Below are 72,089 nucleotides of genomic sequence, written 5' to 3'. Positions count from 1 at the left end.
TACCATTTAAATGGAATCACCACCATCTGCAAAACGTGAAAAACAACCAATAAACCCACTTCTTTCTTCTTCAACTAGCTCGATCACAACCATGAATAACCACCATAGATTCCCCACTCCACCTCGCCACCTTCAGTATTTGATCAACTACCTTTCTTTTATTTTATCGCCCAAAAACCATGAACTTGTATGATTGCTATCGTTTGCCTTCTTATAGGTGACATTTATTAAACAAAGAACCCCACTCGACAAACACTTTGGCTAGTGAGTTAATGATGAGCTGGATGATTTCCTTGGATTCTAGGTGTATACAGCAATCAATTTTTTTTCCTTGTTGAGATTAAAGTAATGAAAGTGGGAGATCATGGGAATTTGATGGCCAACTAGTGGACACCAAAAAGGGACGTTTAACTCTTCCTTTATTTTTTTTAAACCGTGATATTTAGCCAAAGAAACTTATAATTGATGGACTAGAAAGCAACTGGTGGCACACAACTTGAATTTTATAAAAGACATCGAATTATTTTTTTTCTTTTCCTTTATTGATTGATGATGAGGTGTGGGACGAATATTAAGCTGGTATGGTCGACAAGTACTCTTGGGTTCCACACGGTATATTTTTTTAGAAATGTGTGGGACAAGATATAAACACTTCATGGCCGACATTTGATATTGGGTTTGTTAATGTAAAAAGAAAGAAAGGAAAAGACATATATGGTTAGGTGTTGTGAGATGCGGCCGCTGCTATCATTTTTTTTTTAAAAATCATAAACCAGGCCATCTATCTATATTATTGATTGTTAATGAAATATGACGTGTACCTATTTGAAACCAACACAATGGATGATATCCCATATGCGCTAAATCTTGTTTCCTGCTAGATGCATTCGGTTACCAGTGGGCCGTAACTTTATAGTAATAATAAGTGGGCCGAAGAGTTAGATATAGTTGGGCCGAATTTAATTAGAGCCATGTATTGTGCTGTTGGGCCGAGTAAAATGATGGAAGAATAAGGGAACTGTATTATAACGGGTATTATATATTAATGTTGGAATTATTTCAGAAAAACATAATGGGAGAAAGGGTTAAGAGTGTTTAATGGGTGAATGAGAGGTCGCGGGTTCGAGTCCCGTCTGTGGCAATATTTTTGGGAAAGATTTTAAGGTAGTATTTTATATCTATTATTATTATTATTATTATTATTATTATTATTATTATTATTATTATCATTATTATTAAAAGTAGCACTTTTAGTAAAATTATCATTTTAAGTACTATTAGAATTACTATTATTATTATTAACAATTGTATTATTTTTAGAGACATTATTATTATTTTTATCACTATTATTACTATTATTACTATAAAAATTATTATTATCAATATCAATATTAGTAATATTATCATTATTTTGGTATTATCATAATTATTATTTTAACAAATAAAAGATATTTATATAAGAAAATATAGTTATTACATATAATATAAGTATATCTAATTTACTATTTTAATACAAAAACAATATATATATATATATATATATATATATATATATATATATATATATATATATATATATTGTTATATGTAGCATTTGAAATAATAAATACATGACTATTCTAAATAAGTAATATATTATATGATTAATAAATATAAACCGAGTTGAATACCATTATACATTCATTATACGTATTAATATATATACTTGATATAGGTTCGTGAATCCGAGGCCAAACCCTATACTTGTTCAGTGCTGTCATATGTATTTTTACTACAAAATACAGTAATGTGAGTTCATTTGATTCCCTTTTACTCTTTACATTTGTGGGACTGAGAATATATGCTCTACTTTTACAACTACTTTATTAAATACTTTTGAAATACATTTTGAACTGCGAATACATGAAATGCTTTTATAAATGTTTGACGAGATAGACACAAGCAAAACATTCCTCGAATGAATTATGTGGACGTGATAATTGCCACCATTGAATTATGTGGACGTGATAATTGCCACAATTGATATGAATATTTTTCCCCTGATTATTATTGCTTGGTAACCTAAGAATTAGGGAACATCACTAATTTTGAGAATTAGTGCACACCTAATTGACGCGAATCCTAAAGGTAGCTACCGGGTTTAACACCCCCACCCAGAATGTTCACTAGACGGAAGAGCTAGTGGGCGTGATGTTTAGTACTTCGAGGTTTATATATTATACAGACGAGATGTTCTGTTTTGGGGATATTATTTATGCGCATTATATGTTAAGGTCGGTTACCAAGCCAAGCAATTAATGAAAAGTGAATGTTATGTATCGAGAGAATGATTTTATACACAGTTTATGTGTATGATATTTTGTACATTAGATATGTGTACGGTTACTAAGATTTATGAAAATAGTTTCGTACACTAGAAAGGTGTACTGTATTTAAAAGATATCGCATGTACATTACAGATGGGTATAGGATTCGGGCCCATTTATACCATGCAGCATTTAAATCTTGTGGTCTGTCAAAATGATGAATTTTATTGTTTTATGATAAACCTATGAACTCACCAACCTTTTGGTTGACACTTGAAAGCATGTTTATTCTCAGGTATGAAAGAAATCTTCCGCTGTGCATTTGCTCATTTTAAAGACATTACTTGGAGTTGATCATCGCAATGGGACCAGATGTTGGTGACTTCATCCAGATGGATTAGGACGGGGTATGACATGTGGTATCAGAGCGGTGGTCTTAGCGAACCAGGTCTTGCATTAGTGTGTCTAACTGATAGTTGATTAGATTCATTAGTGAGTCTGGACTTTGACCGTGTCTGCATGTCAAAAGTTTTGCTTATCATTTCGTGTCGAAAATTACCTGCTTATCATTCTTAGGGAATCACTTGCTTATCATTCTTAGTCTAGACACATCTTACTGCATTGATTGCATGAATAGTGTATAGACAAAATTCATATCTTAGCGTATCTGATAATTCATATTTTAGCGTATCTGTTACTGTAAACTTTGCCTAGTATATTCCTCCGCAATCTACGAAATCTTTTGTTCTATATATATAGATATTCTATGTAATTAGAATACCATCCGATAGCCGAAAATCATTTCATATCGAAAAATCCTTTACTCAATAGTACGAAATGGAACTCTTCACTAGTTCAAGTTCTTCGGAACCCGAAAGCTATTCCGAAATGGATGTTCACCTAAGCTCCGAAAGCAGCGTCATCAAAATGAATCAACCAATCAGCCATCCCCAATTCATCTGATGAGTTTGTAGTCGACTTAATCAATTGAGACAAGAAGAAGGTGATCCTTTCCATCAACCGAAATCACCTCTTGGCGAAGAACCTGAAGCACTTACCGGTGAACCTATTCCTAATACCATTTTCTCTCTCATTTCCGGAGTATCTCGCCACGACTATATCACAAGTTAGATTCTAAACCTTATTCATTCGCTCGTTCCTACCGACAATCATCCCGGAGTAATAAAGTCAACGAGCTTCACGCCCGATTTGTAGCCTTGGAAAATATGGTGCAAAACGTACCAGCTTCAGCAACATCAACGGCATCAACAGTACCACCAGCAACAACACAAACCACAACAACACACGCCTCAACATCACAATCTGTATCTCGAGCATAATCATCGTTCTATATGATGTTCTACATCATTTATCTTCGTACGACATGATGAATATGTAATCTCTAAATGTTTTAGAGATTATGTACTCTAGTTATAGCCGTAAATCAGATGAGTTTAATATCATATTAACTCATTAAATCCATGATTACATCTGAAGAAAATATATATGTATATATGTTTTCATAAAGATTGTAATTAAAAATTCTTTTGTACAAACTATTAATGGTGAAAATATTTTAACGGGTAGGTAATACCCGAGGAATATTTAGATTTCACTTTAATAAGTTATACTGTACATTCTTCGAATCTGATTCAATAGTCATTTACTATCCTACTTACAACCACAGAAGTACGAATCCGTTCATCACAGAATAACCATTTTCATTCAATTTCATATTTGGATTTTGACCTATCAGAATTTAACAAGTGGCATAATGAAGAAAACATTGGACAAAATAAAATTTGTTAGAAACAAACAAATTAACTATGAGAAATTTTGTTAAAAATCCATGCTAACAAAATCCTAGCTAATGGTTCCTAGCTGACTGATTACATTTTATTTATCCATTTTATTTATCGCAATTATATTTATCGTCATTTAAATTCTGTTATTTATTTTACGCACTTTAAATATCGGGACACGTATACAAGGTTTTAACATATCATATCGACGCATCTATATATATTATTTGGAATCACCATAGACACTCTATATGCAGTAATGACCAAGTTAGCTATACAGGGTTGAGGTTGATTCTTAAATAATATATATACTTTGAGTTGTGATCGAGTCTGAGACATGTACACGGGTCACGATACGTATTAATTAATTCGAATATTATATATTAAACTCTATATGAATTATCAGACTGTTAACTATGGAATATCGACTGTGGACTAATAATATTGGACAATCAAAATGAATTAAAATATTGATTAAAACATATGAAACTGAACATTTTTTCAAGTTTGCCACTTGATTTCATCTTAAACCTCATTTGTATCTTGACAATTACAATCTGTGTTCAAACCTTTCATGATTCTTCATAACACCTCAATCGAGAGGATGAACCAACCGTACTTCATCCACGGAAGAAAATATTAATGCATATAGTTATGTACCTGAAAACACTCAGAACCTGAGTAAACATTTAACACGTATCTGTACAAGCTCCTTTGACATTGTTATTACCGAAAATAAAATTGAAATTCTTTTTCAAATTAGTCAATTTTGTCACAGCTCCAGCAAACCAGCTTCAAATTTTCATTTGAATAAACCTTATTATAAAGATTACCTCTTCATCATCGTTACCGAAGAACCGTTTATATTCCACCACATTAGCAGTAAACTTACCAGCAACTTCATTGATCTTTGACTTTTTGGAAAGTTATTATATTCATTAAAACCCTATCACCTACTCATCTGCATCTTGTAACGATAGTTGTCAAACCAAATACCGAGAAGCATTAATCCTTAATTCTCGAATTTCGCAGCGTTCCTACGTCAATAGTTATACATCTATATATAATGTATATCTTCTGGACTGATGAATTTCAATTCAGAATCTCTGAATTCCTGAAAAGCACTCTAGCTTACGAATCAGATCTCCGAATTCTGAAAAGCTGATGAAGCAGCGAAAACTGAAGACTGCCTTAACAGTCAAAAGTTTGATGATAAAGAATGGAGTGTTGAAAAAGCTCAAAAGTTTTGATACTGAAAAACGAATTGAGCAAACCATGAAAGAGGCTATGGACAAATCACAAAGTCTAAACCTGCCTTCAAAGAATCCTGATGATTCTGATTCTGATGAAATCTTTAACGGGTAGGTACTGTGACGACCCAGAAATTTCCGACCAAATTTAAACTTAATCTTTATATGATTTTGACATGATAAGAAAAGTCTGTAATGTTGAGTCTTAAGATTTTTGTACTATTTTCTTATATTCATTTAACCTCGACCAGTTTTGACAATTCACGAACAATTAATTGTAAATAGATACGTGTGTATATGTATATTTATATATATGTATAACTTCTATTCACAGTTATTATTATATTAAAATGTATAGTAGTAAATATTCAATATATGATAATATATATACATAATTAAAAATTGTAATATTAATATATGAAATTACAAGTTAAAATATAGTTACTATATTATATTAATATTGTTTTTAGTACTTCCATAATTATCATTAAAATAAATATCAATGTTAATATCAATATTATGAATATTATTAAATTAACATAATATAAATATAAAAATTGATATATCAAAATGTTATGTCATTATTACTAATATAATTGTTGTTAATATATATTAATTATCATTTATTATTAATAGTATTATTATAAATATAGTTTTAGTTATTAATATCATTATTATTATTAGTAATACTTGATATTATTATTATTAATATTATTAATACTACAATTATTAGTATCATTAGTAATTTTATTATTATTATTATATATATATATATATATATATATATATATATGTATATATATATATATATATATTACTAATTAATGATACTGAAAAAGAATAATCAGATAAAACAGAAAATTCGTACAAAACAGTTAGGAATCATTTTCTGATCTTTTCAATTTGTCTGATTAATTATACTAATCGATTCCATATTCAATACAACCAAATTCAGTTGAACGTAGTTATCCTTTTCATTTCTTCTCATTGAAAATTTTGGCCTTCCGATCTGATTCTTGTTACATGTCGATATCATCATCACTACAATACAAGCTGGATTGATTATTGAAACAGCATCAAACTTTTATTCTTTGAATTCGTGTGTGACTGTTGAGGAATCGATTAATATCATGGAAGATTACAAAATCAGTTGCGGGTCATTTTCTTTCTTTAGTTTCTTTTTCTTCTTCTGATCCGAATTGATTCCATATGTCGACTCCAATTCACTACCAACCAACATCTAGCCAACTCAATTGTAGAGCAACTTCACATTTATATTTCTTTGTTGTCCTTTGCTACACGAAATGGAATCCAATCACGGATACACAACAAAATCTGTTAGAGATAAATATCAAATAAGCGTACAAATCCTTTTCATTTCATTGTCTCTGCACTAGTACAATTTCCCTGTTAACATTATATGTAATAATGGTATATGATGTACGATATTTTAAAAATCTATATATAAACTTATATGTATGCACATATAAATACATACCTTACATGTTCGACTAAACCCGAACACCTTCAAACGAGAGACACTTTGAACCACCATCATAGCTCTATGACACCACCCTATCACATCTCGCGGTCTCCATAACCACAACCACCACTCTTATCATATAAACAACCACCATGACTAACCATTGTTGCTGTTATATTTTTCTGTTCTATTTGATCCACCAAAACCCATCACCTTTGAATCACCACCACTTACAAACCATAAAACCAACCAACCTCTTCTATTTATGTTTCACTGTTTCTGGTTGAAACCCAAAGCCAAAAGGGTGTTTCTCGGACCCGTTACCTTTTCACTTGTGTTGCTACTCATTTAACGTTTTGCAGACCCAAGATCACCATGACAAACATCTGTCATTGCAAACTGATTCTGTTTCAAATCACCACCACAGCCACCAACGATAATCATCTCTCTTTTTCATTGTTGTTTCTGTTTGTTCCGTTAACCACTTCAATCACTTACCCAATTCTTTTCTGCTACTCGAGTTCTTCAGCTTTCTGGTTCGAACAAATCACCAAACTGCCACCTGCTATTCTGTTCTTGCAGAACCATCGTAACTAAACAACAAAACATCTACAACCGATTATTTCTGCTGCATACTTATGTTACGTGTCATGTCCAACCAGCTTCTGTTTGCAGCATCGTGAAACTCCATAATTTTTTTTTCCTTCTAAACTCTCACAGCGAACTTCATATAAATATTGGATGTTATTAAAAATCATAAAGCCAAATTATGAGTGCTCTTTCTTTCTATTTGGCGACAACCTTCAATCAATTGAAAACCCCACAATCTTTCTACTACTTGACTTTTTAAATGAAAAAGGCCATCAAATTTCCTTGTAGGATTACAGCTGGTCGATGTTTACAAATAAGGGTTCCCACTCCCCCACTAAGCCTTATCCCATTTAAATTAAACATGAGTACTGACGTTGGATATTTTATTTTCCTTTCTTTTTCCACCGACAGCCAATTCACCAATATATCTGGCAACTTGTATCGTATCAATATACCATCGAACATTTATATTGAAATAGACCGTGGGCTTGTTCTTGTTATTGGGTCGAAGGGATACTTGGGCCAAGATAATCCTAAAGAAATTCTGTTGGACCAAATCATTATCCATGAAATTTGATTCCTATGACACTCGTTTTCAACACAAGCTCATACATTTTTTATTAATGATGATAAACATGTTGTAAACGTAAGATGATATAGGAAGTGATGTAAGTGTTTTGCTATTTGAGGTGATGATGAAATAGAAGATAAAGTGATGATGGTGATGGTGTTTATCTATAATGAAAATGACGATTAACGTTATGATTGTGATAATGATAATTTAAGTTTCGATGATGATGATGTTAGTTAATAGTAATAGTGATGATAAGTGAAGATGATTAAGAGGATCATGAGGTTACTTGAATGATGGTACGAGGTTGATGTTAAGAATGATGATAGATCATGATTATGATTAGACTGTGATGATGAGGTTATACACGAAGGTGATAACATCGATGATGAAGATGAAAATGGTGTCACGATGTTCGTTATGATGATAGGTTGTGATGAGGTTAATATATTAATGATGATGATGATAAAATAAAGAAGATAATAAAAACTGTCTCGTATATGTTAAATATATAAACATGCGGGTTATATCAAGAATGAAACGAGCGGTTTAGTGGTTAAGGGAGATGTCGTATGAACGAGGGGTCTCGGGTTCGAGCCGGGCAGTAGCGTTTTATTTTTAGGAGCTTGTTTCTTCAAAGGTTGTATTCTAAAATTTATTATTACTATTATTGTTATTATTATTATTATTATTATTATTATTATTATTATTATTATTATTATTATTATTATAAAAATAATACATTTTATTAATATTATCATTATTACTATCATTTTTATAATTATTATTATCATTATTATTATTATTACTATTATTAACATTAATATATTTATTAACAAGTATTAGTATTAAGTATTATTAATATTAAGAATTTTTATCAAAGTTAGTATTTTTTTTATTGTAAAAATAATACACCCTTTTATTTATTATTAATAATATTATTTTATCAAATGATTTTTAGTTACAAAACACTATAGTTAAAACATATAATATATCTATATTAACGTTTATTAATAAATACTAATTATTTAGTTAAAGTACATAAAATAGAAATAATTAAATTACTTACTGATAAAATATATAATTTAACAATTATATTACTAATAATATGTAAATTTAGTTGTTCGATTACGAGTATATGTGTTAATATATATATATATATATATATATATATATATATATATATATATATATATATATATATATATATATATATATATATATATATATATATATATATATATATATATATATATAAATGATATAGGTTCATGAATCCGAGGCCAACCCTGCATTGTGCAATATCGTCGTATACATATTTTTACTACAAAATATCGTATTGTGAGTTCATTTGCTCCCTTTTACTCTTTACATTTTTGGGACTGAGAATACATGCGCTATTTTTATAACTGCTTTATTAAATGCTTTTGAAATATATTTTGAACTGAGAATACATGAAATGCTTTTATAAATATTTGACGAGATAGATACAAGCAAAACATTCCTCGAATGAATTATTATGCAGATAGAAGTTCTGTGAATTATTATTGAATTAGTTGGACGTGATAATTGCCACTAATTGTTGTGAATATTTTTCCCCTGATTATTATTGCTTGGTAACCTAAGAATTAGAAATGGGTATGGCCCTAATTCACGCGAATCCTAAAGGTAGCTACCGGGTTTAACACCCCCACCCAGAATGTTCACTAGACGGAAGGGCTAGTGGGCGTGGTGTTTAGTACTTCGAAGTTTATATGATTATTATACAGACGAGATGTTCTGTTTTGGGGATATTATTATGCGCATTATATGTTAAGGTCGGTTACCAACGAAGCAATGAATGAAAAGTGAATGGTATGTATCGAGAGAATGATTTTATACACAGGTTATGTGTATGATATTTTTGTACACGAGATATGTGTACGGTTACTAAGATTTATGAAAATGGTTTTATACACGAGATAGGTGTACTGTATTTAAATCTTGTGGTCTATCAAAATGATGAATTTTATTGTTTACGATAAACTTATGAACTCACTAACCTTTTGGTTGACACTTTAAAGCATGTTTATTCTCAGGTATGAAAAAAATCTTCCGCTGTGCATTTGCTCATATTACATGGAGTCGTTCATGGCATATAGAGGTCAGGACCTCACAATGGGACCAACTATTGAAGACTTCGTCCAGATGGATTAGGACGGGTTACTACAGTAATCGAGGCAGATCGCCGTATTTAATTATAGAGATCTTAATATCCTTACTCGTTGAAGAATCAAATCTTTTAGATTTCGAAGATTTTCTTTAATCCCTTGAATTCCGGAATTCAACCCTCTACGTCAAAAGTTAAGACGCACCTTATTTTCTAAATTCAACCCTGGCTACGTCAAAACCTAAGACGAATCTCTATTTCTTTATTTCACTCTTTTGTGATAACTTCATTCGTACTCTTCGAATAATTAAATTGTTTTATCCATATTACTCAATGATGATAAAACTCTAATTTTCAACTCATATTCGTCATGAAAACAATTTTGTTGTTAACCATGACCACCTCACTCAAATTTCGGGATGAAATTTCTTTAACGGGTAGGTATTGTGACGACCCGGGAATTTTTGACTAAATTTAAACTTAATCTTTATATGATTTCGACATGATAAGCAAAGTCTATTAAACTGAGTCTTGAAATTTTTGAACTGTTTCATGAAATCATTTAACCTTTGACTATTCCCGACGATTCATGAACAATTATTTGTAAATGAATATGTACAGGTGTATACATAAATAAATATAAATAATTATAATAATTGAAAATAATAAAATTTAATCAATTGAATTAAGAATTATTATTATTAATTATTGTCATTAAGAATTATTATTATTGTTATTATTATTATATATCATATAATTAATAACATGTAATGTTAATATCTAATATAATAAATTTAATTATAAGTTAAACTATAATTGTTATAGTAATATTATTATTACTTTTATTATTTACATCTATATTGGTATTATTAATATTATTATAATGGATATAAATATAAATTATAATACTATTATTACTAATATTATTATTATTATTATCATTAATAATATTATTATCATCATCATTATTATTCTAGTTATCAACTCTATAATACAATTTAATATGGTTATCATTAATAATATTATTATCATTTTTATAATTACTTTTATTTCTTATTAGTATTAATATAATTTTGATAAAGTTATTATTAGTATTATTAATTCTATTGTTATTATTGCTAGTATTCTTATTAAAACAGATTTTATAAATAAATTTATATTATTAATTGATATTACAGAATTTAATATATATAGCAGATATATAAATAACTGATATATATATATACACAAACCTAAATACAGATATATAAAAATATATACATATACAGATACACAATACTGATTCAGTTAGGGATCACATCTGCTTTAACTTGTTTTCTTCTTTTACTGCTCGAAATTTTTGTTTCTGTCGACCAAGAATTAACACTACAAGACAATGCAAATTGAATCTGTTATCAATCTTATTCAGCTACTATTTATTTTTTTTTTCCATCGTCTTTTTTATCTAATCAAGGATTTCTATGTCGACCATTAGTGCTACGATACAAAACTGAATAAATTCTCTTTACTAAACATCAATTATATGATTACAATCTATATATAATGGTGTCATTATGTAACGACCCGGATTTTTCCAATTATTTTATACATGTGAGATTAATATTTACATAAATTAAACATTACCAACATGATAAGCAATCCAAATTGTTGAGTCTTGTGTTTTTGAAAAGAGTTTTACACAACGTTTGACCGTCTAATTTGACCGATGATATCACGAACTATATAACATACGATAATTATACGATTGTGTACATATACATATTTATACATATTTAACATGATCTAAGGATGGTTTAACATATCATTGTGTACTAATAACAATGAGTTATAAGTATACTTTGAGACTACTAACTTAAGTTTTCAAAACGGTAACTATATGTAACGTTCTTGGACATATATACCTATTACCTATAATGCTTATATAAGTATCGTATAAATACGTATTTAATCACTTTTAAAGGGCTTAAATACATAAAACAATATAAGTATATTCACAAAAGATAGTTATATTTGGATTCTCGTTCCGTTTCCTCAAGATTTCTACACGTATACCTAGGGTATATGTACCCGTATTGTACGCAGCTTCTAGATGTATTTGCTATTGATAAATACCAATTATTAGACCTCAATTATCTGCTCATATCAGCCTTTGTTAGTCAATAACATGTGGGATCAAGTGTTAACATCTAGGAAGACTTATGAGCTAGAAATCAAAACATAAAATCCTTATATATACATGCATATATCACGCCTACATACACATACATACACTTTAATATCAACTTTCTTTCAAGCTAGATTATCTTCTAAACTCTCTTATCTTCAACCTTCAAGTGTTCTTCAAGGTCTTCATAAGTTTCTAGCTTCATAATCAAGGTAAAACTATGTTTAAACTTTGATTCAATTCATGTAAGTTAATTATCTTAAATCAAGATATAAACTTACTTACAACCTTTGTTTCTTTTCATGATTTCACTTCTTAATCTTCCAAGTCATCAAGAACAAGTTCATATCTTATTTATTCAGTAACTTTCTTCATCATACTTGAGGTATAACCTTGGTTCATCATCTAGTTCAATTCATATATAACTATCTTACTACGAATATATAACAACAAGAACATAGTTTGAATGATTACAAACTTGTTTGAAACTAAATAGATCCTTCTAACTTGACTTTTAAAACACTTCAAGACCTGTAATATATCATAATTATATGCTAACTTAACAAGATACAACTTGATTTTACAAAGAACACCTTAAAACTGAATCTAAGTCGTCGGAGTGCAATCGGGGGCTGTTTTGGGTTGGATAATTAAAAACCATCTTAAACTTTGAATTGAAAGTTTATATTCTGGAAAAATGATATTTCTTATGAATATGTTAACATATAAAAATCTCATGGTGTAACTCAAAGTGTAAGTATTTTTATAAAAATGATCATCTAGATGTTGTTTTTACAACGGAAATGATCACTTTCATATGATTCACCCAAGTTTGACCTATAACCTGTGATTTCGAATGCAAACCAAGGTATTTATAGTTCATATTCATAAATAATGGCTTGATCTAAGGAAGTGGCAAGTTGAACCAATAAAAACGGAGTTGTATTGAAGAAACTACGGCTAAAACAAAATCGGGTATCCGAAAATAGTTTAGCTACGAAAATATTTTGAGTAAAACTAAACTAATCATATATTTGCTAATTAATATGATATTTTATATATATTTACTCATGATTTGATTTTATATATTTCAGGACCACCCGTAAATAACACGTGAAGATTAACTATAAGACCTCATGATTGTACATAACACGTCATTTGACAATACGGTACTTTGGGTTACGATTTTAAATCATAAGACACCATGTACATAATATGCCATTTAACACACGGTACCATGGGTTAATATTAATTCTGATCAATACGAATACGATGGGGTCTTTATTTTATTAAGCAACTAATTGTGGACCACTAACATCGGATTGCTAACTACGGACTAATAGATATTAAAAGTATTATAAGTATATATGTAACGATTATTTGAAAAGAAAACATGTTGATATATTATATATGGTTAGGTTCGTGATATCTATCGGAGACCAGGTCGTGTTATATATCTTCAAGACAAAAGTGAGTATATAGTCCCATTTTTAAACTCTAAATATTTCGGGATGAGAATACATGCATTTTATGATTTACATTATGGACACAAGTGATTAAAAATATATTCTACGTTGAGTTGTACCACTGGCATACTTCTCTGTAGCTTGGTAACTACTATTTACATGCGGTATTGTAAACGCGAATCCTGTTGATAGATCTATCGGGCCTGACAACCCCAACCGGACTGGACGACCAGTATTCAATGGTTGCACAGTACTTCGTTTTGGTGACTACACTTGGTACGGTGTAGTGAAATTTCATAATAAAGGGAATATGCGACGTTGATTAAATGTTAAGTATGGTTATCAAGTGCTCAACCACTTAGAATATTTTTATTAAAACGTTTAAGTATATGAAATCTTGTGGTCTATATTTTTAATGCTGCTAGCATTAAACCTATATCTCACCAACTTTATGTTGACATTTTAAGCATGTTTATTCTCAGGTGATAAATAAAAGCTTCCGCTGCATTATGCCGAATTTAAGCAAGATTTGGAGTATGCATATTTGTGTCAAAAATAAAACTGCATTTCGGAAGATTAGTAATGTGAAATATGTTGGAAATCGTATTGTTGTTATCAAATGTAAAGTTTGTAAGACTAAGATTATCGCTAAATGATAATCATTATTATGTTGTTTAAATCCTTTGGTTGTAATAAAGGTTATGGTTTGTATTATAAAAACGAATGCAGATTTTGAAAAATGTCGCATATAGAGGTCAATACCTCGCAATGAAATCATATGTTATTGTATTCATCCTTATGGATTGGGACGGGTCGTCACACATTAACTGTAATTGAAGGATTGAAAACCAAAAAACAGAAAACCCGTTTTTTTAACCTCTGTTCGTGACTCATATAACCAAGAACTCAAATTCAAATCAAATTTCAAAATATAAAAATGCAGTTAGGTTAGGAATTAATTAGTCAATCTTTCTGCAAAGTTTCAAAACCCAAATCCTTATATCGAGTTCGAATTGTCGAGTCAAACTTTAGTTTCAAAAAAGTCAAAGTTTTGTTCATCAAGAAATTAGAAATCGTTGTAATGTTTCTTTTAAAATTAATGATCCAAAAACTTTCTAGTGATGATTTTAAACATGTTTCATTTTATAATTATATTATAAAACGTCCTAGAAATCGAAGTTCAATTTTTTTTTTCTTTTGTGTTACGAACAGCAGACAAGTTTTTTTTTATTTTTATATTTTTTTTTCAATTCATCAAAGATACATGTTTCTATGATAGATAATAAAGCCTAACACTATTTAGTAAACTTATTGTGAGATGAGTGTGATTCTTGGTCGAATACATTTTGGGGAAGAAGGAGAGGCAAAGGGAATTATACAGACATAGTTTAAATAATTTTCGATTGTGGCTTATAACAGAAAGACAGAAGTGGTCGAGTGGTGTGGAGTGTTTCGGGTTTAGCAAGTGGTCACGGGTTCGAGCCTCATTTGGGGCATCTCTTTTTTTAGAAAAATATTTACAAGGGTATACACTTCTATTTTAATTTCTATTATTATTATTATTATTATTATTATTATTATTATTATTATTATTATTATTATTATTATTATATTATTGTTGTTATTACAATTATTATTGTTATTGTTATGTTAATATTAATATTATGATTGTTATTATTATCATTTTAGTTATTATTATGTAATATCACTAAGTATTAATAGTATTATTATTATCATGGATAGAAGTATGATTATTATTATTATTATTATGAATATGATTATTATTATTATTATTATTATTATTATTATTATTATTATTATTATTATTATTATTATTATTATTATTATTATTATTATCATTGTTATTACGAAAATAACACAAACTATTATTATTATCATTAGAATTAGTATTAATATCTTTTTATAAATAATAGAAGTGTTAATATTGACATAAGTAATATTATTATCACGAATATTATTATTATGTAAATACTAAAATCAGTATCATGACTATCATTAATAGAAAAATCAATATTGTTACAAGTATTATTAGTAATGTCACTATTATTATTATTATTATTATTATTATTATTATTATGATTCTTATTATAATTATTATTATAATTAATGTTATTATTAATATTATCATTATAATCAAATACAACTTTTAAATTACTATATTATTAAGTATATAAAAATATACTCATAAGTAATATTACATATAAGTATGAATATATTATATTAACAATTTTTTATATAAATATTCATATAAAACAAATTAGGTATTTTTAATATATATATATATATATATATATATATATATATATATAACTATATAAATAATAATCATTTTCAAATATATATACAGATTAAATAAAATATATATATATATATATATATATATATATATATATATATATATATATATATATATATATATATATATATATATATATATATATATATATATATATATATAAAGTTATAATATATGAAATTGTTCGATTATGATTATATGTATTAATGAATACACAAATGATATAGGTTCGTGAATCCGAGGCCAACCCTACACTTGATCAATGTCGTCATATGTATTTTTACTACAGAATACAGTATAGTGAGTTTCATTTACTCCCTTTTTATATATATTTTTTGGACTGAGAATACATGCGCTGCTTTTTTAAATGCTTTACGAAATAGACACAAGTGATCGAAACTACATTCTATGGTTGGATTATCGAACCGAATATGCCTCTTTTTAGCTTGGTAGCCTAAGAATTGGTGCTTATTATAATTGCCACCAATTGACGCGAATCCTAAAGATAGATCTATGGGCACTAACAAGCCCCAGTCAGGGAATTTGAACTGCTTTAGTACTTCAATTTATCATGTCCGATGTGAGTCCCGGAATGATGGGGATATTCTATATGCATCCTGTTAAGGTCGGTTACCAGGTGTTCACCATATGAATGAATTTTAATTCGCGAGTTACGCGTGACAATATATGAGATCTTGTGGTCTATTAAAATGATGAAAATGAATGTTTATGATAAACTAATGAACTCACCAACCTTTTGGTTGACTTTTGAAAGCATGTTTATTCTCAGGTATTAAAGAAATCTTTCGCTGTGCATTTGCTCATTTTAGAGATATTACTTGGAGTCATTCATGACATATTTCAAAAGACGTTGCATTCGAGTCGTTAAGTTCATCAAGATTATTATTAAGTCAATTATAGTTGGATGTATTATAAAATGGTATGCATGCTGTCAACTTTCGATGTAAAGAAAGTTCGTCTTTTAAAAACGAATGCAATATTTGTAAAATGTATCATATAGAGGTCAAGTACCCCGCAATGTAACCAAATGTAATGTATTCGTCCAGGTGGATTAGGACGGGTCATTAGACCAATAGCGGGAAACCCGCACTTATTTTTCAAAATTCAGAAAATCTGACAAAATCGGATAACATGCCTAGTGTAAAAACTAGCATTATATTTTCAAAAACATAAAATATTTTCATAAGGTCCTGATTTCCGTAGGATCAAATTTTTCGGATACTTGGCTCTAATCTCCCAAAAATGTGTGCGTGTGTTCTCATTGTGTATATAGCGTGAGTGTGATAACAATAAAGGTGTGTTATACTAAAAGCGTATGTTTCATATAGCGTGTGTTGCATTTCATAAAAACGTTTGTGTTTCGTGTGCTTCGCGTGATTTGTGTGATGTGCGGAATTTAAATTGTGTTAGTATGTTTGATATTGTTCTACTTTATAAGAAAGATTTGCTTGAGGACAAGCAAGATTTAAGTGTGGGGTGTTTGATATTGCTCAATTTCATCATATATATCTATCACAATATCATAATAAATGCTCTTGAATCAAGGATAGTTAAGGAGGTTTCTACAAGTAATACACAAAGGTATGTAAATTGTATCGGAAAGTGGTTTATAAAGAGTTTTGGTGAATTATGACCATTCTATAAGTTGTGATATCATCATAGTTGATCCCGATACAAGTTAGGGTCAGATTAGCGCTCTAAAATGATAAAGCAAGGCTTTAGATATGTTGGGCTCCTTCCAAAATGATTGGGACTCCGTCCAGTATAAGGGAGTTTATCAAAAATCGAGACAGTAACCAGCAATTCATCTAGACGCTGTCCAAGTAAGTGGGACGTCGTCCAGATCTTCACACTTGGACGCCGTCCAATTTCCAGGACGTCGTTCAGCTCTTCACACTTGGACGCCGTCCAATATCCAGGACGCCGTCCAATAGTAGGTTTTAGCCTACTTTTGACTTTTGACCTACTTTAACCACTTTAAAAGTGAAAGATTGAGATACCAGTTGGGATATACGATCAGATCAGTTCCAGAGACGAATTTAGGAGCATTTTTGGAGAACTCCAAGCTCTTTGAAGAGGTCTAACATTCCAAGAATCAAGATTCAATACCTTCTCCATTCAAGATTCATTCTTCTAGTAGGTTGATTTCTTGTTCTCAACAATGAATTCTACTTATCATTTATTGCTGTTTTGTTTGTTAAAATGATTGTTGACTAATTCCATAATGTTTGTATAGATTAATAACCAAAGTATTGGATGTAAACTTATTGACTGTATGTATTATGTGTGATAGTTTTAAGCTTGAATCAAGAACATGCTTATTAAAGTTAAAATCATTTGTATCTAGTTAATTATTATGTTGTTGATAAAGAGAACTCTTGTTGATTTATCATATTGATTTACAATCAACTTGTCTTAGATTGATTGTTTACTAAACTGGACCAATGGGGTAAATTAGATTCAAATGATTAGACGATATAGGAATGAATTGTATGCAACGAACGTTTGTACAATTGTTGATAACTATGAACATAGAAGTCAAGTTTCAAGCCTTAGAACTAGCTAAGTTATCCGATTACAAATACAAGAACTATAGTGAAAAGGGAACCCTTGATCTTGTAATTGTGTTTGCATATTTACTAAAGAGAACTCTTGGTGAATCTAATAGGTAACTTACACACATAATCATTCAATCGGGCCTTAATATCAAAACTTACATCCAATACCAAGGGTAAAAGATCTAGATGAACATTTCGTCTCTTTGATCTAAATCAAACTATCTTACTTGCTTTATTTACAATTGTTTAAAACCAAAAATACCAAAAACATTTCTTTTACTTATAAACTAGAACTTGTCTTGATTAGCCCATCGTTAAAGGGCAAAACCAAATTATCTTGTACCTTTAGTTTCATTTACTTAGTTAATCATAATATAGTTTCTAATTATAGTTTGACTCATACAACTGTCTTTGGAACGATACACGAACTAAACCATATTCTATACTACTACACGATCGGGTACACTGTCCGTAGTTGTGTAATAGTTCTAATAACCGGTATTTTCTTAATATAAATTATATACCTGATTCTGCACATCAGAGTTCCTTAATTGGTGCGGCTTGAGAAGCTTTGCGGCGTTGATGCTTTGTTTCTGTATTGTTGTGGTAGTGGTCAGAAATCTCCCGATCATCTTCGCCATTTGTGTGTTGTATTGTTTAGTGTAGCCGACACTTGGTTATACATTTAGTCTACTTTGTTTTCTAGTTTAAATGTGTTTTTTTACCTTATTGGTGAGTCCGTTTGTGTAGGTTAGTTTCTTTGGCTAGATCCACCATAATTTGGTTGTTGTGTAGTAATATCAAATTTCTTTTACATGAATGTTGTTGACTGTTTCTTAAGTCGATCATCAATTTAACACAACAATCGACGAAGGATTGTCAAATTTAGGATTAAAATTTTACTATCCGAAGGTAATTATATTTAGAAAATATTTCAATGATTGTTTATCTTTAAAAAATTATAAATTCTAGAATTATATTGAGTTCTATAGTTAAATTTAATAGTTTTCTAAACAATTTGAAGAGTAGTTTGTAAAAAAAGTTCACAAACTAGCAGTGTCACGGACCCTACTAGGTCTCAAGTTGAATCACCCATGACAAAGAGCAAAACCAATTAAGCTAATGTATATTTGTAAAATGTTTTAGGATTTTTTCTGCCGGGTTATCCAGAGAGCGAGTAATTATATACACCATTTCATAGGCTACACCTTAGAGACCTTATCTTTAAAAAACTATATATTAATATAATAACATTTTATATTGTACATTAACGATTGTCAAATCTGTTGTTTTTATTTAATTAAAAAATTAGTGGGTTTGCATAAATTTTTGAAGTTTAACAATTGTCAAATCTGTTGTTTATTTAATTAAATTTTTGTTTAGGATTCGTATTAAACGTATGTGTATAACTCAAGATATGAATTTTTGAAGTTTATATAAATTAAATATATAAAATAATAATTATAGCAGATATGACTTCAAAATTCGTGACTGATTCTGACTAATTTGATAAGTTCATCATGTCGGCATTGATTTTGCGACTCAAATATATAAAATGTGTTAAAACGGACGTACGGATTAAAAGATATGATTTTTACAAGTTTTAATATATATATATATATATATATATATATATATATATATATATATATATATATATATATATATATATATATATATATATAATCCGAATTTTTCAGATTTTTGCATGGGGTTCCATGCCTGATGTGTAAGTTTATGTTGTAGGGTTCGTTCGTACGGTTCTAAAGACGTGAATTACGTGTCGAACGGAGTTATAGATTATTTTATATGAATTTTTCTATAAATCGATTAAATGTAGAAATAAAACTATTACTTTTGGTAAAAGAAATATATAATAATATTTAATAGTGTTGGATAACACTTATGATATAAAAAATAATTATTAGTAAGTAAAATCCAAATGATATTATATGAATAAATAAAGTATATAAATTAAATTCGCAATTTATTTCGAAATGAATAAATACTTATCTTTAATAATGATTAAACATTTATAATATGAATTAATTATTTTGTAATGATGTTGTAAATTAATTTTTATTTAATTAATTAAATACTTATAATAAAAGTTAAATTAATAATAATTACTTAATTAAAACTTACGATAAGAATTAATTTAAATTCTTATAACATGATTTAATTAACAGAACACTTTTGATATAACAATTAAAATGAAGGAACTTATGTTATACTCAATATTTCATAATTAATTCAATATACTTATATTATAACTAATGTTTCATTATTAATTAAATACTTATATTTTATATAATTATATCATTTAAACTTATTATTGAATTCATTTAATGTAAGTAAACTCATAATGTAACTTATATTATATCATATACTATTATAAAAAGTAGTAACGAAACTAATGATACATAAAATATTAACGTTGATTTAGGTTGACTGGAGTTGACTTTTAGTTTACGTTTCGGTTGACTTTTTCATTTGACTTTTTCATTTGACTTTCATTTGACTTAAGTTGACTTTCTAAATAAGGAAACCTTCTAAATAAGGGAACTTTCCAGAAATAGAGACTTTCTAAAAATAGAAACTTTTCTAAAATAGAAACTTACTAAAAATAGAAAGTACGCGTAGTACATATTCAAATCTTTTGTCACTTAATTCTAAAGACACTTCAAGCATTAGGACTATTGTACATTGACTTTACCTAAGTTAGATATATCCTGACCTATTTTTATAATTAGGTTGAAGTAAAGATCATCTCTGATCTCTGTTATTCTTATATCTGTGAATTATCTACAATGCATTCTAAGATGAGTTATAGTCCCATTTTTCTACTATTTTAAATTCTTTTTGAGATGAGAATAATGCTTTTTATCTTTAATTCTTATAATTGTGAGTTGAACAAAAATATATCTTAGCTTGGTAACTTATAACTACGGGCTCTGTACCATAGGCGCGAATCCTATTGATAGATCTATCGGGCTTGACCGCCCCATTCCTTCCTAATCGCGCTAGTTTTTAAGGAAATGTTTAGTACTTCGTAGAAGATACACCCGTTCAGTGTATGGTTTATAAAAGGATAGATAAACCGAGTTAAGTTGGGTTGTCAGGTGCTCACGAAATGAATGTAATAATATTTTTAAGACGTTTCTCAACATTAAAAATCTTGTGGTCTAATTATATTCAAATTGTTATGCTAAACCTATATCTCACCAACATTTTTACGTTGACAGTTTACTCGCATGTTTTATTCTCGGGTGATGATTGATTATTTGCTTCCGATGGCTGAAGAGTTTGCATACTGTGTCGCAGATTTTTATTTAAACTTTTTAACAATATTGCATTCAGTTTTTCATATAATTTATCATTATGGTTGTTGGTTGACGTTTTGAGTCAACATTTATTACATTTGGGTTGTCCTTAAAACTTGCAAATGTTTGGATTTCCTTCTTGGGTAATCCCTTTTCAATAAATGAATGCAATGTTTGTTTAAAATATTCATATAGAGTTATAGCTCAAGGGTATGGGACCAAGTAAACGTTGGTTGTCAGGAGGTTCTCTGACAGGACGTTTCATCAATAGTCTACCGTTGTACTATTTTTCGCTCATTCGTGCTCCGCCTTGTGTGATTAAAAAATTAGAGAGTGTGAGAAGATCTTTTTTTTGGTGGGTCGGGTTCGCGTTCCAAAATTTCTTGGGTCAAATGGAAAAACGTCCTTAATACCTATGGGAATGGGGGTTAAATATTGGGTCTTTAAAAAGTAAAAACATTGCTCTCTTGAGAAAGTCGTGTTGGAGGTTTAAAACCGACACCAATGCACTTTGGGTTAACGTTATTCGGAGTATTCATTGTCCTTATGGTGGCCTAATGTTGGAGGGTGGTTCTAACCACGCTTCAACGCTTCAACATTAGGGACTTGGCATAATATAATCTTAACAGGAACATCTTTGGAAGATATTCAAGTGCCCTTCAGGAGCTCTTTCGTTATATCAATCGGTGACGGTGGTTAACCTCGTTTTAGCATGAATATTGGATTGGAAACGACAAGCTATGTAATAAATTCTCGCGCCTTTACAGACTCGAAATGGACAAAGATGCAAATATTAAGGATATTATCTCACTCTTTAATAACGCTACTATTTTTATGCTGGAATTGGGCCCGTGAGCCCAATGGTGGGACTACAGACGAGCTAAACTCTATTATCTATTTAGTTGCTGCGTACAGGTTTAAATTCAACAATTCATATACTTGGTCGTGGACTTTTCCTTCGGATGGAATACTTATTGTCAAGAAATTGTCTTCATTAATTGATGAATAGCTTATTGGGCAAGCTTATGCGATGCATAAGTGTATTCGAAACCTTCTTGTTCCAAAAAAGCTCGAGATTTTTACTTGGCGAGCCATTAATAAACGTTTGTCGGTGAGACTCGAACTAGATAAAAGGGGTATCGATTTACACTCGGTGTGTTGCCCGTTGTGTGATGGGGATGTGGAATCAATTGACCATATTCTGATATCGTGTAAGTTCGCTTTTGAGATTTGGGATCGAGTTTTCAAATGGTGAAATTTGTGTACCTTTTCATGTAACATAAGTGACCTCTTAAATGATAGCGGTCCTAATCATTTTTCGAGCTTTGGAAAAAAACTGTTGCAAGCAATTAAATTAATTTGTATGTATCAAATTTGGAATATCCGGAACGACAAGGTGTTTCAAGGTAAAACTTGTAGCACTCCGGTGGCACTAAATGAGATGTAAACCAAATCTTTTTATTGGATTGCGCATAGATCAAAAGGGAGAAAGTTAGAGTGGTAATCTTGGCTAAGTAAACCCTATATGTACTTAAGTATCTCGTGATCGTCCAGGTTCTTGTGGTTATCGTACGCAGGTTGCTGCCTTCGCAACCCTTAATGTTTGTACATGTCTAGGTCGTGTTTGGTTAGCTGCGATAGTTTTTTATATGTCCGTGTCGTTTGGGTGATTCATGTGTTGTAAGAATCCCTTTCTTCTATTATCTTGTATCGCTTCTAGGTTTTAATAATACTCCATCCGTTTCAAATCTATTGTCTTCAGAAAAAAAAACACACAGTTTAAGAAAAAGTATCTGACGTATGTATTTTTTTATTAACTTTTCAGTTTTACTCCATACTTTTTAACCATCTTTTTGTCTTACATGTATAAAGTAATGTATAAAGTAGGAGCACAAAAGAGATTTATCACATTATTTTTTTTTATTGATGGAAGTTGACAATTAGTTTGTGACATTCATAAAGTGAAGGCTGGATAATAGATATGAGACGGGGGGAGTATTTGCTTTTCAAAAAAAAAAAAAATATAGTGAGTATATTGAAAGAAATAAGTTATATAAATAAGCAAGATATTAAGGAGTATTATTGTACGGAGTATAGTTTAATCAATGAGTAACTCGGTCTCAAAAACAAATAGGGTATATACGGAGTATATATACAGCAACTATACATTTGTATATACGTCTATCTATCTATGCATATATATAAAATATATAGATATAGATATATAGATACAGAAAGTGTGTGAGAGGGAGAAGAAAGAGGAGGCAATGGGCTGTTTCTTTTGTTCAGGGGGAGATAAAGATTCAACACCCAAAATTAACAAAAAAAACAACCATCAATCATACCCATCTTCTGGTAATCTACTAATCCATTTTTTTCTAAATATTCTTAATTTTCTATAAATTAATTTGTTTACATTTCATATTTGCCAAATATATTCTATCAAAATTGGATCAATTTTTTGTTTCTCTTGGTTCTGAATCTTGCATGCCCTTAACCTGTTTGATGTAATTCCCTTACATATATTCTTGATTTTCATTTTGTAATGTTATGTTATATGAAAAAGTATTGATTTTGATGAATTTGACATTTTATGGTTTTTTTTTTTTTTTTTGTTTTTTTAAAGGTAAACTTACACACCCACCTAATACCGACACGAATATATACACCCCAAAATGTCCTAAACCGGACTCGAACCCTCAACCTCAAAGGGTGACCTCATACCGCCAAACCATTGGCTCTTTGGTGGTGAATTTGACATTTATTATCTACTTTTTGTTTGTAAATGCTATATTATGATTAGCATTGAGATGAATTTCAGTTATTTGTTTGTAATTTAGGTCATATTGTCCAATTTGTTGGACCTACTTATAATTAGGGAAAAATTAAGATTATTTGTCTTATTCACATTGTTGCTTTTTATTTTATTTTAAATTATGATTTTTATTGTGTTTATCTTTTAGTTTCACATCCACGTAGAGTTTATGCTGATTTATGTTGTATAATTAGTGATTGAAATGTTGTTTTATGTATGTTTTAGATAAGTCGAAATTGGCACCACCTAGAGAAGTAAAGAAAGATAATGTGCACGAAGCTAATCGAACATCATGTGCTAGTGAGCATAATGGTGAAAGTAATTTTCTAAACAAGCAAGAGAGTACCAAAAACAACGCACGAGCGTTCCGGTATGCGCAATTGGTAGCGGCCACCAATAATTTTAAGGCTGCTAATTTCTTGGGTGAAGGTGGATATGGCAAAGTGTATAAAGGGAAATTAGAAGACAATGATCAGGTTTGTAATTTTTTATTAACGAAGAAAATTATTATAAGAGACGACTAAATGTTATTAGTGAGCAATTGTATTGAAGTATGCGTCTTATTTACTTGCGTGCGTGCATGTCTTGGTTTCAGGTTGTTGCTATTAAGAAGTTGGATCCGAATGGGGGTCAAGGGCTTAGAGAATTCTTGATTGAAGTGTTGACATTAGGTGTTGCTGACCATCCGAATCTGGTGAAGTTGATCGGTTATTGTGCTGAAGAAGAGCAAAGGATATTAGTTTATGAATACATGCCGTTAGGTTCTTTGGAGGACCATTTGCACGGTATGCTTTATAATCACTAATTAACAAAGTAAGTGATCACATTTGTTGATAACCAATATTCTCAATGCAACTCATTACCGGAATTTGCTGACGAAAGCCCTAAGGGCTGTCGTTAAGATGCATTTAAAACTTGTACATGACGGTTACGTGTGACTTTAATGTGACAATTATTGAATTGTACAAGCTTTTTATGCACCTTAACGACACCCCTTGGGGCTATTGTTAGCATTTTCCATTGGGAAAAACTTGTAAGCATATGAAACAACATATGAAGATTCTAGATTGTAAATTACTTCAAATGGATGTTTTTGTTAATATTAGTATCACGATCGAGTTGCATTTTTTGTGCCAGGTTTACGTCTCAATAAAAAACGGCTTGACTGGAATGTAAGGATGAAGATAGCAGCTGGTGCAGCTAGAGGACTAGCCTATTTGCATGACCAAATGAACCCACCTGTTATATATAGGGACTTAAAATGCTCCAATATTTTACTAGACGAAGACTATCATGCCAAGCTGTCAGATTTTGGGTTGGCCAAAGTGGGCCCACAGGGTGACAATACACATGTATCGACACGAGTCATGGGAACCTATGGCTACTGTGCTCCCGACTATGCAATGACTGGTCAACTTACTTTCAAATCTGATATCTATAGCTTCGGTGTTGTACTTCTCGAGCTCATTTCAGGGAGAAAAGCAATCGATAATTCAAAGCCTGCAACAGAGCAAAATCTTGTTTCTTGGGTATGTTTTTGACAATACACATTTGCTTAAGCGTTAAACTAGACATTTTTTTACCCGCCCATTTTGCGGGAATATAACAAACTGACCATTTATTTCAGGCACGACCCTTATTCAAAGATCGGAAGAAATTTTCTCAGATGGCGGACCCCGTCCTTGAGGGTGAGTACCCGGTGAGAGGGCTATATCAAGCTCTAGCCATTGCTGCAATGTGTCTTCAAGAACAGCCGAAAATGAGACCACGTGTGGCGGATATCGTTACGGCTCTGGACTATCTTGCTCTCCAAAACTATGATCCCTTAATTCACCCTGTCCAAACTCCTTGGAGGGGTTCTCTTAGATGAAGATGGAGATTTAATATTTAGTAGTTTTGCATACCAGGTGTTATGCTAGTTTTCAAATGCTACTTTTGTTAGGTACATAATACACAAGGATAAATTTCTCAGTTTGTGTTTCTGCGGCTTCTTTTTTGTGTAAATGAGAACCATTGCGGCGCATATAGAAATTTTTGTAGGAATACTTGGAGATTTAGAACGGGAGTTTTGCAAAATGAGAGTTTTTTTTCTTTCTGCTCGGCATATTTCTTTCGGTGTTAACAAATGAGTTTTTAGTGAATAAGATACAAAAAGCCAGTTTCGAGAAATGGGTTGCCTCAAATTTTGAATTTTTTTTTTCAAGAAATTTTGTTTCTGTGCGTGTTCGTGGTCCATTTGACAAAGTTTTGACCTGCTGGCAAAGGATATCACCAGTTTTGTTCATTTCTTTTCTTTTCGATCATTACAAAACTCGTAAACAGAGTTGTAATGTGCAGAGTCAAACCAGTTCTTTAAATTAAAAATGACATGGTTCAACACATAAGAGTAGTTATATCAATGCAACTTCCAAATAATTTGAAATTATCAATCAATTTCTTTGTTGGTCCCATGAAACTCTGTTTTGATTGCCAAATTTAGGTAAAAAAAAATCAGGGTCTTGTCGCTCGGGGGTTTTGTCGCTCGGGGGTTTTGTCGCTCGGGGGTTCGTCACCCAGGGGTTTTACTTACTCGTGGATACCCAATGTGTTATAGCTGAGAACCCAAAAAAAAAAATATTGCAATCATATATTGGATATATTGGCTTGTGTCTTCAGAGTTTACTCCTAAAATAGTGTTCATTAATTATTAACTACTAAAGTTTATTCCATTATGGCTTTAATCTTCTGTTGGTGTTGGTGGTTTTGAAAGAACTAGAAAATTATATTTATATTAAAAGTATCTATAATCATAGGTACAAGTACAATACCAAGTTATAACTTTTTCCTGTTTGCTCGAAATTTACACCAAACTAGCACGCATGAGAGTAACAAAGACGATAAAAAGTTGGAGATGATCGGTTTGTTGTGTGATTTGTTTCGTAGTATTGTTGATGAGTATGCACATAATCTTGAAAACATTTGAATCTTGTGCAGTCAGGTTTGTTCAAGACTGTTTACATTGCTTTTTGTCCCTATGTTCAATCAAAATACATAATGAGTGTGTACAATAATAGTGAGTTTACACCTCAATAACCTCATTTTGTCTACAATGACCAACCCATAAGTACATGATTCCTTCCTTACTAGAAGGCAAAACTCTACAACAATCCTTTCTTGGTGCCTGCAAAACATAAAAATCAAGCCAATTACCAAATGCTTATTACAAAAGGGTTGTAGCATCTTAAATTTGCTTAAACTATCCAAAATCTTTAGAAAAATGAACTTTTTAAAAGGGTTAGACTAAAAAACACTGAAACCAGCTCAAAGTTTTCAAAACTTCAATATAGTCTCAAACTTTTTAACATTATGTGCAAGATTTATAATTGTTATAGGACCAGAGGCGAATCTAAGTAGAGACCCATTGGTCAAGGAACACCGCTAGTTTAAAAAAATTTAGTAGAAAAATCTCTTTAATTTGTATAGGACACCACTAAATTTAAATGTATTTCAGATCTATAATTTTTCTTTTAAATTGTATAGTGCACCACTAAATTATACTACTCGGATGCCGTATAATTTTTCAATTTATAATTTTTTTTGAAGGTAAACTATCATTAAAATAGCATTAGAATATAATTAGTACTGAGAAAAAATTCAGGACCCAATTGAATTATAATCCTAGAATCGCCACGGAATAGGACACACGTACCCGTTGCCAACGATCAGGATCTTCTTGTTTCAATACGACAACAGTGTGGATCTTTTCGGGAGATTCAGTCTTCCACGAGCAACGGGGATGACGTTCCTTATGAACAGTATAAATCCCAATAATCTGCTTTCTAACATTGTCATACCGAGTCGAATTTACATAGAACACAAAAGGCTTTTGACAAGGATGGCCTGAAACGGGCCGTGTATTAAATGCATATGCAGTAAAATCAAGAACTTTGTACCAATTGATAAACGTTCGACTGGGAGTTTCGAGCTCTCGTGGAGAAAGTATTCCCCTCATGATTTGGACTGTGAATCCCCATGACACCAAGATTGACCATTTTCGTTTCTTGTCGTAGCAGATTGATTGTTGTACGAGACTTGCTGAATCATATTCTGCAGAATGTAGTAAGTGTTTTAGGGACTCGACCCGTTTCATTCCTGGGAATATCGGGTCGACTACATCGAAGTGGTGAAGTGAAACCAATGGAGTTACTGGATGTCCTGATAGTAAACCCAAAAGGTTTCCATATACATCATTCTGCATTCGAAAAATAATCTTTAGCACTAATTACTTTTTGAGATGATTATTTTGACATACTTATTTTCGGGTCGATTTGGGTTAAGCTAGTTGTTAAAAGATTGAGTTAAAAGTCATTCACAGTGTACATTAAACGTATAAAACCTTTGAATAGTCTTATGCAAAAAACTTGAAGTTTAACGCGCTGAATGCTGAACGATTCAGTAGTATTCAGTGTTGAATCATTCAAACATAACCAAAACTTACTTGATGAAAACCTGGTTCTCTAGTGAGTGGGACATTAAGTTCAGCCATACAAGCCTGCATCCTATCATCACTTCCATATAAACCAGGGTACCTTTTTATACACCTATCTTGCATCTTAGCCAACTCTTTAACCAAAGGATAACTAATAGCGAACCCACCACCACCATACGCCATCGAATATGAAAAAAAGATGTTTTGAAAATGGCTTTCAGATGAACTCCCTATATAATAAAACTGATTATGATCATATTTGTTCAATACTCTCACAATATTCTCCACAACAAAAACTGTGTCATCATCTCCCATTACAAACCAACGAACATTCGTTAACCCTAATTTCAGTGCCTCCGATACTATCCTAGATAAACGAATAGCGGATTTATGCCCTTGGCGATTCGTGTACGGGAATTGTGATGTTTCTTGTGAAATGTGGATTTCGGGTAGGCTTTCGTTTGGTTTGATTTTTACATGTTTGTCCAACCAAACCGTTCCACGTGTCTCTCCCGGTCTCCACCATAGTTTTATGTATTCTTTTCTTGTGTCCCATAATTTGGATGATGCAGCAATGCAAAATGCAATGTGTTTGAGCTCGGTTTTAAGGTGGTCGGTTTGTAAGAGTTTAGTTACGTTGGTGGTGTTGCCGGTGGTGTTGAGATTCGAAAGATGGCAGTTGATTTTGGTAGTGAAGTGTGGAGTGTAAATGAGGAGTTTGGAAGAGTATAAAAGGTAGACAAGGAGAAGGAAAAAGAAGATTGAAGGGAGGGATGATCGGAGGGTGGTTGTGACGGTGGAAGACGGGCGGTGTTGGGCGGGAGAGGAGGTCATTATGGTGGTGATGGATGGTGGTTTTGACAGGATGCTGAAAGTGACAAGGTGGTAGTTGCATGGTGTTGCATTAGACCTGGTTTTTTGGGTCCAAAGATGTTTGGATGGAAATAATTGCTTTGTTTTGAGTGATGTTAGGATCTTGACAAAAACCAAGAATAAGTCAGTATGACCCATATTATACTGAATATGTTTGACCCATTATAAATTGATCAGTTTTGGCCTAGGTTTGTTCCTACATTATTTGAAAACTTTCCAACTTATTGGAAAATGATCTTTTATTTATACTACAAATATCTTCCTATTAATTACTCCATTATCTTAATGCCATGAATTGTTGATATGCATCATGTATTAGTTCTCCATCCACTTAGTTTTACGATGTGTCAATATCTTAATTAATAATAGTTAGAACCATTCAACGAAACTAAAAGAGTTACCGTTACGATTAGTCGATTACTACTACATTTTATCAAACACAGCCCAAGTAAAAGAGGTACATTTACTACGCGTTTAATGTTGAGTTTTGTCAATGATAAACAGGGGCAGATCTAGAACAATTTGCCACTAGTAGAACAAAAAAAAAAAATTCATGACCAACTTAGCAACATGATAAAAACATTTATTTATTTGTTTTAACAAAAAAAAAAAAGCTTTTGAAGGTATTTAAATTCTCTTTTTTATATTTATTTGTTTCTATAATAATAAGGTTTATATAATTTAGCATGGAATGGTGTTATAACTTGTTAGAAGACTATGAGAACATACATACTAAGAGTAATAAAACAAACAAGAAAGAAAATTTGAAAAGTGCACCCCCATCATCTCCATCTCACCTGTAAGTCTGTAACTAATTTTTGCTTTTTCTTGAAAAAACTCCATTAAAATGGCAACCCAACATCTACAACTTATTTCAAAACACAAGTTAAAAAAAAAAAGAGAAAATTGCGCGGATAGTCCCTGTGGTTTGTAGCACCCATCGTGGATAGACAAAGTTGGTGATTTGAGTGTGGATGGTCCTTGTGACTTAAAAGTGGAGCAAGGATAGCCAGTTCACTAACACAGTTAATCTTTTCCGTTAAAACTGAATCATGTGCCAATCATGTGAGGGTATTTTCGTCATTTAAGAAGGAGTGTGTTTCATATCCTTATCATTCTTCATCTCTTTCATGCTTTTTCCAGATCTGAAATCTAATTAACATATCTATATCTTCATTGTTGATAATATAAAAACAACTCAAAATTCAAACTGACAAACCCAATTATAAATTGGGGATGATTCTCACACACACTTTTTTTATCCTCACACACCAATTGAGTATTATTAGAAGAGTAAAAGGTTGAAATAGGTGTGTGAGGATCAAAAAAGTGTGTGTGAGAATCATCCCCCATTATAAATACATAATTACTTTGAGCATGGATAAAACATACTCAATTATAACTGTTATAAAATATCTAGATTGGATGTTAATTTTATTATTATTATATTTCTTGCATAGTAATATTTTATACTATAAATAGACATGTATGGTAGCCATTTAATGTGTACCATTTCTCTTGAAATATCAATATCAATATTTCTTCTCTCTTTCTTCTCTCTTTTTTTTCTCTCTTTGTTCTTATAACCATTAAAGGTAGTTATAAGCCTACTGAATTATAACACGTTATCAGCACGAAGAGCTTAGTGTAATCAAAGGATATCTCAAACGATCACGAGTCACTAATCAAGGTATGAAATTATTAATAATTTTCAGACTCGGACATATCAAATTTTGGACTACTAACATTTTGAACTACTAATTTTTATTAAGTTCTTAGTGCATTTGTATTGTTCTTATTATATGGTTGGCTCTGCCACCTAAATTATATATGGTCGACACTGTCGCCTAACTATCATTTATGTTTACTAACTTTTATTAACTTCACTAACATTTATATTTATGTTATTTAAGTTATATATGGTCGGTTATACCACCTGAATTATATTTATGTAATCTAACTTTTACTAACTTCACTAACATTTATATTTATGTTATTTAAGTTATATATGGTCGGTTATACCACCTGAATTATATTTCTGTAATCTAACTTTTACTAACTTCACTAACATTTATATTTATGTTATTTAAGTTATATATGGTCGGTTATACCACCTGAATTATATTTTCTGTAATCTAACTCTTATTAACTTCACTAACACATTTATATTTATGTTAATAAGACCTCATGATTGTACGCAACACGTCATTTGACAACACGGTACTTTATGTACGCACACGTCATTTGACAACACGGTACCATGGGTCGAGATTAATTCCGATCAATACGAATACGACGGGGTCTTTATATGTTATCTAACATTTATGATTACTTATGCAATTAATCATTATTTATTTCATGCATACTAATGTTTATTCTTAAATTTATAATTTTAAAAGTTAAAATAAAAAAGTAGCTTGTATTTTTATTAAAAGTAAATCTTAAAAGTTAAAATAAGAAAAAGTAGTTTGTACTTTTATTAAAAGTAAATCTTAAAAGTTAAAATACAAAAAGTAGTTTGTATTTTTATTAAAAGTAAATCTTAAAAGTTAAAATAAGAAAAAGTAGTTTGTATTTTTATTAAAAGTATATCTTAAAAGTTAAAGTAAGAAGAAAAAAAAGGGGATGGTAAAATGGAATAGTTTTTTTTGTCAAAAATGAAGTATTGAAAATAAAGTGGTCTCCTTCTATAACTAAAAAAAATATATATATACTTTTATCAAATGAATTTTTTTTGTGGCCGACAATTTCAAACACGAGTCCGTGTTTAGTTTATCAAGAATATCTCTTGCTTTGGTGAAAGGTCACGATCACGATATCAGGTGTTGTGAAAGAATTAAAAAATTGGTCAAGTGGCCTTTTAAAAACTAGAAAAAAAAATTTAAACAAAAAGTTTTTTTTATATATTTATAATTTACGGGTAACGTAAAAAAAAGGAAGTTTTTTAAAAAAAAAAAAAAAAACAAAGAAAGTGTTTAAATGAGTTTTACAGAAAGGGGGAAAGCAAAGTAAAAAAAAAACTTTTTTTCCAAACAAAGGTAAATGAAAGTAGGACTTAATACAAGAAAAAAGTAAACATCTCCTAGACGTGATAAAATCTATCAATGATAAGTATTAGACTTGATGAGCTAAATGTGACAAAAATGTTTCAACATGTCTTATGTTAATTTTCTAAAATAAGTTATTATTATTCCGAGTTTAACACATATACATATGTTAATTAAAAATAACCTTTTTGTTCTTATGTAGTGTTGGGTTGCAATTTTGGTTGTATGCCATAATTCCATCCAGTAGAGTGACAATAGAAAACTTTTGATGATAATCAATAAAAAACTTTTTTCCAAACTTGTCAAATGTTTTGTTAAAAACGTGACCGTTGAAAAAAGGAGGTTGAATAATAAAACTTAAAAAACAAATTATTTTTTTTAAGAGTGTGCATCAAAATGGCCCGTTTAATAATGTGAGTAAAAATATAGTCAAATTGTTTCAATGAACAAGGGTTCAATTGGATGTCTCTTAAAAAAAAAATCCGCGGGTACGGGTGATGGATCCAATGGATCCGCATCCACGACCCGCGGGTGCTATCCCTAATTGTGACAAGTACAAATCAACTAAAAGTCTAAAAAATAAATGCTCTTATAGGGACCAAATGTTCACAATAATTGCCTAAGCTAGATATGAAACAAATAGTTCATAAAAAAAAAAAAAAAAAAGGTCGTTGTGCGTTTTCGGGATGATAGCCGAAATACACTTACAAAAGTAGGTCAGCCGTCAATTCTTTATGGCCATATCAACGTAGATCAATAAAATCATTTATGGTTTTGATAAAAGATTAATTAAAAATTAATTTTTTTTTTTTGGTCTTGGATTCTCGGTAACAAAAGCAAAGGTTGTTTTTGGTTGCCACAACAAACAAGACAGAGGTTGTTGACTTTTGTTGTTAAACATGACACAAGTGAACAATAACAATAGATTATTGTTTTTGAAAAGAATAATGATGCGTTAATTTTATTGTATAAAATAAAATTAAAGAAAATGGTTTTCATTGATGACTATGAACAAACGCAAACAAAGTGTTTGTGGTATTTGGTGATTAAAAAAAAAGTGCATCTAAAGCTTCTACTGAAAATAATATGCATCTAAAGCTTCTACTGAAAATTAATGTGCAAGGTACAACGTATAACTATATGGTCAAATTCATTTGAGCCTTCGGAGTCACAAGTATATGATGTATATATATATATATATTACTCAATTAACAAAATAGTAAATCTAAATTAATTCATATGAATAGTAAAACGAAATTAATTAATTTACTATTCACATAAAAAAGCGCATATGATAAAAAGCGCATCGCATATGATAAGCGCATATGATAAAAAGCGAATATGATGAAAAGCACAACGCATATGATGAAAATCGCATATGATTAAAAGCGCATATGGTGAAAAACACAGCGCATATGATTAAAAGCGTATATGGTGAAAAGGATATATGATAAAAAAAAAAAAAACACATATGGTGATTTATAAAAAAAAAAAAAAAAAAAAAAAAAAAAAAACACATATGGTGATTAATGGAAAGCACATATGGTGATTAATGAAAAGTATATTGTGAAAAAGAATCACAAATGTTTCTTGAAAGAATTCAAGGTAAGATATATGAACCAATTCATCCATCATGTGAACCATTTTGATATTTCATGGTTCTAATAGACGCATCTAGCGGATGGTCTCATATTTGTATGTTATCAAGCCGTAATATGGCATTTGCAAAGTTTCTTGCACAAATTATTAAATTGAGAACACATTATTCTGATTACACCATTAAAAGGATGAGACTTGATAATGCTGGTGAGTTAACATCTCAAGCATTTAATGATCATTATATATCTACAGGGATTGTTGTTGAACATCCAGTTGCTCATGTGCATACACAAAATTGGTTTAGCTGAATCAATAGATAAACGCTTACAGCTAATAACTAGACAATTGATAATGAGTACAAAATTATATATCTATGTGGACATGTAAATTTACATGCTGCGACATTAATTCGCATTATACCATGTGGAAGTCGTAAATATTTTCACTTAATACTTGATTTTGGCCAAGAGCCAAATATTTTCTACCTTAAAACATTGGTTGTGCAGTGTATGTTCCAATTGTATCACCACAACACAATAAAATGGTTCTTCAAAGAAAGATGATAATATATTTTGGATATAAAACATCTTCAATCATAAGATATATTGAACCCATGATGGGTGATGTTTTTACAGCACGTTTTGCTGATTGTCATTTTAATAAAACATTGTTCCCTAGATTAGGGGGAGAAATAAAAATAAAAAATAAAATGATGCTTCATGATGTGAACATCAATTAAGGTATATTGAACTCGCACAAAAGAATGTGAAACGAAAGTTCAAAAATAATGCATATGCAAGAACTTGCAAATTAATTACTTTATGCATTTACAGATATAAAAAAAAAGTGACTAAATCATATATACCAGCGATAAATGCTCCAGCTCGAACTGAAATTCCAAAAGCTGGCAATAATGTCACTGTTGAGTCTTTACCACGCATCAAACGTGGAAGATCAATTGGTTCCGAAGATAAAAATCCTCGAAAAAGAAAATCAGCTGATAATGAGGTAAAAGAAAGTGTTCAAGAAGAACCACAAATCAATATTCCTTCTGCAGAGGATATTGATAAATGTAAATACATAAATTGCGATAAATTATGCAATATTATGGAACCGAAATAAAATGAAAAATCTTGATGAGATATTTTCATATAATGTTACAATGACATCATGAATAAAGATGATGATCTGGAACGAAAATCTATCATTGAATATACAAAATGGACATGATTGAGCTCAATGGAAAGGAGCAATACGAGCTGAATTAGAATCGCTCGATAAAAGAAAAGTTTTCGGATCAATCGTTATCACTTTTAAAGATGTGAAACGTATGGGATACAAATGAATTTTTATCCGAAAAGAAATGTGCAAATGAAGTTACAAGGCAAAACTAGACTTGTAACTCAAGATTTCTCACAAAGACCATAAATGAATTAGGAGGAAAACTTATCCTCCTGTAATGGATACAATTACTTATTAGATACTTAATCAACCTGGTAGTTATTTAAATGCATCTCATACATGTTGTTACTACTTACTTATCTGTATGGATCACTTAATAGTGATATATATTAATATACCTAAAGGGTTAAGGTATCATAAGCATCTAATGTAAAACCTAAGGGAATATATTCCATTAAATCACAAAGATTTCTTAATGTGTTTATACAAACGGGACGTATGTGGTATAACCTATTAAATGACTACTTGATAAGAAAAAGGGTATACATATAAACTTATTTTGCACGTATGTTTTATAAAAACAATGTTCGGATATGTGATCGTAGTTGTTTATGTCAATGTTCTTAACATCATATGAACAAATAAAGAGATCTATGAAATCATTCAACTTCTAAAGAATTATTTTGAAATAAAAAATCTTGAAAAAACCAAGTATTGCCTTGGATTGCAAATTGAGCATATGCCTAATGGTCTACTTGTACATCAAACAACTTATACTGAAAAGATTTTAAAACATTTTTTTTAAAGATAAAGCCAATTGGTTGTTAGATCACTCAATATTGACACTGATCCATTTCATCCCCGTGAAGATCATGAAGATATTAACGGATCAGAAGTTCCATATATTAGTGCAATTGGGACTGTTATGTATCTTACAAATTGTACAAGACCTGACATTTTTTTGCAGTTAATTTGTTGACAAGGTTCAACTCAGCCCTTACAAAAAGACATTGGAATGGGATAAACACATATTTTGATACCCTTGAGAAACTGCTAATTTAAAATTATTTTATTCTAACGTTTCAAAACAAGATTTGGTTGATTATGTATATGCAGGTCATTCATCAAATCCTCATAAAGATAAATCTCAAACTCGATATGTATTCCTAAATGGAGGTACCACAAAAATCATGGCGTTCTTAAAACAAACACTTGTTGCAACATAATCAGATCATGACGAAGTGATTGCATTATATGAAACTACTCGAAAATGTGTTTGGTTGAGATCAATGACACAAATCATTATTGATTCTTGTGGACTAGAACGCTATAAAAGACTAACAACTATCTTCACCAACAACTATATATGAAGATAATGCAGCTTGCATAATACAAATGAAAGAAGAGTATCAAAAGTGACTGAACAAAATATAAATACTGACGAGGCGCCAAAGCCATAGACAGTCTTAACGGTCATAAGTTTGATGGAAAAGAATGGTATGTTGGTAAGGCTCAGAAAAGACTACAAGGGAATATGAATTGAAACAAGGGTTTGAGCAAACCATGAAGGAGATTGTAGACAAATCACAGGGGCTAAACTTCTACATAAAAGATTTAGATGATACAGTTTCAGATGAAAACCTCAGATTCTTCTCATATACTCAAGATCTCGTAAAAGACAACCAGATTAAAATGAGATACGTTCAATCAACAACTCTGCTGATCTTTATACCAAAGCACTGCCAACTGCTATTTTCAGAACACACGTTCATAATATTGGCATGAGGCATGTTCAGAAGATGTAACAACTCAGGCGTTGCCTACTTGAGGGGGAGTCAACTCTATGCTGCACTCTTTTTCCCTTAGCTAAAGTTTTATCCCAATAGGTTTTCTTTAGCAAGATTTTTAACGAGGCAGTACTAGTTATTCTCTAATAAAATTGTCATCCAAGGGGGAGTGTTATAAAATATCTAAATTGGATGTTAATTTTATTATTATTATATTTCTTGCATAGTAATATTTTATACTATAAATAGACATGTATGGTAGCCATTTAAGGTGTACCATTTCTCTTGAAATATCAATATCAATATTTCTTCTCTCTTTCTTCTCTCTTTTTTTTCTCTCTTTGTTAGCCTACTGAATTATAACAATAACAACCATATTCGTACGGATAACAATATAAATTAATTACTCTAATTCATAATAATTACAAATATTAGAATCTTAAAATCTTCAATTCCTTTTTTGATTTCAAATCCATCAATAACTCATCATCATCATCAAGAATCAAAACAGTGCTCAATAGTTACACTAAAGTCTGGAAATTTAGCAAGCCTATGCCTAAATATGGTTGACTAGTAAGGTTCAATCTTTTATAGATCACAAAAGCCCAAGATAAATAAAATTATTTAAATTGAAATATTCAATCACATATGATCAACAATAATTTACATTTTGCTCATCAACAATAAAATTACATTTTGCTTATTGCTTATTGCTTATTGCGTATCATCATTCAAAGGAATATAATAATTTTATAAACTTTAGAATTAATTTTAATGGATTTTAATCTAGATTATTAAAGCAAACAGAAAACTTAACATAAATATATACGATTTAAATAAAAATATTACTGTTTTAGCTATGACTGCACCCCATCCTTCATCAAAAGCTTTCTTCATAACTTTATAATTAGTCCCGGGTGGACCCGACCCGATTGCAAATGGGTTAGGCATATGCAGCCCATTAACATTTACACTCAAATCAGGCTCTTGTTGTTTAGTATCTGAAGCATAGATCTTCAAATTATTGAATCTTGCTCCACCGTTCCAACGACGGTGAGTCGCCGGGAAAGATACACTGGCGGTGTTTAATCCGGTGAGATGATTTAAACCCATTGAAGAAGCCATAATACCCACAAAGAAAAATTGAACCTTGAAAATTAAAATGTGATTTTGTGATTGAAATTGGAGAAGAAAATTAATAGGGGAAGAGGATGAAAATGAATATATGAGTGGAAAATGATTCGATTAAATTTTGGAGGCTTTGAAGACCGGCAACACCCCGGACGGCAGTGTCTTCCATTTTGTTCGGTGAAATCTATATCAGTGTTTTTTATTCATTCAGGAACTCCACAGCCATAATATATGAACAAGAAAGTTTATGTATTTATATTTATATTATAAGTTTTTAAGTTTAGATTTAGAGTTTTAATATTCAAAGAGTGGTAGGTGAAGGGTACTAAGTTTTTTCTTATGGAAAACATGAAAGAGAGTTGAAGTATCTACTGACACACCCACTCCTCCTTAAATGACGAAAATACCCTCACATGCTTGGCACATGATTCAGTTTTAACGGAAAAAGTCAGCAGTGTTAGTTAACTGGGTTATCCTTGCTCCACTTTTAAGTCACAAGGACTATCCACACTCAAATCCACAACTATGTCTATCCAAGCTGGGTGGTACAAACTACAGGGACTATCCGCGCAATTTTCTCAAAAAAAAAAACTGCGAAAAATTTATACTTCGTCGGCTAGATTGAGTGGTAGCACGTGCTACCACTCGAGACAAGGTAGATCCGCCCCTGATGATAACCGATGAAACATTTTTTAAACGTGATTTACGTAGATAGGCATCAAACATAAGTTTGTATATGCGATTGGTATATGTAGCAAACATAAATCACTTCTGAATTTAAAAAATACAGAAAAATATAGATTGGGCTCAAAAAGATTGATGACAAGTGCAAATAATCTTAACAAAAATAGGAAAATTATATGACTTGGTTAAATCTATGTGCTAATACCTCTGTTAGATCAGAACTCTTCAATAGGCTTACGATAGAATCACGTTTGGTCCTTGGCACAGCTCAAATTTCGGAACCCTGCAAATATATATCACATCAGAATGAGATAACATTTAAAACAACAGAGTAACAGACACCTATAATTTATAAGCAAAATTATGATACCAATTGAGATTAAAAAAAAAAATGTTAAACGAGATCACTTCGTTAACATGCATAAAAGGGTTGTACATAGCAGTTACATATTGACTTTATAGTGTCGGTTAATGAAAAGCGCGGTACTTTTATGGACGTTAAAGACGTACTAAGGGCTGTCATTAGCAAAATTAAAAAGAAGTGTTTATATTTAAGAATATACGGGTCAAATGGGCGTACTTTTGTAAAATTCTCATCATTCCGGTGCCTGTCGAAATTGGTATGCCCATGATAATACATTCACTAACGCCATCTATCTTGTCGACTCGTCCATTAACAGAAGCATTGAACAGAAGATCTGATGTCCTCTCAAACGAAGCCAACATCAACACACTTTCTTTCATTTTCTGAATGCCAAATCTCGTGATCCCCAACACTTCCCCCTATATTCGTTTTAACAAAAATTAGAATAATATATTTGCATCCTCTAGAAACAAAATCATTTACTAACACGGGATATCACAGATAAAAAAAGGTGTCAACTTCTATATTGATTTGCAGTTTATACAATACAGTAAAGGTGAAATGTGTATACCTTATATGTCATGACATCAGCTAAAAGCATCATATGTCGAATATCTATACTCATTCCATGACTTTCCATGGTGTATTGGATCTCCCTAATAATAGACCTTCTTGCAGCTTCGATTCCAAGTGTACTTTGTACCTCAAGAATATGATTACTTGTCGTTTCGTGTCCATTTATGCCTTCCATCCCCATCACTGCTTGTAGTCCCGTTCTACAAGTTCCAAAAATTTGTAGTGAGTAAAACTATAAACCGTTCAAACAGATCGAACACGTCAAATCACCCAATGTGTAGGCTATAATTCATAAAACCTTATACTCCCCCTCCATCCCATCTTGATAGTCCAGTATTACGTTTTGGGTCGTCTCAAATTAATAGTCCACTTCCATAAAAAGATAAAAAAAAATAAGGTAGATTTCTTTTATGCCCTTAACTTTTGCATATAAGACAAAAAATAAGTAAAAGGTAAAACTATAAAGTATAGAAAAAGTACATGTGACAGTCACTTTTTTTTTTAAACTGTGTATTTTTTGTTTGTGGACTATTAATATGGGATGGAGGCGTTTTTGCTAAAAAAAAAGGGATCACTATTGAAATAATAAAAAATTAATGATGTTATTAGAGACAAAAAGATATTTGTGGATTTTAGGACAAGTGTTTTGAGTCAACTCAACCACTCTCATGTTCCAATCTATACTGAAAATTATTTGTTTGCCAGCCCAAACAAAGGTTTGACGAGACACATTATGGCACACATCTAAAATATCCTTTAATAGTGCACACCTAACAGAAAAATACCTATAAATCCACAAAATTGTGACATATGTTTTGTGGGCTTTAATATTCCATAATAATAATAATAATTAGTAACAATATAAGGAATTATGTCACTTTTTAAACTTAGCAGGAAATAGGGATGTTGCATTAAACCTATAGCAGCTCAAAAAATAATAATCGTTCGGGTCAGTTTAAGAGGGTATTAGTGTAAATTTACCCTTCCACAAGCAAGTTGAACTTGTCCTGCTCCTTCTTTTTGTTTATGACAGCACGTTCAATACTACCAATGCCCTGGAAAAAAGAAGAGGTTAATTAATTAATCGGTCTGAAGTTAAAAAGATCAATTTCAATGTTTTCTCACCATTACAACGACTGTTGGAAGCCTCTTTCGGAGCCCGTGAAGGTCAAAAACAAGTTTATGTTTCTCAGGCGGGGTAACTTCAAGTTTCCTAGCATCAATAACCTTGATATTCTGCATACATATATAACATATATTTCGGTAATTTTATTTAACACTTGGAGAACAAGTACCACATAAAGTTGTAAAAAAGGATCTTACTTCTTCCTTCAGTTTAATACGAGGAGTCTTTAAGATCGCTTCTTTAACCGTATATGCATCTATAGGGAGTTGCAGGGCTTCAATTGTTTTCTTGTCAAGATTAATGGCAATAACAGCAGATCTCAATCCAAGTACAAACTTTATACTCTTGGCAACCTATGTTACATGAAGGCTAAAAGTTAAGTTTCTGTAATTCGGGTTTCAAATACTGTTTAATTATGAATTATGAATATGAATTATGATTTCAATTTAGATAATTACAAAATTTTTTACTCAAAACATTTGAAGATAATCAAAAAATTTAGCAACTTCAATTATTTAACTAAGAATTCAAGAATTAAAGGAAAATAAATAACCTGTCCCAAAAGAGTTCTTTCCATTTGGCCTTTTACCAGCTTAGCAACTGATAAGTTATCATTAGTTTTAAGCTTTGCAGTAATGATCGGTGTGTTAATATTCTTGGCTGCATTTAAGATTTCCTTTATACGGGGAACCCCAAGTGTGACATCTATCGAAGAGTTAAGTAGTACAATACTATATATACGCAACAAGTAAGAACAAAATGTGTACTTTAAGTACATGAAAAATGTAAAAAAAAAAACAAAAAAAAAAAGGATACTCATGCTTGCAACACCAGCAAAATGAAAGGTTTTCAATGTCATTTGCGTTCCTGGTTCTCCGATACTTTGAGCACCAATGGCACCGATATTTGTCCCAGCATCAATCATCTTTTGATGGTAACGAGAGATGCAAGTATTCATGAACACCTAAATCGTTGATGCAAGTTTAGAAGCACAAATAACAAACATATAGATAATAGAGAAAAACGAAATGTTAGGCCTCCACCAAATAATACATAAAAAGTGCGAATATATGATCTTGTACACGCCAAAACCCTAAACCCTAAATCGGGCTAAATTTTGAAGAAAAAAAACTCACAGATGGAAAAAAAAAACGCTCGAAGAATAACATGCATCACGATGAATGTTATAATGTTATTTTTTAGAGCAGTTTCTGGTCAAAATAATAACGTTCATCTCAAAGTGTCTTTTTCAAATATTATACACGAAAAAAATAAAATTAAAATTACTTCTCCCAAAAAAGTGCTTCCCCCTTGATTAGCCCCCTAGTCGAATATACATTTAAATAATAAATTTCAAAATTATAAAAGTATTAATACGAAAGAAAACCAATACACAAACTTTAACATAATTGTCTAAAGTCATAAACATAATCATCGTTCATTTGTTCAAAAACTCTAGAATTCTATTTTAAATTCATACTCCGTATTAAAATGTTGACCAATTTTGACTTTGACCAAGTTTGACCAAGAAAACTGATTTTGACACATTAACCGGAGTTGACCGATTAACTAAACGGATTTTGAAAAACCAAAGCGGTTTGTTCTTGAAAAGGAGTAATCGGGGTTTTTACAACAGTGTGTTTATGTATCCAAATTTTATCCAAGCAAAGATAAAGAAAAAACCTCATAATTCCTATAACTAACCGAACATAACATAAACACATATAACACGGGGACTAATATATCGAATACCTGCAGTTGCTGAGAAGTGATACCACATATGCTTTGAGCTACATTTTCAATAACTCCAGATTCTTCGTCATCAAGTTGCTGATTATACGGCTGAAGTATTCTTTTCGTGGTTTCTAGTGTGTCAGCATATTTATCGAGAAATTGTTTAAGCTTCTTACTAAAGTCCTCAGAGCAACCGCCTTTTGTAGTCATATCATACATTGAAAGACGTTCATCAACCGCATCACGAATCTCAGAGGAAGACATGCCTTTACGTTGCCCTGCGGGACACGTAGCCTTTCATAGAAACCTTATTAGATATGTATCAGAAATAGCAAAAACATGTGGGTATAATGGAAGTGAAATTAGGGTCAAAGTCAAACCTTGACTTTCATCAGTAGCCTATCGAAATTCAGTGGAAATCCAGCTTTTCCTTCCATTTGAGACGGGTCCCGCCCATCGCCGCCGTATGTAAATTGAACAATACATCCACTTGAATCCCGTACTGTGTTATCGTGATAAACAGCTAAGTCTTCTAATCCCTTGACAAGTCTTCGGGACATGTAACCTGTGTCAGCTGTCTTAACCTGTCATGAGAGTTAACATATAAACCATTAGAAATTTGCTTGAAAAAGATTACTCCATTTACAGGATTTGTTAACCTGCATCTTTCACCTGTAGCTACTCCTGAGCCTAGAGGTATCAAATCTGATCCGATTGGGTTCAGCCAGTTTAAACCGGTTAAAAAAACTGACCCATTTGGGTTTGTCCAGTTTGGACCCAACCCTATTTGGGGTTGACCCAAACCCTACTCGACCCAATTGCCAAGTATAAAATTTATTATGAATTGGATAATTCAGGTTAAGTTTTATCTCTAAAGGGTCAAACAAAAAAAATAGCCTAGTTACAACTGGTTAATTGGGCTACGAGGTCAAAATTAGCTCGAAGTATATTTAAAATTGTATAACTTTTATAATCATAGGCGACAGAAATAAATTTTTACAAAAAATAGAACTTAAGACGAAAAAAATACCAATTATGACCCATCATCCACCCAGCTATGACATGTCCACTTTGCCATCTATAGAGTAGCTCTGATACAAAAACTAACTAGAAAGTGGCTTGGGCCCATGGGCCAAATAATTGAACCGGAAAAAAAAAATTAGAACATAATTCTCAAGAAACACCACAAATTGACAAAATAGCTGACATCAGCGTAAGGTTACTATGCTTATTGGGCATTTTTGTCTTTTAACATGGTTGGCTATTATTATATATCATAATATAAGAGTGATACTTACTGCTGTATCCACAAGCCCTTCTCGTCCTCCCATTGTGTGAAAGAAAAACTCGGTAGCTTTTAAACCACTATAAAAAGAATTCGCTACGAACCCCTTAGCCTGCATTGAAAAATAATCGATAGGTTAACGATTATACGTCTACTAATTTTAATTGCGGATAACGAAAAGAAACCGTTAAATTTTATGTGAGTAGTAAACATACGGCAGGGGTCTTTGACATTCTACGAAAATGAGGAAGACTTCGATCAGCAAATCCATTTGGAGCACGTTGGCCCCCAACTGATTGTTGACCGACACACGCGATCATCTGACTAATATTGATAGGTGATCCTTTGGACCCACATTGTGACATGATTAACGGGCTGTTCCTCCAATGTAGTTTTTCCATACAAACCTACCAATATATATTCGTCATCAGTTCAAGGTGGATGTGACAATTCACCAAATTTACTTATGAAATATATAGCAGTTGGAGTTAAAAATAAAGGCGTAGCCTATTTATTACCTTTCCAGTTTCATCTCTGATCTTATTTAGGACACCAGTTATCTCAGCTTCAAGCGTCTGAGCAGCATTACAACCAGGCTGCAACTTTAGCTTTCCATTATTAAAATCAAGAATGAAATTATCACATTTTTTATTCCCTTCAGATATGATTCTTTTCGTGCTTTCATTCAAATGATCCCCAGGTTGAACATCATCGATCCCAATTGAGAATCCATGATTTCCTATCCACCGAGCACTGCAATAAAAATTTAAAACAACATCAGCATGCTTCCAAGCGAACACATCATAAAACACATCTTATGTCTACACAAAGAAACCGAATACTGTATGATAATTAAAAATACAAGTTACTTTTTTGCTACGTTAAATTTACAAAATGTAGTTACATAGTGCTAAAAACACACCTTAATTTAGCTAAGCGATTCATACAAGCAGCAGCAGCATGTGAATTGTAATCCCGAAGAAGAATTGAGTAAAGTCCATCCTTGTTTCCATTTCCTGTTGGCAAACACGCAAATTTATTAAAGAGATCAAAGAACTATTAAAAATAATATTAAATTTCATTCCAGAAAATCAAAATGATCGTCAATTTTTTAGCTTTTTTTAATTTTACCTAATTAATTTGACCCTTACGTAACCACATCAAGAGATAATCAATAGAGCTGAAGTGTTAACAAACTAACTTTAGTGTACAAAAGTTCTTTTACTTTCTACCACGAAAAAATAACTGTATTGCATCTAAATAAGCAATAGGTGGCAAAAAAAACCCATCAATGCTATAAGGATCAATATTATTTATACCTAATATATGATGATATTGTAGTCATGCAGGACCTTCAGTATTTTGATCAAGTGCTTATAACTATCAAAAATTATTCTTAACAAATCTAAAAAAAACTGAAAATTTTACAACGTATGAAAATGCAGGCATGATGGGGAACCATAGATAACTGACCTAGAGTAACCTTGCCAAGCTGTCCACTTATAAGTTCACTATTATGGATGTAGACATATCCATCATTAGGGCACATTGTTTCATACGGCTTATCCCTTTTCCCACTTGTCTTTGTATAACTCTTTTCGGTAACAGAAAGATTCAAATAAACTTTCATATTTGCATATGGCCGCAACAATACACTAAACAGTTGTTTACCAGTCCACATCTCTATTGGCTGCAAAGTAGTAACATAAACTGATATCAAATAATAAAAAAAAGGGGATACATGCAGATATAAATGTCATATTTGGAATCCGAAACAATATTTTTCAGCATTGTAATGAAAAATATATATGTAGCGAGTTCTCTCGTCTTGCCTTAATAATAGCAGGAGTTGGTAAATCGACTAGATCCATTGCATCACCCATATAGCAACACATAAGAGAAAACGATGCACGATCATAAAATGTATCCTTCCTTGTTATAAGAAAAGCAGACGTCAAAAAATCTTGAGTGGAAGCAACCAAAATCTCCCCGTTCTTTGGAGTGCACAAATTGTTTTGCACCTGCATGATTAATTATAATAAAAATTTTGTCAGCGCGAATAATATTATATTATGTGATATTTATAATATAATAGAATAATAGATAATAGACTAGAGCAATATCAATTTAGAATTGGAACCCTCGCTTAAAACTAATAAGGGGCATGAGTAATACAACTTAAAAGTAAAGGGGTGTTTGACTTTGTGTTTAGAATAAGATTATTTGATTATTACGTTTTGAAATCCTAAATATTACGGAGTAATAGCGTTTGGCAAGTTAAAAATAAAAATTAAATCAATTGCGATTTGAGAGACTCAAAACGTGAAAATGAAAAAGAATGCCACACTCCGCAAAACTCCAGCAAAACGTGATAATCAATTTTTTTTTTCATTTTGCCTATTTTTCCCCCCTAATTACTTGTTAATTTATCAAAAAATAAACTTACCAAACACCTAAAAACCGATTACTTGTTATTGCGTTATCAAACAGCATACTCAAATTCAAACACCATTAACTTATAACACGTTTGCTAGGTGATTATGATTACTTAAGACGCATAATCAATTTTTAAAATGCAAATCCAAACGCCCCTTAAATAATGCATAGTATGTAGTATGTATAACTACTATTTTGTAAACCTGCATAGCTAAACAAGTGTTCATAGAAATAATTACCCCCATTAGCATAAGAGCTTCTGTTCTAGCTTCTTCTGTTTGTGGAACGTGCATATTCATCTCGTCGCCGTCAAAATCGGCATTGTAAGGATTACAAACAGATTCATTGAATCTCAACGTACGCCACGGCATAATACGTGCCTACATACACCAAACGATATAAATATTCAAACAATACAAAAACTATCTATTAAATGTAACAATGTATAAATTTCAATCACTCACCCTGTGACTCATGATAGACATACGATGCAGACTAGGTTGTCTATTAAAGAGAACAACGTCACCATCTATTAAATGACGGTCAACAATGTCACCGTATTTTAATTCATCCGCCAAACGCTTCCTGGCATTGATACTCAAAGACCTGTAGCAGTAGAGTGAATCAGATTATGTTAATTCAAAAACAAAAAGTTACATTTATATATTTCTCATTACAATGCTCAAAAACATTAACCCAATCTCTCTATAAATTTCAGAAAAAAGACACCAAAATGCTCAAAAACATTAACCCAATCTCTCTCTATATCAGCGTAAACCAAATACATTTCGACTGCAGTAAACAAAACACAAAGAACCTAAATTTTCTTAATGAAATACAGTGAACTAAAAACGACACCAAAATGTCCTGGTTCGCTCGATTTTGGTCTTTCCCAGTTTAATTAATTTGTTCGTATTATCGCTCTATAATGTTTTTGTCGATACAGATAAATCAGAAAAAACCATAATTTCGATCCCATCAGAGAGCACCAGCTATACATTTCAATGCTTTTGGTTTTCAAATTGGTTAAAAAATACGCCATTTAGAATATATAGAAATAAGTAAAAAAAAACAACTATGTCTAGCTTCTTGTGAAACTTAACTTTAAATACAACAACATAGATCATTGAAATGTAGCCTTAAACTACGTTCCTACTTATCGGACTTACAGTCACGGTGAAGGCATGTTGATGAGGTATCAAATCGACTTTAATTCAAATTTCAACAGAAAAAAGCAATTAAAGGTCCTACTTGTTAATTCAAAAAAAGTTACATTTATAAATTTCAATGCGCTAACAATCCTTACATCAGGGTACCATCGGGTTTTTTGATATGCTTTGCACCAGGATATTTAGATGTTCCATTTCGAACAGCATTTCTCAATCTCTCTATATTGTGTTGTGAAACACGCTCAGGGTAAGTTAAGATTCGAGCCATTAAGATAGGGACCGCAACCTGAACCAATAACTATATTAAAAGATAATAGAAATAGTGAACCGAGCGGGAGACACGGTTCAATAGTGGGTCAGATAAGTTTGGGATAGAAAAGGTAATATTCAATACTCGTATGGTCAGGTTGACTAGAGGACAACTTCTGTACCTTCTTTACAAGAATTTTGATGTATTCTACATAAATGTGAAAACTCTTTTCTAAAAATCCCCAGTTCAGTTTTGACCCATTCAATAACTGACGCATCCCGTTTAACCTACTTTTCAATGTTTGCACATCTGACCCATTAGAGGTAACATACAACCCAAATGAACCCATTGCTAAGTAGACGGGTTAAAATTATCAACTCTAAAGAAATCAAAATAGGATATAGTACTCAAGATAAAAAAAATCATAAGAGCTAATTGGCCACACATAAAAAGATAGAGAAATGAATTGAGAAAACAAGTAAAAGGCAAGACCTCTGTAATCTTTAGATTAGGGTCAGGCGAAATAACAGTCCTGCCGGTGTACTCAACACGTTTCCCAGACAAGTTCCCTCGAAAACGCCCTTGTTTCCCTTTCAAACGCTGAACCAGACCACTTAATGGTTTGGACTGTTGCTGTTCGAACAATGGCGGTACACGAATGTCACTGTTTATATAAAGTCCAACTGTAAATTGCAGAAAATCCCAAAGTTCCTACAAAAAAATCATCACAGAATAAAGATGAGCCAAAACTCTAGTGAATCTACTGTAACTTTTCAAAACAAAATATTAACAAAACGAAGACATAAAGAGCCAAACTCTTTATGTCCGCCAGAGGGTCGGTATTACCTATACCTGGAAAAGTAAACCCAAACTCTTCAAAAGAGCCATATGGGTTTCTCCAAGACCCAGATGAATCATAGACAAATAAAAAGGAACGAGTCCATTGGGTCTAAATCCATAAAGTCCAATAAACATAGACGGGTCCAACGGGTAGCATGAACAAAGATAACCTTATCCGATTACACACATGTGTTGTCAACTGTGTGATATAAAGTTAAAGTGAGGAGTCAAATACGTCAGTTTCAAAAAACTGAATTATAAAACATGTAAAAAATTAATTTTTCTCATCGGTGAACAGAAACAAAGAAAGTTGTCAACAACATAAACTATATTCATGCATACACCAAAATTTGACATTTGCTCTGAGAATAGATATTTTCCTTACCAATTTCATTATTTTTTATTCAAGGGGAAAAAAATTCATACCAGGCCTTTGTTAGAAGAAGATTCTTCTGTTAACATCTGATGGACAGCAGCATTAGCATTTAAAATTTCGGACAATCTCAGGGTAATATCATTCTCATTGCTGCAAGACAAAGGAGAAAGATTAAAAATGTGAATGGAAGAAAGATATAGAAACAAAGAAACCTGTACACTTGGTTCATTCTTGATTTCGTCATGAAAGGAAAAATCACGAATAAGAACTTCAGAACTTTAAAAAAAAAAAAAAAAAAAAAAAACATTTTTTTTTGTTTCCTATTATGTTTTCCGTTTAGGTTCATTCTGAAATTACTTAGCAAAACAAATTTTTTAAACGGTGGAGCTCATCTTTATTTGAGAAAAATAATAAAAAAAATTATATATCAAGTCAGCTACAGAAATTCCAAATCTATAAAAGATGAATTAATATTTTAGAAATGGTGTAATTGTAATCAACACGGGTATAATTTAAATGATCTATATTACGACAAAACTATATAGGCTGGCGAGTATAGTCCGGCGAGTAGGACCACGAAAGAAATTTACATAGCTATGTCCATAAGCCGAGGTACAATAAAAGCTTTGTAACTTTGGAGTAGCAATAAAACAAGGTATACTAAAAAAAGTTAAATAATTCATATTGATAGATAAACTTATAGATGAAGTTCACCTTGTTGTTCCCCCGTCAACTTTGACGGAAGGGCGAATAGGTAATGGAGGAACGGGAATGTTCGATATAATGAGTTTCTCAGGTCTATCATCAAGAAAAAGCAGATCACAGTCCTGTATTACAACAAAAAGATGAGCTGATTCGAAAGTATTCATGATTATATATTATATATCTACATTACACATATCACCAAAAGTAAATATATGACCAGAAATATAGTACTGAACAGACTATTAACCGTTCAATTACAAAAAAAAAAAAAAAAAATGAGTTTGCAGATAATAAATATCTTAAACATACGATATCATGCAAATGCTGGGATAAAATATACATATATTTAAAAGGTATTACAGCATATGTGAACACTGTACTAGTTTCCTAAGCGTTTGTTCTATTGCTATGTATTTTTTTCAAAGGTATATGCTAACTTAAACATTCCAGCTACGTAGCAGATATTCAAATATTTACATGTTTTCATATAATTACACAGATACATAAGATCAACCACTAATACAAGTATAGTTTAGTAGATCATGACAGTAATGCAAGTATCCAAGGAGGCAGCCCAAAAATGAACCATGATGATGTGTGGGCCATTCTCCAAAACAAGAAACAAAAACTAATAAAATAAAAATAAAAGTGACTAAAGTGAATCACGCCTAAATTATAGTACTTCTTGTTAGTGACAAACTAAATCTAGTTAATACTTTTATTATTTACAGAAGAAAAAAAACAATGTAATCATGAGTCATGTCTTGGACAATTTATTTGCAAGAATTACAAGCTTTTATTTTCTCTGTGTTGTGGATTTTTAAGAAGCTGGCGTTTTTTTTTCGAGAATATTGAATATTTTTCGCTTCCCTTTAAGTTTTTAACATGGTTTTCTATATTCCTCAGCCTGATATTACCAGTTGCTTACCATATACGCCATTTGAATTTTATCTTTAACATGCATTACCTATTTTTCTATTTTATATATTTCAAAGAGAGATACTGAAAAATAACCAGTGCCATAGAAAATAAAAGACAATACCACATCCAGCATCTTTGTAAAAAGTTTAAGAACTTTGTCAGGGTTCAACATTTGTGAAATAGTAGCAGGTGTCTTTGTATCTTTCATGTTAGAACTAGCATCGGACCCTTTCGAGGTATTATCTTGAACTTTGCTACGATCGTGTATGACACCCACCGTTCCAACAGCTTTTTTTACTATCCCTGCAATGTTTAATAGAAGAAGGGTATATAGGTAAATTTCGTATCCTTATATATAAGTGGTGAAACGTGAACCCAACAGTTCTATAGTACAATATAGATATAGATAAAGAAAAAAGGGTAAGGGTAAGGTATGAACCATTTATATAACCACATCTGGAGCAAGTAACTGCCTTCCTACTGCTTGCCATAGCAGTGCACCTTTTAACAACCTTTTTAAAAATATCAGTCTTCTTCAAATGATCAAGTTTGAAATTTCTCATCTTCTTTAATTGTTCAACACGTTCATTCTCCACCAACAATATACGAGAACAGAACTGAAAAGGAAATATAATTTGAGAAACAAATACAATATCAAAGTCTACATTTTAATAAGTAATGAACAAATCTCTAAATTACAAACCAAGATACCTTGCATATGCACTTCAAAATGTCGACAATATGAGATATGTACCCAACATTAAAAACCGGCAGTGCAAGTGGCATGTAACCAAAGTGACCCGGGCAATTATCAAAGCTCCCATGACACGTTTCGCAAGTGCCAAATTTATTCGGAGGACCCTGAAATATCAAAATAAAACAAGCACTAAATAAGAGAGACGATAAAGAAAAAAAAAACAAAACAGGATCATTTAATAAACCAGCAAGGCCATCGACTAAGCATTTAAGCAAAGATATATCTATAAACTTTCTGATTTAATTCCTTTATTTAACCAAAGTAAACTTATACTATTAATAAGAACAACTGACTTAAATCTTTAATTCAGTTAGCCAATGCACAAAAGAACACAATATATTCACATGTATAGAAACCATTTATTACACAAAACGAAATAATATCCACCTTATTAATACAAATGAAATGTTTGAAATAGTGATTGTAAATTAGAGTTATTACAATGATCAGTTTTCAAACATTTCTCATAGATGACTACAAAAAACTGACAAGCATAAATTGTACTACTACTAAATTACATTAACCTAACGTACCTATAATCTATAATCCATAACATGATAATATGATACGAGTAGGTAGATAGATAAAGGAATTATACCATGTGCGGGTCCAATAATCCATTAGGAATAGGGCGTTTATCTTCTTGACTAACATAATATCCGGACCGATTTACTTGAACTTCGCCCATTTTAAGCACATCCGCATCAGATAACATCGAAAATTTAATACTCTTACTGTTTTCACATCCGAAATTAGATCAGTATCAGTATCAGATAATATATATACTGTATATACGTATATGAAATCATAATCAATAATTATTAATTGTAATTATGTAGAAGAAAGACTTACATTCTTCGGGGACCAACATCTTCAAGGTATGGTTGTTTGGTGAATGAAAGTGTAGTGGTTTCTTGAACTCTGTTGTTTCTGTTCATTGTATTGTATTTGCCCTAAATTATATTGAGATTGAATTGAAATTGAATCAGTGGTATGCCGATTGATGACCTAGGGGTTTAGGATTAGGGTTTTAGAAGAGTGAAAAGAGAAAAAGAAGCAGAAGAGAAAAAGAAAAAAAAATAAATAAATACGATTCCCGTTCAAGAACTTATGGGCCGCGTCTGATTAAATTAAAATTTAATTTATAATTGATTAATAATTAATGGAAATTGATATTTCCAAACATCAATTTGATAGATCCACCTAGAATTACTAACTTGCCCTTAATGATATGTTATACAAATTTTTTGATACACTTTATTGAAGGACATTATTGGAAAAAAACAATAAATGTGTTTGGATCTATCAATTTGAAATTTGGAAATATCAACTCCCATAATTAATTAATTAGATACAAAATTGCTAAAATAGTCCCTTGTGTCTTTACATTTTTACTTAAATAGACACTCCCAATTATAATATGCATTATTAGTCATATTTTGGTCTCAAATACATCTCTTAACCAACGATATTTAACATTCCGTTAAGTTCAAATTTTATCTAAATTATATAGTAATACTTTTTTATTTAAAAAATTATAATTATATCATTCTATTTAGTTGATTCTTGTTTTGGAGTTGTTTGTTTGTGTCTTTTGTGATGCATAGTTACAATTGATATTGTAATGTTTTATTAGATGTGGAAATGCTGATGGTTAGATAGTTTGAATGCAAGAGTTTCGACGCAACCATAGAGTAAATTGTTAGAACAGGTAGATGTGGGTTAAGAAAACAATTCTCTTATTTTTAGACGTTGTTTCGACTCCTAACTAGTATGCATCAGCGACTCTCGTAATTAATAATCGGAGTAATAATTTTTACTTGTTAAATTAAGTATCTTTAATGGGAATCGAACAGATGATCTATAAATAAAGAAATTAATTATAGTAGCAAGTGAAATGCACTATGCAAAGGTGAGCATGAAAATAAAGGGAACAAGGTGTAAGGGGGTGAAGATTCTGAAGCAGATCTATAGTAAGGGTGACATTTGTCGATTGTCGTTTATCATGAAACACTTGATTATGAAAAGCTTTGTTCTCACCCTTCATGGGTCATTTTGTGCAATCGATAATGAGTTGATAAACAAGAAATGTATTGATGATTGATTAAGTTTATACACAATGGTACAACATAAACGAATTGATAATTCATGACGTTTATTATGACAACATATTAGCCATAAAAGACAGTTCCTTGTGAGTCGCATCCCTACAACACATATTAAGTCTTGCGTTTATTCTTCTTGCCACATTTCCATGCACTTTTATTTTTCACGGTTTTCAGCTTCTCAGGTTAAAGAGACTCACATGATTGGAACTTAATGGACTGTTAATTATTGTTAGGTAAGGGATGTATTTGGGACCAAAACATGAATTTAATGACTAAAAATGCAAATTAAGATTGGGAGTGACTATTTAAGCAAAAATGTGAAAACATGGGGACTAATTTAGCAATTTTGCCTAAAATATAACTAGAGATGCTTTGGCTACGCATTTACACAGTACATGATTAACATAGAATAGTCATGTTGGACTGCATACATTTAAGTATGAGATCGAATCACTCTCGTATGAACATGAAAAACCTTAACTTTTCATTCATATTCCTCTAATAAAACAAAGTACATATATAACAATCAAACTAAGTCAGTGAAGCTTAAATTACAAGTTAAAGGGTCTTTATGTACTTTGTTGATAGTCGAAGGGGTGTAAATATAAATTAAGTTAATCTCTTGTTGTTATAAGTGTTGTTAGGACGTTGATGACGGTTATATGTATATAAGCTTGTTATTAGGGTTTGTACAATATAAGAGAGTGAAATGAAATTGGTGAGTTTTATTCTCAATTTGTTTCTTGCTTAGCATTGTTAGAGTGTTTTAACATGATTTATACTTTATATTAATTAATTGACAGTAATTGGAATGTAAACGTGCACCTAGCACTATGACTGATTTTCAACTAAATGCATGTAAACAAGGGAGGAAAACATGGGGTTATGCATGACTCTATTGGTAAAACAGTTGAGATAACTACTAACACCACTAATCTAAATCAACGGAAAACATGACTAAAACTTGAAAACCATACATACATGCATGTACTTGGGTTGGAACACTGGTTATTGATCGCTCATCTTGAAGTCCAACACATATTAGACTTTTTTTTATTATTCTAAAGAAAATATTATTCATTGCAGTTTTAGACCCCATTTACCATCTTTGCAATTGATAGTTTGTGGTAGTATTGTGGTTGATTTTGCTTGATTTATGCACTTGCAGTAGCGGAGACATGGAGGGGACAAATGGGTACTCAGCCTCCCCCAATAGGCCCAATTCCAATGTATAAATAGCTCATACTTAATTAATTTAACTAAGTCTCTCTCAATTATTCATCTAACCTAATTGTTTGTTGTTACGAATCTTCCAAAACTGAATAGAGAATATATCAACTAAAACATATCGTACAAGTTTACTTATCAATTATTTACATGGGTCATATACGCATTAAACAAATGAACAATCATAATGCAAATTTTACATGGGTCATATTCACAAGTTTACTTTCATAATGCAAATTTTATAGTAGCATTTTTTATATGTTTAATAGAAGTAGTTATCTATATACGCATTAAACATATAAAATAGATTATATACATAAGAAGTTGATCACTTTTAGTTTTATTAGGTTTGCGTTTTTAATTTCCAAGTAAGCATCTCCTATTGTTTAATCCTGGCTTCGCCTCTAGACACTTGTATATCTTCACTCTCACCAAAGGTAAATTTCCGTTAAAAGGCACACTTAAGGATGATGTCGCTATCAAAACAGCAGGATGTGATCTTAGCGACAACCATCCAAGAATTTGATCACTTTTATTTTTATTAGGTTTGCTTTTTAAATTTCCAAGTAAGCCTCTCCTATTGTTTAATCCTGGCTTCGCCTCTAGACACTTGTATATCTTCACTCTCACCAAAGGTAAATTTATGTTAAAGGACACACTTAAGGATGATGTCGCTATCAAAACAGCAGGATGTGATCTTAGCGACAACCATCCTGAAGTTTATGACCTCATCTTTGATGTCCTTCTCAGTAAAAAGTCAAGGTATGATCACCCGTATACTTTAGTCGGTAGTTTAAATCATTGAGACATAAACTATATTAGTTGTTAGACATGGTTAATTAGAAAACGTCTGTTATAATTTTAAACCACAATGTTAATAGATATGAAATTAACCTATAATTTCAAACAAATGAACAATCAAGAGCAATCAAAAGGTTGTAGGTTCAATTATATCGGTGAACATGTATATATTAGTGGACAAATATGGGGTGTGTAATTTTGCATTTCAATAAGAGCACTCTCAACGGGATTGTCTTTCTTCTGCCAATTTGGTTGCCAATTTCATGGCACCATTAGGAGTAAGTCACCAATCTGTCGTCAATTGAAGCTCGTACTCCATTTCGTGGTTTTGAAACAGATTTCATCACGAGCATATTTTCTTTGTTCCTAGTATTTAAATTTTATTTTATTTTGATATCATTTTAATTTGAGAATTGTGATTGATTGTTCAGAAATTGAAAATATCATATGAGTTGTTGAGGTGATAAAGGGAAGAAGATGATCTTTATCCTTAGCCTTTTTTTATTTTTTATTACATTATGGGGCCCGCCACTATGAATAATGGAGCACATAATATGTTTTTCTCGTTTATGAAATAATAATAAATAAATAAAAATTTTAATACGAATTATAAATATATAAATAATATGGAGTGTATTGGAGTATATATTAAATAATAATAATAATGTATAATTTATTTTATATTTATGTATAATATAACTATAAATAATATTATTAATAATAATAAATGTAATATTAAAATAATAAATGTGGGTACATGTGATGGTATGTCATGATTGAAAGTGAATTGTGATGGGTTAGTGATGGAAAGAAAATGAGTAGGAAATGGTGATATGGCGCTGATGTGGCACTATGTTAATATGAAGACGAGTGTCATGGTTGGGAAAGCTCTAATAAAAAATGAAATAAACTAAAATAATGCATACATTTTCTTTTTTGTTCTCGAGCCAACGAGTGAAGAAGTATCCGGTCATCCATTATTATTTGATCCAGATAAGTGTGTGTCGTTTTTAATAATGTCAAGCGATGTTATAAAATCTAAAAATGGTGATCTATTGCATGCAATATAAAAACTTGGTAACGATGTTTATGGCAATAACTGGGTGACATGTTGAATATTGAATATTTCTGCACACTTGAATATTATGATGGTTACTCTAAGGTTGCTCCCATTGGTAACGTCTTGCTCTCCATCCACACCTTAGTCCAGGAGGACGCCATTGGCAACGGCTAGTCCTCCTGTTAGTCCTTGTGTTAGTGCTTGTGTTAGCCCTTTTGTGAAATTTTTGAGGACGGAGCAAATGTATTTATTTATTGTACGAGTAGTATTAAAACTTGTACATTCTTTAATTAAATAATATAAGTGGGTCCCAATTTATTTGAGAGAGTATGTCATGGCTGGGAGTGTTTAGTCCTGGTTTAGTCTTGGGAAGCAAGTGCTAATGTGGCGCTGATGTGGCACCCAAGACTAAGGATGGAGAACTTCCTCCATTGGGAGCACTCTAATACTGATTTTTTTTTTTTAAATAGTAATTTTATTAAAGTCACTTGCAAAAATGGAAATTTTACAAAATTCATTACGAAAATGGTAAAACCGAAGTTCCAAACTTCGGTTTTGCCAAATCCGAAGTTTGAAACTTCGGTTTTGGTGTTTTATTCGTTTACACAGTGACTAGGCTGACATGTGTACAATCTTTTGCCACCCGTGCCCTAAACCGAAGTTTGAAACTTCAGTTTTGCAGGCTTTTCGACAAAACCGAAGTTTGAAACTTCGATTTTGGTCCTGCCATATTTTGTTCTCTTTTAACTCGAATCTTGCTTTTGCAGGTCGAAATCTATGATTTTCTACATCTATTTATATCACTTGAAACTTCATTCTCAATAACAACATCACATACAACACAACCACATTTCAAACACATCAAACTGAGTTTTATGTATCAGTGAAATCACCAGTTGAAAACTACAAAAAACACTAAATCACATTCTAAAAAAATGGCCAATGATGAGAACGATGGATGGGAATACCTACTTGACATTGATGATTCCGACCCCACTCAATTTGTATCAGTTTCAAAACCCACTGAAACCATTTTGGTGCCGACTGAGTCGCCACCATTCCCCTGACCGTTAGAGTCCCCCCAACGAAACCGTCAAAAATAAAAGCAACGTATTTCACCACCATGACCTGTTCTGCGCGGTTCCGAGTCTAACAAAAAGAACAAATTATCGTACCGAATCCCTGGACCCACTGGTATTTTCCAAGATGCGTATGAACTTCGAAATAACGAGAATAACGTTGTGGATGATATATCTACGCAAGATTTTGTAAGGGAAATAATAAACAGACCTGAAGTGGATGATTCGTTTACACTGGATCTGTGGCTACATGCGATGGAGTTTGCATATCCGTACGGAGGTAAACAACAAAATTGTATACTCATTTTTAAAACCATAAGCCAACAGTCTAGGTGTATTGTTGTAGGTGTATTGTTGTAACTGCAGGTAGATCTGATATAGCAAGCATTCTGAGGCAGCATAGATTTTTTACCAGTTCATCAAGTTGTTGGTGTTGTTAAGACTTGTGAGAAAAATGATCTCGGTGATCTGTCTATAACACTGAAAGTGAGTTTACATCACCAACTTATGTATATTTTCATAATTGTATTGCGTTGACTAAAACAGGTTAATGTAATTATATTCATTTATGTTTAATAGGACACTACGGGTACTATTCGAAGAATAATATCTAGCAAGATCATCGATGGTGTTCATGGGAAGTATGAAGGTGTCAAAGGCATACGTGAGGGAGCTGTTTTGGTGCTATAAAATTGTTCTATCTTTTGCCCTATTGTGAAGGTTAAAATCCTTAACATTACACGCAAGGAGTTAATAAAGGTGTTCTTTAAATACGGTGGATCTACCCAGAGACTTGTGTTGTTGTTGTTTAAAATAAACTATTGTTATTGTTGTTTTAAATAATCTATTGTTATTTGTTGTTATTATTATTTAAAATAAACTAGTTGTTATTTTTGTTTAAAAACGATACTAAATGTAAATCACAAACGCAATATATATTTAAACAAGTCCAAAAGATAAACATTACAACGAATATAAAATAAATACAACTAATCAATGACCATGACGTCCCCCATGTATATATCGTAGGTGATGACCGGTTCCACACCTTGTTGGTTGTGTTTGTCTTTGACTCCTCCGCGGTACTTGTTGCCGGTTTTCATCATCGCCCATGGTTAAATCCTCGACAGGCTCATCCTCAAGTGGGTAATCAGAAACACTCACGTCAAGAGGGCTTCGAGAGGACGAGCCACCTACATATGTTCGGTGGGAGGTCTGAGAGGAAGATCCATGATGTGTTTCTTGAGGGGTCCGAGAGGATGATCCATGATGCGTGTTCAACGGGGTATTGTATATGTTTGTATGGGTATTGAAGACGTTCTGATAGGTATTGTAGACGTTTTGATGGGTATTATATGTGTTTCGAGGGGTAATGTATGTGTCATGAGGGTTATGATACGTTTGGTGAGGATCATGATAATGCGCCTGATCACCGTAATCATTAGCCGAGAACTCGAAGTTTTGTGACGGATAGTATTCAAATGGAGCACCTGGCTGATTATGATGCGCGTATGAAAGTAGCTGATGTGGCATGTCATAAAATGCTTGCGGGTTAGGTTGACTGTTTGGTTGCATTTGTGCAAATGCCATATCTTGCATCCTTCAAAGCCCTTCCTCCTGTATATAGTTATAAGTAAACCAATATTATAACAAAAGTTTATCGATCGTGAGGTTATTATTTATAAATAATAAAAATATTACACAATTGTTACTTACATATACATTAGTAGTCCCTGCCCAATTGGGATATGTGTTGGTGCCGTCATCGATTTCGGGATCTGTAATGTGCACAACTGTGCGAGCCTTGTACCAGTCATAGTAATCTCTACTCACACCCCCACCATCCCTACCAACAAATAAACGATTGGCTCGGTCATTCCATTGTCCGATGTACGTGACGTGGGGGACAATAGCCCTCAGATCAGCACTTTTTTCATGCAAATGTTTGTCTTATGTAAATAATGATGCGTCTGAGCGGGAAGCAAGTGTTCAACACTTGGAATAGGCTGACCCCATCCAAACTGCCTACAAACCCGATTGGGTAGATGTGTCTCAATAGTAGCCAATATAATAGCACCACGGTATGACCATAAGGCTCTGTCAGCTATGCACTGCCGGGGTAGTCGGCTCAATAACAAATCATAGGGTTGCCATATAAACTGCATCAACATATTATAATACTTAATAAATGTTTTGACTTTAACATAGCTTCTATAGTTTCATACCAAATAAGTGTTACCTGTCTAGGCTTTAATGCCGCAAGTAGGGAGCGATACGTAGACAATACATGTGCTGACGTATTTTTGTTTGTCCGTTTACCATGCCACCTACATATGAATAACACATATAAATGAATATAGTTACAGTAACTAAAGGTATACAGTAACAATGATATACCTCGAACCATAGGGTGCTCGAATCAGTGGAATCTGGTTCGGTGGCAGGTCCACTGGAATAATGCGTACATCATTTTTGAGAATTAGCGCGATGGATGGAATTCGTTCATACACCCACTGTTGTACTAAAAGTAGCGCACCATTAATGGCCTTGACTTCATAGTTTGTGGCCGCTTTACACAAATTTCTATAAAGATGTGCGAGAACCGCACTACCCCAACTTATACGTCTATCTGAACTCAAGTCAATGATGGTATGCAATAAACTTAAAGGGACATCGTAGGCATTAGAATCAGAAAATAGAACGCCGCTCATCAGAGCTAAAATGTATACTCTAGCCCGCTGTTGGTGAGACTCGATAGTGTCTCCAACATTTTCTGCCAACTCCGCCATTAAAACAGAAAGTAATATCCTCCCTTTCTGTATACCCCTATCACCAATAGCTTCAGCAGCGATCCCTAAGTAGGTAATGACAAACGGTATCCAATTCCTATCATTTGTTTCATACCAAATACCGGATACAACCACCCCGTCTATTGGTAAACCCCATAAAACCTGAACGTCTTGCAACGTTATAGTTGCTTCTCCTACATATATTAATATGGATTATAATATATATATATATATATATATATATTGAAATAAATAATTAATATATATAAGGTAATGATTTTATACCAATCGGTAAATGAAACGTATGCGTCTCCGGGCGCCATCTTTCAACCATAGCAATAAAAAGTGACCAATCGAGTATTTGTTTACCCAATCTACAAACTAAACCTAACCCCACATTATCAAGATACACCTGCACCCTCTCATCAATTGTTTCGTTTTGTAGCCCTGAAATATGCTGCCAAAAGCTCAGATCAGATCTTCTTGGTTTGATCAACACGTCCTCGTCAAGCTTCTTGGTAAAAATTGCATATGATCTATGATTCCTTTCCGCTTGTAAAAATAATAAAGAACTATCAATTAGCTCCGATTAACACGTACTTGATTCGTTTGAGCCTTTTTTTTTGTTGAAAATAGGAGGTTTTTTCAATTTTTTTTTGTTTGGGATTGTGATTTGTGTGTGAGAGTCGAAGTATCGGACTTCAGATTTATACAGACCCAAAACCGAAGTTTGAAACTTCGGTTTCCACGTGGCACCTTCGGATTCGTCAGTTTTGTTTTTAACGGATTAAGAGTAATTAATGGGATAAGTTTACAGTAAAAGCGGTAGCTGGAATTTAAAGCAAAACCGAAGTTTGGAACTTCGGTTTTGACACGTTTGCCAGTCCAGTCAGCTAGTCAGCATAGTAAACGAATAAAGCACCAAAACGGAAGTTCCAAACTTCGGATTTGGCAAAACCGAAGTTTAGAACTTCGGTTTTACCATTTTCGTAATGAATTTTGTAAAATTTCCATTTTTAAAAGAGAGGTTAATAAAATTACTATTTTAAAAAAAATCCTCTAATACTAGCATGCGTATAACTCAAGAAGTTGATTTGTGTTATTTAGTTTCTTATACCTCAAACAATTTAACATACTTATTTGTTCTCTCATTATAGTTGTCCATTTTCTATTTCAACTTCCATAACTATATGTATGTGTATATATTTTGAAATCACTAAAGTTGACATTTTATTAAGAGATTCTCAACATCGTTGTCTTCCTGGTTCTCCAATACTTTGAATACCAATGGCGCTAACGTTACATCAGTAACATTTGATGGTGTTTGTTTTATGTTTTTGTCGGGTTTTTGTAGTTTGACCTGTGATGTCAGTCATAATATGGTGATTATGTATAGTCTTGTAACAAGTTAAATAGCAAACTAATGTTAAAGTTGTCATTATAATCATTACATTAAAGCATTCGACATTTAACAAACTGAGATCTTTTCAATAACAAAATAGAATATGGTGAAACACATAGAAGCAGAGTATTTCCTTACATGAGACATAAAAACTTAAAACAACACTATATGTTTTTCATTTGGATGATTTCGTTTAGAGATTTTAAACTCACTATTTGTTTACTTTGATTTTGAATGACATAGTATGTTTGATCATTTTGTGTCAAGTCGTGTATTGTAGTCATTGAATAATCATAAAAGTGATCAAGTGAAAATGCATATTGTAGGGTTGCTCAAAAACATAATTGTAACACCCCGTTTTCCCTGTATATGATTTATTATGTCAGGTCACGCCTTGTGTCGCGGCGCGACACAGAAGGCCGCGGCGTGGCAACACATTAGAATCTGGATCAGAAAGTATGGTAAAGAAGGCACCAGACCACGGTATAGGTCGCGGCGCGACCATTTATGCCACGGCGCAGCATTTCTGCTGAACTGGTTCCTGTTTTCGCAATATTTAGGCAAAGTGAGGGGCATTTTGGTCTTTTTACGTTTGAACCAGATTGAGATCTTAAATCTCATCCACTCCTTTCATTTCCTAATTTCTTTTCCCTTTTCATTTCAATTTTCTCTCAAAAAACTCAAACACCCAATTGAATTCAAAGGGATTTTTGGAAAGGAAGAAGCGGTATTTGATCTTGGGCGTAGTTGACTAGGTTGTTCTCCTCGTTCTTAGCTACACGGTGATACTAGTGGTAAGCTCTAACTCCGAATTTCATTTTCGTGTTCATCATTCAAATTTGGGGCTTTTGATTGTTTGATTCATAGATGGAACTCATTTAGTTGTTAATTGAAGATTAACACCAAGATTCGGGTTTGTAAGTGTTAAAGGCGGGTTTTGGGTTGGTTAATGATTTAACCACGTTTAAGACTTGAGAATGGTGTATAATCACTAGTGTTAGTGATTATTAATGTTTTGGAGACTTTTAGGGTTCCTGTGGTTGACTAATTTTGAATAGAGTCGAAATTAGGGTTTGTTGAGGATTATAACCCGAATGTCGATTCAATGAGGTTTGTAAACTTAAAATGGATTAAGTTGAAGTATAAAACCGAGTTAAACATGTTTTGGTGTCAAAACTTGTAAATGGTGAGATTTTGACCTTATGGGTCAAAATTAGGGTTTATGGGCGATTTTGAGAACGATAAGTGTTTAACACTTGTGTTCGGGTTTAATTGGCATATTAGGACCATTATCACTTGTGTTAGTGATTATTGGTTAGTTTGGGCGTGGTTTGTCCTTGGAAGTGCATTTGGGTCGAATTTGCACTAAGTGTCAAATTGGGTTGGTTTGTAAATCCAATCTAAGTGTGTTGTTGAATTTGTGATAATGGATTAGGTACTTTCCATTGACGAGTTGCGAATTACTTGGAAGCATTTCTTCAAGGCGACAAGGTGAGTGTTAATATCATATGTGCATATGTATGTGTAGGATGGGTGCGGGTCGGGTGAAGTGGTTCTCGGTTATAGAGCTCACTTCACATATAGGTGGATTTGATGGACTTGTGTATAGGTCCAATTGGCACGGTTGTGCGTTTTGGTTGACCACCTTTGGCGAGGTGCACACTTTGTGTGTACGTTATCACATGGGCGTGTGATGTGGACTTATATAACCCCAATGACGAAGGGTTAATATAGTGAGTGGAATAATTATATGCGTAGGTATATAATGTATTTATTTATTGTAGCTTGAGATGTGAAGTGTCGATGTGCTAAGACACCACATTTCACGTAACGAGTGAAGTGTCAATGTGCTAAGACACCAATTAAAGTAATGTGAGGGGTGAAGTGTCGATGTGTTAAGACACCACCCGGAGTGAAGTATCGATGTGCTAAGATGCCACTCCAAGAGAATAACGGGTGAAGTGCCGATGTGTTAAGGTGCCACTCGAGGTGAAGTATCGACGTGTTAAGATGCCACCTCAAGTAAAATGAAGAGTGAAGTGTCGAAGTGTTAAGACACTACTCGGGGTGAAGTGTCGACGTGTTAAGACGCCACCTGGGGTGAAGTATCGAAGTGTTAAGATGCCACCTGTGGGGTTAGTGTACGAAGTGTTAAGTGCACTAATGGTTGTTATGAACATCGATGACTTGTTTCGCGAAGTTATTCCCTTGCGAAGATTTGGTTAACCATGGTTATTGCGTTGTAAGTGTAAGCATTTTATGTTATTCGAGTTATATATATATATATATATATATATATATATATATATATATATATATATATATATATATATATATATATATATATATATATATATATATATATATATATACGTATAACGTTGTTTTGTCGTGATATTGCTAACCCTCCAGGTGTAGTTTATTGGCATTGTTCACATCGTTGTTGGTGAACTTATATTTTGTGGATGTATCTTTAGCTCATTGCTTAGTGATCTTACGGTATGCTTAGACTAGCTTGCCTTTATGCTTGGATGCTCCAGTATACAGTATTTGGATATTTGTGTGGCGTGTCCATTTTATGCATATATATGTATGTAGTATATTTTCACTCACTAAGCGTTAGCTTACCCTCTCGTTGTTGATATTTTTATAGGTTCGTATGCTTGGCGGCTCGGGTAAGCTTGGGAATTAGAGATCTTGGCTAGGTTGCTTTAGAAGATCTTGCTTTTGGACTTGATTAAGATTTGGGTAGCGTAGTCCCAAATCACCATGCTCGGTTTTGTGTAAACGTAACTAGTCGGGTCATAATGTTTATAACCGATTTACGATTTAATTAATGAACCATTGTATTAAGGAGTTTAAATTATTAATGTATGTTTTAAGTTCGTTGAACTTACTTTGGTAACAAATATGTTTTGGAAATTGTGTAATGAGACCTAAAGTATTATTTAACGCGCATTAAAAGGAAAAATTTTTATGGGCCGGTTTTAATACGGGTTGGGTTGTTTCAAGTGGTATCAGAGCATGGTTTAAGGGATTTAGATGACTTGAGGTAAGTGCCTAGACTTAGACTTATGTGTGTGCTTATTTGCTGCGGGACTTGTAGGTGAACGGGTCGGACGGGGACTTGGTTAGTGCCTTAGTGTGTAGGTGAACTAACTAGGATTTTGGATTGTGTTGTGATGTTACTCCTTGCGTACCTTTATATCATGTAGGAATTTTGGTTGCGTTGGCTATTATAATCGAGCGAGGCGGTCGTTGTACTAACAAGTCGATACGGCATGTGTGCGTAATAAGGACTTGCAAACCTTATTACGGGTGCAAATCGTGTCTAACAAGTGATGTACGACGAGTGTTGAGCAAGATGGGGCGGTGTTATGCGTGTTGTTTTATACGTTCGTGGACTAATCGTTTTGCATTCTTTAGAATGACGACGCGAAACAAGATCGAGACGAATGACGAGGAGTTTAACTCTAGAGTTGCGGCCGCCGTTGCGGAGAAAATGAGTGCGTTTCGAGAAGAAATGGATAGGAAGTATTTCGAATTTCGGGGTAGTAGTGAAATGGAGTGTTGTCTTAAGAGCTTCATGAGGACTAAACCCCCGATGTATGACGGGAAACTGGATCCTTTGGTAAGCACAACTTGGATCTCGGATGTCGAAGGGTGTTTTTGTACTATTGAATGCCCTCCTGAGAAGAAGACGAGACTCGCTACTAGTTTGTTGCGGGGTAGGGCAAAGGATTGGTTGGATGGTAAGTTTGATCTTGTTGGTGGTGAGCCGTTTATGGCTTTATCGTGGGACGAGTTTAAGAAGGAATTCTTCGAGGAGTTCTGGACTTCAGCCGATTTGTCGGAAATGTGTAATGAGTTGCGAAATTTGCAACAGGGTTCTATGGATCTGAATACTCTCAAGACGACCTTTATGGCGAAGGCTCGTTTTTGCCCGGAGTATTTGGGAAATGATAATTTGTTGATGCAAGATTTCTATCGGACCTTGAATGATGACTTGAAGAGTAAAATTAGCCGGGGTCAAGCGAAATCTTTTGCGGAATTATTCGACTTGGCTAGAGGTTTCGAGTCGTATTCGCGATCGAAGGTTGGTGAACCTTCAAGTGAGAGAAGGGTTGTTTCTTTTGGTGCTCCAAGTAAGAGGACTAAGGGTCCGAGTGTGAGCACGGGTGGTACACGGACGGGTATAGTAGATTCTAGTGCATCTAGATGTTACAATTGTGGCATGAGGGGTCACAAGTCTTGGGAATGTTCGGTACCAAAGGGTGATGGCATGGTGTGTTTCAATTGTCAAGAGGAAGGACATCGTAAGTCAGAATGTCCCAAGTTAGCGGGGACGGGTGCGGCAAGGAGACGTTAAGGTACGTTTCGTTTTAATAAATATGCCCTTTGATTATTTATTAAGTGCCGTTTGAGTTTGAGTTGTTAAATGCCTTGTGTTGTGCATGTTTTCGTCATGGGTGACGTTCCTAATGGAAGTACCCTATGGTGACGCTTTGATTGTTGGGCGAAGGGCGTAAGACTTGGCGTAACCAAGCATTCCTTAGTATTTGGGAAATGTTTCTACCAAGCCATGGAAATGAGTTTTGGTGTTCGATTGTTAAGTGCGTGTTCGCTATAGTGTGGAAGTTGATGAACTATGAGGTTCGTCAGGTGGTTGGAACCCTTGAGATCGAGTGTTTTGAATCTCGATGTATGTTGGTAATGGAGTTTATATGACGCGACATTAGGTGCCTCTTTTATACCTACTAGTGTGGTGTTCGACTCCGATTGTGTTGTGGTTACATTGTACTTAGGGTACCGGAGTGAAACCCTTAGGTACATGAGTGACTAGGTGAAATTTAACAAACTAAAGCAATTGGATGATTGCGAGGGTATGGTTTGTGAAATCGTGGTACACTTTACGTTCGAAGTGTTTAAGGATGGTTTGAAATCCATCGTGTGCTCAAGATTGGAGCAAGATATGGTGATGGGTCGTGTGAGCCCAATCGTTTGTAAAGTCTACCTTTGGTAGCATTGTACGGTTGTACGAGTTGTGGATATGGGACGTAGTTCCAAGTGGGGGAGTTACACTCCCGCACGAGGAAGTTTTAGTGTGAGATTTCGGATGATGCTTTTGGTAGATCCGAAAAATGTTGTCGAGACCTGGTTTTGGTCAATTTGTGGTAGATTACAATTTCGGATAAATTGTACTTATGGTTTGGATTTGAATTATCACCAAGGTGGTAATGTGGTAAATCTTGTTGAGAGGTAATGGACGTGTTTGGTGAGCAAGGCGAAATCCTTCTGTTAAGGGAGGTGTGTGTCGGATTCTCTTCTAGAGAATTATTGTTTTGTGCCTATGTTTGATATAGGTGGTTCTTGCTCGAGTGTGTGAATGGTTAGTGGTATCCGTTAGGATTCACTATGGCGTAGCAGAGCGCGATGTTACGCTACTCGTCGTTCGAGGCCAAAAGGGCGTTGATTGATGAAGCATGACTTTCGGAGTCCGCTGACTTCATCATGGTATTGGTGATTGATGAAGCATGACCTTTAGGGTCCGCTGACTTCATCATGGGAGTATGCGATTGGTGGAGCATGACCTTCGGGGTCCGCTGACTTCATCATGAGTGAGGTGTTATATTGGTGAAGCATGACCGTTGACGGGGTCCGCTGACTTCATCCGGTGTTGAATGATCTATCGGTTGTTTTATACACCGATGGTGGGTTCGCAAGGACCGTGTGGTGTGATCTATCGGTTGTTTTATACACCGATGGTGGGATCGTGAGGACCATGTTGTATGATTAGTGAGGCGATAACCGTGTTTCGCTCACATGATGTTACGAGTGTGACAATAGTCGATTTTGGACACCTTAGGATTAGCGTTGCCATAGTCGTTTTGAGCGCTTTTGGTTTTAGCCGTTGCTTATGATGTTAGGATAGTGGCGTATTAGTTGTATTGCGCACTACAAAGGATGTTTAGCCATAAGTGTAACCCGTAAGGATTCATGTGGTTCGATCTTCAATGTTTGGATTGTTGACTTTAGGTTGAGACTTGGTCGCTTTTAGCGTTGTCCTTGGTAAAGGTACGCTAAGGAATTGATATCTCGGTTCGAGATTGGTCGAGTGTTTCCCGATGTGAGGGATTGAGCAAGGTTTTAGTGCTCGGATTGTGGATTTGATGAATCGCGAGTGACGATTTAGTTGTTAAAGGCAATTTAGTGGGAAGAATTGCTTAGGAAAGTTGGTTTGAAAAGCTTGTTCGAGGACCATTTAGTGTGGGTCCATTTGGGTTCGTGACTAGGATCACGAGGACGTGATCGAATTTAAGTGGGGGAGAGTTGTAACACCCCATTTTCCCTGTATATAATTTATTATGTCAAGTCACGCCTTGTGTTGCGGCGCGACATAGAAGGCCGCGGCATGGCAACACATTAGAATCTGGATCAGAAAGTATGGTAAAGAAGGCACCAGACCACAGTATAGGTCGCGGCGCGACCATTTATGCCGCGGCGCGGCATTTCTGCTGAACTCGTTCCTGTTTTCGCAATATTTAGGCAAAGTGAGGGGCATTTTGGTTTTTTCGCGTTTGAACCAGATTGAGATCTTAAATCTCATCCACTCCTTTCATTTCCTAATTTCTTTTCCCTTTTCATTTCATTTTCCTCTCAAAAAACTCAAACACCCAATTGAATTCAAAGGGATTTTTGGAAAGGAAGAAGCGGGATTTGATCTTGGGCGTAGTTGACTAGGTTGTTCTCTTCGTTCTTAGCTACACGGTGATACTAGTGGTAAGCTCTAACTCCGAATTTCATTTTCGTGTTCATCATTCAAATTTGGGGCTTTTGATTGTTTGATTCATAGATGGAACTCATTTAGTTGTTAATTGGAGATTAACACCAAGATTCGGGTTTGTAAGTGTTAAAGGCGGGTTTTGGGTTGGTTAATGATTTAACCACGTTTAAGACTTGAGAATGGTGTATAATCACTAGTGTTAGTGATTATTAATGTTTTGGAGACTTTTAGGGTTCTTGTGGTTGACTAATTTTGACTAGAGTCAAAATTAGGGTTTGTTGAGGATTATAACCCGAATGTCTATTCAATGAGGTTTGTAAACTTAAAATGGATTAATTTGAAGTATAAAACCGAGTTAAACATGTTTTGATGTCAAAACTTGTAAATGGTGAGATTTTGACCTTATGGGTCAAAATTAGGGTTTATGGGCGATTTTGAGAACGATAAGTGTTTAACACTTGTGTTCGGGTTTAATTGGCATATTAGGACCATTATCACTTGTGTTAGTGATTATTGGTTAGTTTGGGCGCGGTTTGTCCTTGGAAGTGCATTTGGGTCAAATTTGCACTAAGTGTCAAATTGGGTTGGTTTGTAAATCCAATCTAAGTGTGTTGTTGAATTTGTGATAATGGATTAGGTACTTTCCATCGACGAGTTGCGGATTACTTGGAAGCATTTCTTCAAGGCGACAAGGTGAGTGTTAATATCCTATGTGCATATGTATGTGTAGGATGGGTGCGGGTCGGGTGAAGTGGTTCTCGGTTATAGAGCTCACTTCACATATAGGTGGATTTGATGGACTTGTGTATAGGTCCAATTGGCACGGTTGTGCATTTTGGTTGACCACCTTTGGCGAGGTGCACACTTTGTGTGTACGTTATCACATGGGCGTGTGATGTGGACTTATATAACCCCAATGACGAATGGTTAATATAGTGAGTGGAATAATTATATGCGTAGGTATATAATGTATTTATTTGTTGTAGCGTGAGATGTGAAGTGTTGATGTGCTAAGACACCACATTTCACGTGACGAGTGAAGTGTCGATGTGCTAAGACACCACTCAAAGTAATGTGAGGGGTGAAGTGTCGATGTGTTAAGACACCACCCGGAGTGAAGTATCGATGTGCTAAGATGCCACTCCAAGAGAATAACGGGTGAAGTGCCGATGTGTTAAGGTGCCACTTGTGATGACCCGTCCTAATCCATCCGGACGAAGTCCATATCGATTATAAACGATTTACAACAGTTGATTACATTGAGAGGTACTTGACCTCTTTATGATACATTTTACAAACATTGCATTCGTTTTTGAAAAGACAATCTTTCATTACATCAAAAGTTGACAGGCATGCATACCATTTCATAATATATCCAACTATAATTGACTTGATAATAATCTTGATGAACTCGACGACTCGAATGCAACGTCTTTTGAAATATGCCATGAATGACTCCAAGTAATATCTATAAAATGAGCAAATGCACAGCGGAAGATTTCTTTCGTACCTGAGAATAAACATGCTTTAAAGTGTCAACCAAAAGGTTGGTGAGTTCATTAGTTTAACTTAAACAATCGTTTCCATCATTTTAATAGACCACAAGATTTCATATTTCCATTTCTCATAAACATACGTCCCATGCATAGAGACAAAAATATCATTCATATGGATTGAACACCTGGTAACCGACATTCACAATATGCATATAAGAATATCCCCATCATTCCGGGATCCTCCTTCGGACATGATATAAATTTCGAAGTACTAAAGCATCCAGTACTTTGGATGGGGCTTGTTGGGCCCGATAGATCTATCTTTAGAGTTCGCGTCAATTAGGGTGTCTGTTCCCTAATTCTTAGATTACCAGACTTAATAAAAAGGGGCATATTCGATTTCGATCATTCAACCGTATAATGTAGTTTCAATTACTTGTGTCTATTTCGTAAAACAGTTATAAAAACAGCGCATGTATTCTCAGTCCCAAAAATATATATTGCGAAAGCATTTAAAAGGGGAGCAAATGAAACTTACGATACTGTATTTTGTAGTAAAAATACATATGACGACATTGAACAAGTGTAGGGTTGGCCTCGGATTCACGAACCTATATCATTTATATATATATATTAACACATATAAACGTAATCGAACAGATTTATATATTATATCTTAAATTATGTATTATATATATTTAATTTGTATATATACTTAAAATGATTAATATTTATATAGTTATATCAATATAGTTATATATATATGTATATATTAATAATACCTAATTTGTTAAATATGTTAATATGATTAATACATACTTATATGTAATATTACTATAAGTATATTTTTATATCAATAATAGTAACAAAGGTTGTATTCAATTATAATGATAATATTAATAATAATAATACTGATAGTTACAAAAGTGATACTAATACTAATGTTAATGAAAATAATAATAACTTGTATCATTTTAATAATAATAATAATAATAATATAATAATAATAATAATAATAATAATAATAATAATAATAATAATAATAATAATAATAATAATAATAATAATAATAATAATAATAATAATAATCACAATTGTAATTATAATTTATAATCATGATAATAATGATAACTAATATTAATAACAATAATAATAATAATGGAAATAAAATAGCAAAGTACAACCTTTGAAGACAAGCTTTTAAAAAGAAAACGCCA

At 32.6% G+C, this 72,089-nt stretch overlaps 4 protein-coding genes across 4 annotated transcripts; 1 reads left to right on the top strand and 3 right to left on the bottom strand.

The window, feature by feature from the left end:
- The first annotated feature begins 24,221 nt into the window (after positions 1-24,221).
- Positions 24,222-26,875, top strand: LOC139898985 (probable serine/threonine-protein kinase PBL5). Its single transcript, XM_071881799.1, has 5 exons — positions 24,222-24,356; positions 25,042-25,292; positions 25,412-25,601; positions 25,954-26,345; positions 26,444-26,875. The coding sequence occupies exons 1-5, from the start codon at positions 24,269-24,271 to the stop codon at positions 26,684-26,686; spliced, it is 1,164 nt and encodes a 387-aa protein (XP_071737900.1). The 5' UTR covers positions 24,222-24,268; the 3' UTR covers positions 26,687-26,875.
- A 999-nt stretch (positions 26,876-27,874) lies between these two features.
- LOC139902325 (uncharacterized) lies at positions 27,875-38,897 on the bottom strand. Its single transcript, XM_071884965.1, has 5 exons — positions 38,622-38,897; positions 31,671-31,736; positions 29,294-29,893; positions 28,505-29,047; positions 27,875-27,976 (listed from the first exon to the last, which is right to left on the bottom strand). The coding sequence occupies exons 1-5, from the start codon at positions 38,895-38,897 to the stop codon at positions 27,875-27,877; spliced, it is 1,587 nt and encodes a 528-aa protein (XP_071741066.1).
- A 756-nt stretch (positions 38,898-39,653) lies between these two features.
- Positions 39,654-53,125, bottom strand: LOC139898984 (DNA-directed RNA polymerase III subunit 1-like). Its single transcript, XM_071881798.1, has 27 exons — positions 52,979-53,125; positions 52,725-52,860; positions 52,081-52,230; positions 51,809-51,986; positions 51,491-51,672; positions 50,458-50,570; positions 49,794-49,893; positions 49,020-49,238; positions 48,415-48,563; positions 47,573-47,714; positions 47,348-47,488; positions 46,505-46,693; positions 46,146-46,362; positions 45,595-45,688; positions 45,191-45,425; positions 44,888-45,079; positions 44,686-44,784; positions 43,768-43,971; positions 43,406-43,681; positions 42,470-42,617; positions 42,207-42,358; positions 41,851-42,006; positions 41,653-41,763; positions 41,509-41,582; positions 40,523-40,727; positions 40,168-40,370; positions 39,654-39,870 (listed from the first exon to the last, which is right to left on the bottom strand). Exons 1-27 carry the CDS (start codon positions 53,062-53,064, stop codon positions 39,822-39,824), a joined length of 4,200 nt encoding a protein of 1,399 aa, XP_071737899.1. The 5' UTR covers positions 53,065-53,125; the 3' UTR covers positions 39,654-39,821.
- Positions 53,126-60,003: 6,878 nt separating this feature from the next.
- Positions 60,004-62,355, bottom strand: LOC139902324 (serine/threonine-protein phosphatase 7 long form homolog). The gene is made up of 7 exons (XM_071884964.1): positions 62,308-62,355; positions 61,476-61,647; positions 60,799-61,255; positions 60,641-60,728; positions 60,424-60,560; positions 60,118-60,328; positions 60,004-60,018 (listed from the first exon to the last, which is right to left on the bottom strand). Exons 1-7 carry the CDS (start codon positions 62,353-62,355, stop codon positions 60,004-60,006), a joined length of 1,128 nt encoding a protein of 375 aa, XP_071741065.1.
- Between the last annotated feature and the right edge of the window lie 9,734 nt (positions 62,356-72,089).

Source organism: Rutidosis leptorrhynchoides, chromosome 3, assembly GCF_046630445.1.
Source record: "Rutidosis leptorrhynchoides isolate AG116_Rl617_1_P2 chromosome 3, CSIRO_AGI_Rlap_v1, whole genome shotgun sequence".
Classification (NCBI taxonomy): Eukaryota; Viridiplantae; Streptophyta; class Magnoliopsida; order Asterales; family Asteraceae; genus Rutidosis; species Rutidosis leptorrhynchoides.
This window is presented reverse-complemented; position numbering and strand designations above follow the sequence as displayed.

Bases quoted from the DNA above. Each gene is read 5' to 3' on its own strand.
- LOC139902325 (XM_071884965.1), bottom strand. From the start codon at position 38,897: ATGGCTTCTTCAATGGGTTTAAATCATCTCACCGGATTAAACACCGCC. The intron at 29,894-31,670 runs ATGGTACACATT...CAAACCGACCAC, and splicing joins ATATTGATATTTCAAGAGAA to CTTAAAACCGAGCTCAAACA. The intron at 27,977-28,504 runs GTACGTGTGTCC...TATGTTTTGCAG, and splicing joins ATCCTGATCGTTGGCAACGG to GCACCAAGAAAGGATTGTTG.
- LOC139898985 (XM_071881799.1), top strand. From the start codon at position 24,269: ATGGGCTGTTTCTTTTGTTCAGGGGGAGATAAAGATTCAACACCCAAA. The intron at 24,357-25,041 runs GTAATCTACTAA...TGTATGTTTTAG, and splicing joins TCAATCATACCCATCTTCTG to ATAAGTCGAAATTGGCACCA. The intron at 25,293-25,411 runs GTTTGTAATTTT...TCTTGGTTTCAG, and splicing joins AATTAGAAGACAATGATCAG to GTTGTTGCTATTAAGAAGTT.
- LOC139898984 (XM_071881798.1), bottom strand. From the start codon at position 53,064: ATGAACAGAAACAACAGAGTTCAAGAAACCACTACACTTTCATTCACC. The intron at 49,239-49,793 runs GTATGAATTTTT...ATTTTTTTGTAG, and splicing joins CTTCTTCTAACAAAGGCCTG to GAACTTTGGGATTTTCTGCA. The intron at 40,728-41,508 runs GTAAATTTACAC...TGGAACTTGTAG, and splicing joins TTCAACTTGCTTGTGGAAGG to AACGGGACTACAAGCAGTGA.
- LOC139902324 (XM_071884964.1), bottom strand. From the start codon at position 62,355: ATGGACAACTATAATGAGAGAACAAATAAGTATGTTAAATTGTTTGAG. The intron at 60,561-60,640 runs GTAACACTTATT...ATGTTGATGCAG, and splicing joins CGGCATTAAAGCCTAGACAG to TTTATATGGCAACCCTATGA. The intron at 60,329-60,423 runs GTTTGGATGGGG...GCATGAAAAAAG, and splicing joins CCCAATCGGGTTTGTAGGCA to TGCTGATCTGAGGGCTATTG.